This window comes from Cannabis sativa, chromosome 3 (genome assembly GCF_029168945.1).
Source record: "Cannabis sativa cultivar Pink pepper isolate KNU-18-1 chromosome 3, ASM2916894v1, whole genome shotgun sequence".
Classification (NCBI taxonomy): Eukaryota; Viridiplantae; Streptophyta; class Magnoliopsida; order Rosales; family Cannabaceae; genus Cannabis; species Cannabis sativa.
Genome location: NC_083603.1, coordinates 65,838,956 through 65,911,044, shown reverse-complemented (window position 1 = coordinate 65,911,044; position 72,089 = coordinate 65,838,956). Strand labels below are relative to the sequence as shown.

Here is a 72,089-nt window from a genome sequence, read left to right as displayed (position 1 = left end):
ATTTGGTTCACTTATTGGAAGCTCAGCATATAGATCCATGGTCCCCATTCTAGTTGAGAACATTCTTCTTGTAAGACTCATTAATTGATTCGTGATTGATCAGCTATAATTCTAAAGTTAGACTATGTCTAATTTTATGAATTTTCACTAAGCAGGGGTGAAATTGTAAAGAAAAGAGATTCTAGGTTTATTTATTTATTAATGGACTTTATATGTCTAATTATTAATTAAATTAAATGACAATATTATTTAATAATCTATTTTAGTTATTAAATAATTAGTTTTGGCATTTAAAAGGTTAGAATTGGAAAATTGGCGTTTTTGAGAAAATAGAAATAAAATTTGATAAAACTGCAAAATCAAGTGGGGCCCACTAACACACCATGGCCGGCCACTATTTGTGGAGTTTCAAATTGATTTTTTCATTATTTTAATGTCAAATAATTCGTAACCTAAACCTAGTAGTTGCTTATAAATAGAAAGTGATGGCTCAGTCAAAATATATGCTTTCATTAGTTTTCTGACAGAAATTTCTCTCTTCAGAAAACTGAGCCTTCCTCACTTTCTATACCTGGCCGAAACCCCTTCTCTCTTTTATCTTCACCAATTTCGTGACCCTAGAGAAAGAGTAAGTGCCCACACACAGCAAGCAGTAACTCAATCATAGATTGGAAGACTGTGAAGGATCAAACTCAAAGAAGAAGGACATTCGGGCTTAGATCTTGATTATACTCTGCTACAGAAAGAATACAAGGGTTAGAGATCTGAGCGGAAGGAGACATTAATTCTGCTGCATCAATGTAAGGTTTTCTTAACTTTATATGTGTTTAATTTATCGTTTTAGAAAGTTCATATTTAGGGTGTTTAAACAACCTACTTGTGAGTAGATCTAAGATCTTGGTAAAATAAATTCCAACACTTTTCTCCACCATTACTCTTCCTTTAATCACAAAATCATTAATAATGTGAAATTCTTCTCTATATGTCTACTCTTCTTGGGATACTGGATTCTATACCTTTGGCAACTACTTTTGGTTAATCAGGAAATTAACACTAGTAGTTTAGGCAATTTGGAATGGTGCCAAAAATGTATAGAACTTTCCTTAGACTGAATAAGTACATTTCCTGCAACTTTAACATTCAGTCCCTTTCTGGTAGACCTAGAGACTTCAGATAGGTTTTTACACTTCTCCAAAATCACTATTCCACCCCCAGAGTAATCACCATCTTATCAGAAAGATTTTCTAGCACACAGGCAAATTTTGAAATCTGATGTGGTGTAGTCTAAGAGTTTTAAACACACCCTTATAGACTAACATATAGTTCATCTTCTTAATCTTAGGATTTACTTGATTGTCTTCCAATGTTCCTCTCCTGGATTAATCTGATACCTACTCATTACTCCCACTCAACAGCAGGTGTCTGGTCTAAGGCATACAAAAGCATATCTAAGACCTCTCACTGTTGATTTAAGAAATTCTTTCATGGCTTTATCTTTTCTGGAATAGTTGAGACTTTTCCTTAGATAAATAAAATCTATGCCTAGAAGTCGAGAAGCTTCTATAGATTGCCATCAGAAAGAAAATGATTCAGCATCTTACTGAAGTAAGTTGCTTGCATTAGAGTAAGTAATTACCAGGTATACCACAAGCCACAGGTTTAGATAAACTCAAACCTATAATGCTAGGAACAGGAAGTTTGTTAAGTCCATAGAATAGACTATTTAACTAAAATTTCCTTTTATGTCCTTGTAATAGAAAACTTTAGGTTATTCCATGTGAATGGATTAAACCATAGTTCTATTGGCTTTTCTTCTTAGTTCCTTATCTTGACAATCCATTACTTGTTTAAACTTACAATGGATTTTAATCACTAGTGTCTCCCAAGTCATAAGAAGGTGAGTTCCTAGAAAATCTCCCACTACGACAAGGTACCGTGAATTATGTCTAAGAAAACTAAATGGTATTAACCTCTTTGGTTGTGACAAGACAACAGAGGCAGTGGGATCATCATATAAGATGATAGAACACTTTTGGAATCAAGAAAAAATATCTCCTTTATTTGCTACTTTGTTTTCAGACTTAGTGATTATCTTAGAAAAATAGTATTTGTTTGAACAAACACTTTCTTATCTATTGACTATGGGACGGTCCACCCCTAATCACTTAGAATAGCTAACAAACCATGGTTAACAGTTCTAGCTTTTCTTAAGATTTTGATTAGGTTATCCATGAATCTAGTAATGATTTACATTAAGTATACAACCATTACATCATTCTGAAATTGTATTACCATAGAAGGATTTAGGCAACGACTAGTAACTAATCATCAATATGCAAATCGAAATTTCTAGGGAGGTAAGTTTGGATATAATTCAAAATCAATTTAATGATCTTTGAACTGCATATCTACTAACTATTTCTCCACCCCTATCAGTTCGCAAGATCTTTAACCACTTACCTTAATGGTTTTAACCATTGCTAGAAATTAATAAAAAATTTTAAACATTTCAAATTTCTTTGCATAAGGTATAATCTAGAGTGATCGTTTAAGAATACAACGAAAAACTCATATCCACCCCTGAATGTACATCCATCTGCGAATGAGATGAACTACTTTCAGTGGATATAGGCATATTAACTCTTTGCAGAGATTGATCTTATCAAAACCACTGTGATCAAGATACAAATGCCATAGATTAATAAAAAATGTGGTTTAGTCTTTTGATGACTTAGGTATAGTTACATCAAAGAGTTCTTAGAATAGTGCAAGTGGATCCTGGTCACAGAATACCAAACTCATATTCCATACAGTTTGAATCCATTAATAGAAGATGGATATTAAACACTTGAAAGTGTAACTGTATTGTATTCTGGAATTAGAAATATAAGAAAATTTATGTTTGGATTCTAAAATTAAAGTCAAAGACTTAATTTATACCAAATAAAATGAGTAATTCTATCTTGGACCACCACTACTAATTTATCTCTAAGTCTGATTTGCCCATACAAGTAGGAGATTTCTAAGATTGAGGATTTATATCAATTGGGAATAGAATTTCGGGATTATAATCATATGCGTCATTTAATTTCTTAAGAGAAAATATAGAATGACATGAAATGATTTATAGACCATTCATCCAATGATATGTTATTGAGCTAATTCGAAATGAATAAGCTAAGAGGAATTAAGATAATTTCGTTGTTTAAATAAGAATCCAACGATGCTTCGATTAGCGAAAGTCAAAGTAATCTTATTTATATAATCTTCTTGTTTCAGATCGTAAAAATACTAGTCTAAGGTGTCATCAATTGATGAACAACTAGATGTCGCATGTACAATATTTATCTTTCGAGATCTAACACTATTATGTATGTCTAATGGTGAAAATCCATTAGGGATTTATCTCGTTAGAAAAATAAATATGTTAGACCAACAATGAAGATTCGAAATTAAACTACAATTTAATAACAGAAAATAACATGGTTCAATATAAATTCATACACAATTCAGAAATTATTAAACATATAGCAAGTAGGAATGACAAGTGAAAATACTAAAACATACAATCCTAAATAATTTCCAAGGTTTCCAACAAACTGATACAGTGTCCCGGTAGGCGAGAGTCAAAGTATCATTCATTGAATAGAGTTGTCAGCTCATCTAAAATGTAAAATATTCTAGCAACCTTTTATTCGATCAAAATAAGAATCCAACGTTGTCCCGGTAGGCGAGAGTCAAGGTTATTCTCATTTTATGAGCTTCCACCATTGTTTCATGTTTTATAAGTTTATCTCTAAGTAGTCACCGTAGGGGAGAGTCTAATAGAGACGAAAACTTACAAAACACTTATCAAATGAGATCTTACGGTGTTAAATGCGTTCAACGAATAACCATCCATAGGGGGACGAAGTCTAGCGTCTCGAGGTTATATTGAAAATATTTAACTATTGTAAGACCAACAATAGAGATCGAATATCTTAATACTAATAAAGCTCATTATTTAAAGAGAGTTGTATTTTCTTTGATTCTCTTTATTTAATCAATTTATTTTAAATATATATTTATTTAATTAAAATTTCCAATTTAGAATGAAAAATTCTAAATATAAATTTTAATTTAATATTTATAAATTTTACTTAGATGGATATGAAAATAACATGAATTATTTCCATCTTAGTAATAATTTCCAATAAATATTTAGAAAAATATTCAATTTAAGTTGTTACAAAATTAATTTAAATTAATTTACAACTCAAATTTAATTTTCTATAAATATACATTGCATTTCGAAAAATTAAAGTATTTAAGGATACAATTTTCGAAAATGCATGTTAAAATAAAAAATAAATCCTGTAAAAATTGTTCTAATTTAATGTTGGCCCAAAATTAATTAATAAAATTAATTTACAACAAAAAATATAGTTTTCCTATTTAATTAAATATATAAGAAAAATTTCAAATATTTAAGTATGATGATGAAAATTAACTTAAATATTAATTTTCTATTTAATTAAATACACTAGAAAAATACTTCAAGCAAAAATATCAACTATCTAGATTTTCCTTTGACTAATTAATTAAATTTCTAATAAAATGTATTTAACTTCATTTATTTTAATTAATCATTAAATGGAAAAATCATTGATTTAAGTTGGTCCAAAATTAAAATAAATAATTTACAACTTTAATCTATTTTTCAAATAAAATTCGAAATTCCAGCATTTAAGAAATGCAATTTCGAAATTTGATTAATAAAATAAAGAAAAAATATATATTTTGAAAATTATTTAAATTTAGTTGAAAAAATAAATTTCAACTAAAAATAATTTTCTATTTAATTAAGTGTCATGAAAAAAGAAATATTTAAGTATCATGATGAAAATCAACTTAGATATTTAATTTTCAAATTAATTAAATGTATTAAATTCAAGAAATAAATAATTAAGTGTAGAGAAGGCTTAATTATTAATCTCTAGTTTAATACTAGGAAAAAATATACTTAAAATAAATTGTACCAAAATTAATTATTTAAATAATTAATTTCACAATGTATAATATTTTCCTATTTAATATTAGAAATAATAAGTAGTCTAGAAATAACTATCTAAAAAATATCTTATTTGACTAAGTATCTTTTCCACAAAATTTGAAAAAAATATCTAATTTAAGTTGTATTAGAAAAAATCTAGAACTTAAATATTTTCAAATTTAAATTTAATTAAATATCAAAAATTAAGTTGTAACCACTTAATTTGAAAATATTCCATTTTAAGTTAATATTCGAAAAGATATTAACTTAAAAAAATATCTAAAGAATCTTAATAAGCAATGCCTAAAATTCCTCAACTTAATTTTGAAATTTTAAATCCAAAAGATATTCAGATTTAAGTTGGTTAGTTATAGATAACTAAATATCAACTTAAATAGGAATATTTAATGAAAAATTTAAATTAAGCTTCAAAAAGAATCTAGATGGTTATAATTCTATATTTAATTAAATACAAGAAAATACATATAGTTTAGCGTAGAATATAAAATTCTTTAAACTATGGTTTTCTTAAATTAATTTCAAAATAAATAAAATTAATTATGTTGCTAATCAATTTTATTAGGTTAAACTAGTTTAATTAACCTAGTACAGTTATTCAAATCAGGCAAATGGGCCTTCACAATTGGGGTGGTTCATGTGAGGGGGTGTTGGGTTCAGTATGTCGTACCCACTACTATGGCTCTCAACTCTCACACAAGGCCCAAAAGAGAGGAATTTGACCTTAAAATGAACAACTGTTATTAATTGAATAGGCCCAAAACTAAATGGGCCTAAATAAAATCTATCAAAAACTATGATATTTTATTTAGCAACAACAACCTATATGCATCTATAATAAAATTAAACACATAGGCTCACACAGGCACACAATTTGGATGGATCATATCATGTTGCTAGGTCATACACAGATGAAAGAAGATTGTGAAAATTAACTGTTACAAATTATTTACTTGACCAAGGGAGCCATGAGTTAAAATCAGATCATTGGATCTGTCAACAAGTTAACCATGGCTATTTGCAATCAAGCAATAATAGGTTTTAAAAACTTACAAACAAGCTAAAACACATACTCCTGCAACAAGGTTAGCTGGATAGTTGGATGTATGATTTATTTAATTTTAAATAAATAATTTCGAAAAATAATTAATTAAATAAAAAAATTATTTTTTGAAAGTTCCAATGTTGCCAATTGAGCAACCTGGTGCTAGTTACCGAGTGGAACCGCTTTATAAAAGGTCCTGGAAGCAGGGACCTCTAATCTTTCTAGGAGGCCCAGATGTGACAAAAGTTGAGTAGTGGATGGCTGCCATAAACAAAATATTAAACTTTATTGGAGTCATCGGTAATGACCAGGTGACTTGTGCAATATTTTAATTCCATGGGATGTCCTGGTGTGGTGGGAGATGGTATCTCTCACTCGTGATGTTACAACTATAACTTTGAATGAGTTCCAAGACTTGTTCAATGCTAAGTATTATAACAAGGTAGTATGTAGCACCAAAAGAAGAGAGTTTACTCAGTTGGTTCAAGATGAATCTACGTCAGATAGACTCGCTAGGGTTGGCCTCAGGTATTGTGCCAACTGATTTCAGCAAGATAGATAAGTACTTGGCAAGACTTAATGCCAATATTATATATGATCTATTGATCACTACCAACGATACTATAACTTCTGCTCATATGATAGACAAAGCTCTCTGAGCCAATGGTGTTCTGGAGTTTATTTAGGAGCCCTGAGGGACCCAAAATGTTAGTGGGGTTACTGCTCCTCCTACTTCTAGTTTTTGTAGGGGTAGTGGTGACTCCTCTTTTGATCAAAAAAGATGAGATCCATCTGTATCTAGTGGTTCGAGTCAAAATACAAGGTTTTGGGGGAACTAGTATCGGGATGGTCATCAGGGAGGCCCTGAAGGTCGTTACACCTATCCAGAATGTTAAAGTTGTAAAAAACATCATTTGGATGAGTGTAAAGGCAGGGCGTGTTTCCGTTTGTGTTAGAACTTATTTTACTAGGATCTAGATTTACTAACATGTATGTTTGATTAACACCCTAAATATGAATTCTCTAATATGATGAAATTAAACACATAAGAGTTTACAAAACCTTACATTGATGGTAGTTGAATAATATGACTCATTCCGCACAAATCTCTAACCCTTGTTCCTTTTTGTCGCAGAGTAATAACAAGATCTGAGCTTGGATCTCCTTCTCTCCTTCAGTTTGGTTAACCACCGTCTTCCGCACTATGATTGAGTACTTAACTTGCTATGTGTGTGCATGGTACTCTATACAAAAGGCTCGAATTGGTGAAGAACATCAAGAGGTGTGAAATCACTATGAAAAGGAGTCTCTCATCTACGAGTTGACAAGAGAATAAAATCTAGATTCAGATAAGTTGAAAGGTTAGATGAGAATGAGAGCATCATGTTCCTTTTATAGTATTTCAACTAGGGTTTAGGTTTTAATTATATGGATTAAAAAATGATAAAATAATGGATGAATACACTCTAGTGGTCGACCACACTAGTGGGCCTCACTAGTTACAAATTTGTCACTTTATTTCAACCACTTATCCTTCTTTTAATAATACCATATTTTCCAATTCTAAAATGTCAAAACTATTTATTTAATCATTATAATTAATTATCAAATAAAATTTCCATTTATCTTATTTATTAATTAGACTTAACAAAGTGTCTTAATTAACAAATAACCCCAAAACCTCTTTTCTTCACAATTAAGCTCCTGCTTAGTGAAAATTCATAAATAAGACATAGTCTAATTTTAGAATTATAATTGATTAATTAAAAACTAATTAATTGAGTCTGCAAGCAGTATTATCTCAACTAGTGTGGGGACCATGGACCTATATAATTAAGCTTCCAATAAGTAGATCTAAAATGTACCAAGTAAATTCTCTAATTTATTAATTCCTCCTTTTGCCATTATAGATTCAGAATTGCACTCTTAGTTATATAGAATGCTCTATATGTACCAAGATACGCTATGAATTATCTATTGTTACAATCCAAATAGTCAAATATCCTCTATAGATGATCTACACTGAATAGGGATAAATTTACCGTTCTACACTTCAATGTATTTTATCCTTAAAATAGTTAGCTACCTATAAATGATGTTTCAATAAACTAATATAATTACTGAAATGAGATCTCAACCATTTATCTCTATTAAACCATGCTCCAAGAAAATCATTGTTTCACTTCTACATACTTATAGAAGCAATAGATTCTATATCTATGATTAGCCCTCCCACTCAATTATACTATCATGTTCCCAAGATGTAAGTATTCACCCAAACCATTGGTTATCTTTCACAAAGAACATAAATAATACAATGATATCGAACCTAACAATCTCAGGATTAAGATCTATTGACCTAAGATCAACCAGTGATATTGACTTAAAAAGATATAGCGGTAAGTTTGTGATATCTTATCCAAGTTAAATATCGGTCCAATCTGATGTATACTCCATACATCTGATACTAGCATACTTTGCCAATGTTAGAAATATTTTACCAGGATCTTAGATTTACTATCAAGTATGTTATTTAACATCCTAAATATGAACTTCTAAAACGATATGAAATAAACACATATAAAGTATAAGAAACCTTACAGTGGTTGCAGCGGAATATAATGTCTCATTTCACTCAAATCTCTAACCCTTGTATCCTTTCTATCGCAAAGTATCACCAAGATCTGAGCCCGAATGTCCTTCTCTTGAATCTGGATTCTTCGCAATCTTCCACACTATGAATGAGATACCACTTGATGTGTGTGGGCACTCACTCACTCCCTATAGGGTTCGGTTTTCAGAAGAGAGAAAGAGAGAGAGAAGGTGGCGGCTAGGTTTAGGAAGAAGGCTTTGAGTTTTCTCTGAAGGAATGAGATGCATCATCTTTTCCCTAAAGCCATCACTACCTATTTATAGTCAACCACCTAGGGTTAGGTTAGATTTATTTGGCATTAAAATAATGAAAAAATAAATGATAAATAGCCTACATATGTGGCCGGCCATGTATGGGATAATGGGCCCCACTTTTGCAAATTAGCTATTTTATCATTTCTACATCTCATTTTCTCAAAAACGCCAATTTTCTAATTGAACCATTTAAATGCCAATTCCAATTATTTAATAACTAAAAATTAATTATTAAATAATATTGTCATTTAATATATTTATTAATTAGACTAACCAAAGTCTCTTAATTAACAAATAAACCCTAAAAACTCTTTCTTCACAATTTAGCCCTTGCTTAGTGAAAATTCATAAACTACACATAGTCTAATTTTAGAATTGTCATTGATTAATCAAAATCAATTAACTGAGTCTTACAAGTAGTATTGTCTCAACTAGTATGGGGACCATGGGCCTATATATCCAAGCTTCCAATAAGCAGACCAAGAACTTACTAGGTAAATTCACTGACTTATTAATTCCTTGTTGCATCCACGCATAGAACTTGGAATTGCACTCTTAGTTATATAGAATGCTCTATATGTTCCACGAATAGATACGCTATCCATTATCCATTGATATAATACCAATAATCAATGATCCTCTATAGATGATTTACATTGTATAGGGATTAAATTACCGTTACACCCTTCAATGTATTTTATCCTTAAAACACTTAGCCACCTATAAATGATATTTCAGCGAACTGAAATGAGTACTCAACCATTTATCTCTGTTTAGCCAAGCTCGAAGGAAATCATCATTTCACTTTTATTTGCTAGATAGAAGTTATAGATTCCATATCTATGTTTAGCGCTCCCACTCAATTGCACTACCATGTTCCCAAAATGTACGTATGACCCTGACCAAAAAGTAGGCTTAACTAACAAATCAAAGAACATGTATAATACTCCTGAGATCGAACCTAACCATATCAGGATTAAGATCATTTGATCTAGGATCAACTAGGTGATATTGAATTGAATAGATATTACGGTAAGTTTAATATATCAGAATCAAAGTTCAATATCGGTCCCTTCTGATGCATACTCCATGCATCACACCCAAGCTTTACTTTAACCAATACTTTGGAAAGAACATAGCACTTATCCAAGGTGCAAGTAAACTATGTTGTAGATTCACATATCAGTTAAACCCCGTGTACTGATAAATCTAGGAATATATATTTAATCACATAATCTTGATTACTTTCCACTGTGCTGACGACACAATAAACAATAATATAAATGTGATATGGGTTTGGATGAATTTATAAATCAAATAAACAAGTAAATGATAACATGAATCAAATGACACACAAATAAGTGATGAAAATACTTCTATTTCTTTATTGATATTTAAAAGATAAAGATTACATTGAAATGGAGTTTTATTTAGGGCATAAAACCCAACAAACTCCCACTTGCACTAATATAAAATAATCACTACATTTCAATTAATCCTAAGTTCTGACGGTGCTTTTCAAATGCAGTTCCTGCCAAGACCTTGGTGAATGGATCAGCTAAGTTTTCCTCTGTGTCCACTTTTTCCACCAGTACATCCCCTCTTTCCACATATTCTCTGATGATGTGATACTTCCTTTCGATATGCTTTCTTCTCTTGTGGCTTCGAGGCTCCTTACTGTTGGCTATGGCTCCAGTGTTATCACAAAGCAAAACCAATGGTTTTTCCATTCCAGGGACGACACCGAGTCCAGTGAAGAACTTTCTAAGCCAGACAAGTTCTTTTGCAGCCTCTGCAGCAGCTATGTATTCTGCCTCCATGGTAGAGTCTAAAATCGCGGTTTGTTTAGCACTTCTCCAAACCACTGCTCCATCCCCAAGAGTAAATACCTGTTGGGTTTTATGCCCTAAATAAAACTCATTTCATATAATCAGATTTACTTATTAACAAAGATCAGAAATAACATTTTATGTTGCATGGTTCACATGATTTATTTCATGATTATATGTATATAATGTATGAATTCTTTTTAAGTCCAGAACATATGAGTTGGTTAAAGATTATAGTGTTGTCAGCACAGTGGAATATAACCTTTATTATATGTTCAAAAGTAGATTCCCTGATTTGTCAGAACACTGGATTTAGACTGACATGGTATAATCAGCGATAGGTATTCTTACACCTTGGAAAAGTGTTATGTCCTTTCCAGGACATTGGAAAAGTTTACCAGTATCGGATGCATGGAGTATGCATTGGAATGGACCGATATTGAACTTTGAATTAGATTTTGAAACTTACCGTAAACATCTATTCAATTCAATATCATAAGTTGATCCTAGATCACATGATCGAAATCATGATATGGTTAGGCTCAATCTCAAGAGTGTTATTCGTGTTCTTTGATTTGTTAGTTAAGCCTAGTATTGTATCAGGGTAATACGTACATTTTGGGAACACGGTAATACAATTGAGTGGGGGAGCACTAACATAAATATGGAATCTATAGCTTCTATTTGGCAAATAGAAGTAAAGGATGATTTCCTTCGAGCTTAACCAAACGAAGATAAATGGTGGAGATCTCATTTCACTTAGGTGAAATATCATTTATACAGGGTTAAGTGTTTTAAGGATAAAATACATTGTAGGGTGTTACGGTAATTTAATCCCTTTACAGTGTAAATCATCTATATAGAGGATCATTGATCACATTAGGGTTATAACAATGGATAACTAATGACGTGTCTATATCGTGGAACATATAGAGCGTTTCTATATGACTGAGAGTGCAATTCCGAGTTCTAAGTGTGGATTCAATGAGGAATTAATAAGTTAGGGAATTTACTTGGTAAATTCGGTTCGACTTATTGGAAGCTCGGTTATATAGACCCATGGTCCCCATACTAGTTGAGGCCATACTGCTTGTAAGACTCAGTTAATTGATTTTAATTAATCAATTATAATTCTAAAAGTTAGACTATGTCTACTTTATGAATTCTCACAGTTTAAGGATGAAATCGTAAAGAAAAGGGTTTCTAGGTTTAATTATTAATTAAGAGACTTTGTATGTCTAATTAATAATTATTTTAAATGACAATATTATTTAATAATCTATTTTAGTTATTAAATAATTAGTTTTGGCATTTAAATGATTAGAATTGGAAAAATGGCATTTTTGGAGAAATTGAAATAAAATTGAGGAAACTGCAAAATCCAAGTGAGGCCCATATTCCCTCTATGGCCGAGCACTTCCTTTGTGTTTCCCAATTATTATTTTTATTTTTTAATTGTCATGTAATTGCTAATCAAAGCCTAGCTATAATAGGAAAGTGGTGGATCACACTAAATAAGGCAGTTAATTGATTACACAGTAATTAAGGAAACTGTTTTATTTGGAAAGTTGTGCTCTCCCTTCTCCCTATATATAGCAGCCCTTGTTCTCTTCTCTTGCATATCATATGCTATCAGCCACGAAATTAAGAGAGAAAAGAGAGAGAATTTTTGAAATCCTTGTGAGATGAGTAGTGTCCACACACATCAAGTGGTATCTCAATCATAGTATGGAAGACTATGGAATTTCTGCATCAAAGAAGGAGAAAAGAAGATCCAGGTTCAGATCTTGGTGATGCTCTGCTACAGAAAGGAATCAAGGGCTAGAGATCTGAACGGAAGGAGTCATATTATTCCGCTGCACCCACTGTAAGGTTTTCTAACTTTATATGTGTTTATTTTCATTGTTTTAGAATTCATATTAGGTTGTTAATCCAACATACTTGTTAGTAAATCTAGATCCTGGTAAAATAATTTCCAACAACTGGCACCAGAGCCATGGTAATGATTTACTTTCATGTAATATGAATTAAAACGATGATTGCATGTTTCTGTGTTGATTTGGATGGTTTCATGTTGGTTTATGTGCTTATGTGATGAATGTTAATGTTGTACGAAATTTTTCCATGAAATATATTTTTTTTAATTTTTGAAAATATTTTATTTGGATTCCTTGTGAAAAATTAAGCAATTTTGTTTTTTACGGAACTCGATTCCGATAAAAATTGAGAAAGATATGAATTTTGAAAAATCGGGATTCAAGGCTGTCAAGGGTGGTGCTCATGCGCACCAGACCCTCGGATCAGCCTCCCTATCCGCGCGCGTCCCTCGGTTCATCACCCTGCAGCTGACCGAGTTTTCTCGGTCAGGCACCCTGCAGGCGCCGAGCTTCCTCGGCGTGAGCACCCCATCCGCGCGCGTGACGAGTCGCCAGCCTCTCCTGGGCTGCAGATGCAGCCTACTGGGCTGCTTTCCCAAATTGCGAATTTTTGGGGTTTTTTCCCCAAAAAATCCAATTTTTTTCATGGGATTGTTTCCCAAAATTCATTTTTCCTATTTTAAATATTTCTAAATTGAAATGTTTCCAATTTTAAATATTTTCAATTTGGAATTTTTCCAATTTTAAATATTTCTATTTTGGATTGTTTCCAATTTTTAAATATTTCCTATTATGGTCAGATGTAAAAATTTGTTAAGTTCTTTAATATTTATTTATTATTTAATTATAAGATTAGATATTTTGATATTTAAGATATTTTAAATTAAAAGATAGCTTTGTCTTTTTATTTAAAATATTATATTAAAATTATCTTATATGACAAATTAAATAATTAATAAATTTAAAATTAACATAGATATTTTTATAGATATACTTACCATAATGTTTTTCAAATTCAAAAATTTGTTATTTTGTTAAATATTTAATTATTTATAAATTATAAGTATAAAAATAATATTTTTTCTATATATATCATTTTCTCCTTATTAGAAATTTATAAATCATATCTTAAATATTTAAATAACATAGATATTTTTGTAGAGATTTGAATATTGCTTAATTTGAGATATTTTGACATATAATTATGGTAATTATTATTCATTTATTATTTTATTCCTAAAATAATAATTATCTAACCAAATCTATTTTAGAATTGGTTTATTTTATTAAATTATAAGATCTGAAAGTGATATTGGAGATTCTTTCCTTTTAAATCATTGATCTTATTAGATATTTAATTTAATTTGATTCAAATAAACCTAGATATTTTAAAATTAGTTTCCTTTATTTGGTTAGTTTAAGAATAATAATTTAATTATATTAATATCTTGATTCACATCTGTTACATGGACAATGTTTGTTTGTTTTATATTGTTTATTCAAAACTTTTTAACAAACCTATTATTTATCTGATCTAAATTGCTATGATTAACTTGTTGACAGATCATGATCCAATGATCTGATTTTAGTCATAGTTCAATTGACGATAGATCTTATAAATAATTTGTAACAGGTAACTTTTGTACTTCTTTCATCTGTGTAAACCTAGTAACATGATAGGGTCCATCCAAATCATTTGACCTGTGTGAGCCTATATGTTTGCTTTTGGGCTTAGATGCATATAGGAAGCCCATTTAAGTTTTTACTAAGTAAATGGACTAGGTTGCTAAAATAAATTTTGACATAAGAAAATTTATTTAGGTCCAATTAGATTTGGGCTTATTCAATGAATAACAATTATTTATTGAAAGGTTAAATTCCTCTCTTTTGGGCCTTGTGTGAGAGTTGGGGGTCATAGAAGTGGGTACGACATACTGAACCCAGCTCCCCCTCACATGAACTACCCCAATTGTGAAGGCCCATTTGCCTTATTTAAATAATTGTATTAGGTTAATTATATTAGTCTAACCTAATTAAAATTGAATTAGCAACATAATTAACTTTTAAAATATATGAAATTTATTTTTCATTGTAATATTTTAAAGTTAATTTTAGAAAAACACTTAGTCAATGATATATTCTAGACAGTTATTTCTAGTACTAGTTATTATTTCTAATATTAAATAGGAAAATATCATAGATTGTGAAATTAATTGTTTCCTAATTAATTTTGGTACAATCTATGTTTAGAATATTTTCCTAGTATTAAACTAGAATTAATAATTAAGTTTCCTCTTTACTTAATTATTTATTTCTTGAATTTAATACATTTAATTAAATTGAAAATTTCAATATCTAAGTTGATTTTCATCATGATACTTTAATATTGTTATTTTCATGTTATTTAATTAAAGTTGAAAATTATTTTAAGTTTGGAATCTTATTTCAGAATAACTTAAGTTTGAATAATTTTCAGAATATATTTTATTTTATTTTATTGATCATTTCCCAAAATTTCGAAATTACATTTCTTTAATGTAGAAATTTCGAATTTTATTTGAAAAATAGATTAAAGTTGAAAATTATTTATTTAATTTTGGACCAACTTAAATCAGTGACTTTTTCATTTGATGGTTAATTAAAATAAATGACTAAAATATATAATAATTAGAAATTGAATTAATTAGTCTATGAAAAGTCTAGATAGTTATTATCTGTTTTGCTTGAAGTATTTTTCTAGTGTATTTAATTAAATAGAAAATTAATATTTAAGTTGATTTTTTAATCATGATACTTAAATATTTGAAATTTTTCTTAGATATTTAATTAAATAGGAAAATTATATTTTTTGTTGAAAATTAATTTTTTATTAATTATTTTGGGCCAACATAAAATTACAGTAATTTTCCAGGATTTATTTTATTTTAAAGCATTTTCGAAAATGCAATATATATTTATAGAAAATTAAATTTGAGTTTTAAATTAATTCAAATTAATTTTGAAACAACTTAAATTGAATAATTTTCTAAATATTTATGGAAATTATTACTAAGATGGAAATAATTCACGTTATTTATCCATCTAAGTATAATTTATAAATATTAAATTAAAATTTATATTTGGAATTTTTCATTCTAAATTGGAAATTTTAATTGAATAAATATATATTTAAAATAAATGGATTAAAATAAATATTAGAAGAAAATACAACCCTTCATTAAATAATGAGCTTTATTATTATAAGGATATTCGATCTCCATTGTTGGTTTTACATAGCTATTGTTTTAGTGAGTAATCCTCCCTAATGGAGGAACGTTCATTAGCAAGTTAGCACCGTTTAATCTCGAAAGATAAGTAATCTTGTAAGTTTTTTATATAGTTTATGACCACCCTAATGGTGGCGATGTTGGAAATTATTTTACCAGGATCTTAGATCTACTCACAAGTATGTTTGTTAACATCCTAAATAAGAACTTTCTAAAACGATAAATTAAACACATATAAAGTTTAAGAAACCTTACATTGGGTGCAGCGGAACATAATGACTCCTTCCGTTCAGATATCTAGCCCTTGATTCCTTTCTGTAGCAGAGCATTATCAAGATCATTCTCTGCAAAGAGTTAATATGCCTATATCCACTGAAAGTAATTTCATATCATTCGCAGATGGATGTACATTCAGGGGTGGATATGAGTTTTCGTTGTATTCTTAAAACGATCACTCTAGATTTTACCTTATGCAAAAGAAATTTGAAATGTTTGAAAAATTTCATGAATTTCTAGCAATGGTGAAGGTAAGTGGTTAAAGATCTTGCGAACTGATAGGGGTGGAGAAAAAGTTAGTAGATATGCAGTTTAAAGATCATTAATTTGATTTTGAATAATATCCAAACTTACCTCCCCAGAAATTTGAGTTGCATATTGATGATTAGTTACTAGTCGTTGCCTAAATCCTTCTATGGTAATAAAATTTCAGAATAATGTAATGGTTGTATACTTAATGTAAATCATTACTAGATTCATGGATGACCTAATTGAAATCTTAAGAAAAGCTAGAACTGCTAACCTTGGTTTGCATGTTTGTTAGCTATTCTAAGTGATTAGGGGTGGAGCATCCCATAGTCATTAGATAAGAAAGTGTTTGTTTAAACAAATACTACTTTTCTAAGAAAATGACTAAGTCTGAAAGTAAAGTAGCAAATAAAAGAGATATTTTTTCTTGATTCCAAAAGTGTTCTATCATCTTATTTTACATATGATGATCCCACTGCCTCTGTTGTCTTAACACAACTGAAGAGGTCTATACCATTTAGTTTTCTTAGACATAGTTCACGGTATCTTGTTGTAGTGGGAGAGTTTCTAGGAACTCACCTTCTCATGACTTGGAAGACACTAGTGATTAAAATCCATTGTGAGTTTAAACAAGTAATGGATTGTTAAGATAAGAAACTAAGAAGAAAGCCAATAGAACTATGGTTTGATCCATTCACATGGAGTAACCTAAAGTTTTCTATTACAAGGACATGAAAGGAAATTTTTCGTTCATAAGTCTATTCAATGGACTTAACAAAAATTCCTGTTCCTAGTATTATAGGTATGAGTTTATCTAAACCTATGGCTTGTGGTATACCTGGTAATTACTTACTCTAATGCAAGCATGAGATGCTGATGCATTTTCTTTCGAATGGAAATCTATAGAAGCTTCACAACTTCTTAGACATAGATTTTATTTATCTAAGGAAAAGTCTCAACTATTCCAGAGAAGATAAAGCCATGAAAGAATTTCTTAAATCAACAGTGAGAGGTCTCAGATATGCTTTAGTATGCCTTAGACCAGACACCTGCTGTTGAGTGGGAGTAATGAGTAAGTATCAGATTAATCCAGGAGAAGAACATTGGAAGAAAATCAAGTAAATTTTAAGATTAAGAAGAGGAACTATATGTTAGTCAATAAGGGTGGTTTTGAAACTCTTAGACTACACCACATCAGATTTCGAGACTTGCCTGTGTGCTAGAAAGTCTGATAATGAGATGGTGATTACTTTGGGGGTGGAGTAATGATTTTGGAGAAGTGTAAAAACCTATCTGAAATCTCTTGGTCTACCAGAGAGAGACTGAATGTTAAAAGTTGCAGGAAAGATACTTATTCAGTCTAAGGAAAGTTCTATACATTTGTGGCACTGTTCCAACTTGCCTTAACTACTAGGGTTACTTCCTGAATAACCAAAGAGTAGTTGCCCAAAAGTATAGAATCCAGTATCCCAAGAGAGTAGACATATAGAGAGGAATTTCACATTATCAAGGATTTTGTGATTAAGGAAGAGTAATGGTGGAGAAGAGGTTGTGTTTAATTCAACCTGTCAGATCCTATTACGAGGAGTTTACTACTATTACATTTGATTGGTATATCAAGGTGTTAATGATTATTTGAAATGCACTTTTTGTTTTATATTAGTGCAAGTGGGAGTTTGTTGGGTTTTATGCCCTAAATAAAACTCATTTCAATATAATCAGATTTACTTATTAATAAAGATCAGAAATAACATTTTATGTTGCATGGTTCACATGATTTATTTCATGATTATATGTATATAATGTATGAATTCCTTTTAAGTCCAGAACATATGTGTTTGTTAAAGATTATAGTGTTGTCAGCACAGTGGAATATAATCTTTATTATATGTTCAAAAGTTTATTCCCTGATTTGTCAGAACACTGGATTTAGACTGACATGGTATAATCAGCGATAGGTATTCTTACACCTTGGAAAAGTGTTATGTCCTTTCCAGGACATTGGCAAAGTTTACCAGTATCGGATGTATGGAGTATACATCGGAAGGGACCGATATTGAACTTTGATTAGATATATTAAAATTTACCGTAAATATCTATTCAATTCAATATCACTAAGTTGATTCTACATCACATGATCGAAATCCTGATATGGTTAGGCTCAATCTCAAGAGTGTTATTCGTGTTCTTTGATTTGTAAGTTAAGCCTACTTTTGGGTCAGGGTGATGCGTACATTTTGGGAACACGGTAATGCAATTGAGTGGGAGCGCTAACATCAATATGGAATCTATAGCTTCTATTTGGCAAATAGAAGTAAAGGATGATCTCCTTCGAGCTTAACCAAACGAAGATAAATGGTGGAGATCTCATTTCACTTAGGTGAAATATCATTTATACAGGGTTAAGTGTTTTAAGGATAAAATACATTGTAGGGTGTGAAAGTAATTTAATCCATGTACAGTGTAAATCATCTATATAGAGGATCATTGATCACATTAGGGTTATAACAATGGATAACTAATGACGTGTCTATATCGTGGAACATATAGAGCGTTTCTATATGACTGAGAGTGCAATTCCAAGTTCTAAGTGTGGATTCAATGAGGAATTAATAAGTTAGGGAATTTACTTGGTAAATTCGGTTCGACTTATTGGAAGCTCGGTTATATAGACCCATGGTCCCCATACTAGTTGAGACCATACTGCTTGTAAGACTCAGTTAATTGATTTTAATTAATCAATTATAATTCTAAAAGTTAGACTATGTCTACTTTATGAATTCTCACAGTTTAAGGATGAAATCGTAAAGAAAAGGGTTTCTAGGTTTAATTATTAATTAAGAGACTTTGTATGTCTAATTGATAATTATTTTAAATGAAAATATTATTTAATAATCTATTTTAGTTATTAAATAATTAGTTTTGGCATTTAAATGATTAGAATTGGAAAAATGGCATTTTTGGAGAAATTGAAATAAAATTGAGGAAACTGCAAAATCCAAGTGAGGCCCATATCACCCTATGGCCGGCACCTCTTTGCTTGTTTCCCAATTATTATTTTCAATTTTAATTGCCATGTAATTGGTAATCAAAGCCTAGCTATAATAGGAAAGTGGTGGATCACACTAAATAAGGCAGTTAATCAATTACACAGTAAAAGAGGAAATTGTTTATTTGGAAAGTTGTGCTCTCCCTTTTCCCTATATAAAGCAACCTTGTTCTCTTCTCTTATATGAAGCCATAAGCCACTAAATTCAAGAGAGAAAAAGAGAGAAAATTTCGAAATCCTTGTGAGATGAGTATTGCCCACACACATCAAGTGGTATCTCAATCATAGTACGGAAGACTATGGAATTTCTGCATCAAAGAAGGAGAAAAGAAGATCCAGGTTCAGATCTTGGTGATGCTCTGCTACAGAAAGGAATCAAGGGCTAGAGATCTGAACGGAAGGAGTCATATTATTCCGCTGCACCCACTGTAAGGTTTTCTAACTTTATATGTGTTTATTTTCATTGTTTTAGAATTCATATTAGGTTGTTAATCCAACATACTTGTTAGTAAATCTAGATTCTGGTAAAATAATTTCCAACAATGATTCCCTTCGATCTTAGCAAATAGAAGTAAATGGATGAGCTCTTGTTTAACTGACTAATCATTAGATCACTAAATACCATTTACAGGTAGCTAAGTGTTTTAAATACATTGAGGGGTGAGAACGGTAAAGAAATCCCATCTCGATGTAGATCATCTATATAGAGGATCTTTAAATCACAATAAGATTATAACAATGGTTAAATGAGATAGTATATTGATATCGTGGAACATACAATATGCTCTATATAAGTCTGAGAGTGCAATTCTAAGTTCTAAGAGTGGATTCAGCGAAGAATTAATAAGTAGGAATTTACTTGGTAAATTTGGTTCACTTATTGGAAGCTCAGCATATAGATCCATGGTCCCCATTCTAGTTGAGAACATTCTGCTTGTAAGACTCATTAATTGATTCGTGATTGATCAATTATAATTCTAAAGTTAGACTATGTCTAATTTTATGAATTTTCACTAAGCAGGTGTGAAATTGTAAAGAAAAGAGTTTCTAGGTTTATTTATTTATTATGGACTTTATATGTCTAATTAATAATTAAATTAAATGACAATATTATTTAATAATCTATTTTAGTTATTAAATAATTAGTTTTGGCATTTAAAAGGTTAGAATTGGAAAATTGGCGTTTTTGAGAAAATAGAGATAAAATTTGATAAAACTGCAAAATCAAGTGGGGCCCACTACTACACCATGGCCGGCCACTTAATGAGTTTTTTCAAATTAATATTTTCATTATTTTAATGCCAAATTATTCTTAACCTAAACCTAGTAGTTGCCTATAAATAGAAAGTGATGGCTCAGTCAAATCATAAGTTTTCAGATCATCTTTCTGACAGAAATTTCTCTCTTCAGAAAAACTGAGCCTTCCCCACTTTCTATACCTGGCCGAAATCCCTATTCTCTTTTCTCCTTCATCAATTTCGAACCCTAGTGAGAGAGTAAGTGCCCACACACAGCAAGCAGTAACTCAATCATAGATTGGAAGACTGTGAAGGATCAAACTTGAAGAAGAAGGACATTCGGGATCAGAACTTGATTATACTCTGCTACAGAAAGGATACAAGGGTTAGAGATCTGAGTGGAAGGAGACATTAATTCCGCTGTATCAATGTAAGGTTTTCTTAACTTTATATGTGTTTAATTTATCGTTTTAGAAAGTTCATATTAGGGTGTTTAAACAACATACTTGTGAGTAGATCTAAGATCCTGGTAAAATAAATATCCAACATTTTTTTGGGGTATTTATAGGCCAATCCTCGTGTATACGCTACCTTGGATGGATCTTCATTGGCGCAAGATATGGTCGTTGTGTTGGTAGGTGGCGTTTTTCCCATATGGCATTTAAGGGTGTCGGATCGTACTGATTAAACAAGTTGGGCCTTGAACGCATGTCACTTCAGGGCTTCTCTTATTTGAATTCCCCTTATCCCTAGCCGTTGGATTTTTTGGGCAGGTACACGAGGACATGCATGCTTTGCACAATAGTGTGTCGTGGGAGAGAATCTCTGACATCGTACATGAAAAAGCCTGGTCACTAGGTTCGTAGCCTAACATGCGTGGACAAAGCTTGTACGAGCCGAAGGCGTACCCGGGATTGAGGCATTCTCGAAATGTCTTTTTGGGAAAATTTCTACTCTTCGTGGTAGTGCATGGTGTTGGTTCTTGGAGGTGAGGGAGACTTTGTTTCACAGATCCCTTCCGTGTTGTTAGCAATCAGGGAACTCCTCTTCACGGAACCTCTTCCCGCAAAGTTTGTGGCTTTACTTTCCCGGAGCATCAACGAAGGAAGTTGGTCCGGCTAATGACTCCTTAGCCTTTGTTGATTGAAGTCCACGTGTCACAATTAAGAAAACACGGATAACATTTATCCCCCAAGCATTTGGGGTGTGCCACGGTCTGGGATTTTTATAATTTATTTTTAATTTGAGATTTTAATTCTCTATGATAGAATATTAATTGATCTTGTTATTATGGGACAATTCATGTATGAAATATATTTCTTCAAATTTTGTAATTGTCGTGAATAGTAAAATAAGATGTGCGATAAAGTATTAATATATCATCCAAATGTAATAGTTTAGAAAAAATTTTAATAGTAAGAAATTTTTCACACATATTCAATAATCGAATTGTCACCCTGGGTATCTCAAAAGATCAACAATTGCATTATAATTAAGATTATTTGTGCTGAGTCAAACTATCAAAATGATCAATCAGTTTAGAAATTGTTGTCGATCAAACTCATATGTAGTAGCTTTTAGTAATGATAGTTGGTAAAAGATTTTAATTAGTGTGTGGTATAATTATTTTTCTTTTCCTATTTATACTTAATTTTAAATTTTGACACGGGGTCCCACCATGTCAAAGGTTTGTCCTTTGTTTCAAACTCATGGAGTGCGTGTATCACTAAAAGAAAACTATCTTTTTGTTAACAAAACTCATATATTAATTTATCTGATGATTAATTATAATTTTTAATTAATTATTTTTCTTACTTATTTACTTGATGAATATTTATAAATTTCAATTAATTAACTTTTAATGTCAAATTTATCTATTGATTTTTAATTCATTTTATTTTCCACTCAACAATAATTGTAACTAGAAAAGTACAGTATATTCAAGTTATTTAATCCTACAATAATCTATACAACCAACAATATAATCATAATGTAAGTGGTAAAGTTATTTTACATCAAGTACAATGGCTTGAGTTCAATCATTTGAAAAGATATGATTTTTTTTTATTTTATTTATTTTTAATTTAAGCTTTTAATGTATTTAATAATTTGAATTTTTTTTCAAAACAATAATTTAAATTTCTTTAAGATTTATTATATGGAACAATTCTTACATTATAAAAGTTTTAAAGTTTATAATTATTGTGGTGGAAAGTCTTAAATTTTTATTTGTTAGTATATATTTATGGTTGTATTACATAGTATAATAGTGAACAATATAATAACACGTGCAATAATAATAATAATCAAATGAAAAAACTTGTCAAAAAAAATTGAATAATAAATTTTGTCAAATAAAAAAATACATAATAAATAGATGAAAATTTTTGAACTAAAATATATCTGAATGATCTCGATTATCGTCGATCTCATCCGAATTTGATAGTCTATGACAAATTTAGATAATTATAAGACATGCAATAAGACATCAATATCATCAAAATATAATAATTTATTGTTATAAAACTTATTTGCTATTTAAGTGCACACGGTGATAATTTATTTGATATGCAAGTGACAGTAAAACATAACTAAATATTTCTTTATATAAATATATATATAAATATATATATATATTTCTTTTTTCTTCCCTTGTGTTTATTATCAAATGAACATGTCAAGAATTAAACTCATGTCACTTAACAAGAGATAAGACAACTTACCAAACATGTTAGAATAACTTTGTTGTTTAAATTAATTTTTATTGATTTATATTTTGTTGTGTATAAAATATAAATATATACATATGCACTTTCCAATGTAATAATATACATTTACTCTTTCTAATTATATATGTGTACTACTAATAAGTTCATGCATCATTTATATAGATATTGTAATTAAAATAAATAATTAATTCAATATTTAAAAATTTAAATATATTGAACATTTATCTTGAACTAAGTTGAAAAATAAACATATTATGAATATGTAATATTTACTATTTCATGCATGATTATATAAATAAAACAATTAAAGTATATAATTAATTTTATATTTAAAATTTTTAAATACATTAAACATTAAAATCTTGAAAAGTAAATTAATTCATATAATATGATAAAATTTTGAAATTATTAAATTAATTGAATTCTTAAATTAAATATAAATAAAGAAAAAGAAAATATTGCTTCTAAAAGATTGAACTCATGATATTTTAATTGTTTTAAGAGTACTTATATTAATTATTATAAGTTAAACATGTTAGAGTTTTTTATAAATATAATTATTGTTGTAAAAATAAATTTAATTAAAATATTTTTTTATGTAAATTTAAAATTAAAAAATATATATATAATTAAAATTAAATTTTTAATAGACATAAAATAAAAAGTAAAAAATTATGATTTAGAGTTAGGTTTGGAATTTTATTAGTTAAATCTATATTAATAATATTTAAAATTAATTATAAATAAATAAATAAATATATTAACTATGATGTAGTTTTTAAACATTAATTTAAGTCATTAGATTAAATCAAAAGTTATAAATTACTATCTCTATTAATAATATTAATAAGTATTTTATTTAATTTCTACTGTAATAGTCCCTCTATATATATAAACAATGCAAGTGGTTGGGTTAGTCATTGTCAATTGATATTAATTGTAGAAAGATCAAATCTCAAATATACTAATGCACATTCCAATACAAAAAGACATAAAATAGTGAATTTTATTGCAAACAATCTCTTGTAATAAACACCAATACTTGTTTCTAATGACACTAAAAGAAAGCTAAGAAGAAATTGCTTGTTTCCATCTCAAGAAAGAAATATACATTTCAGGTACAAAACATACATCCACCAAAACCACAACAAAGGAAATAGATATACCAATTCTATATTATTTGGTACTTTTAAATTTAAGTTTACCCTAATGTGAACTTAATTATTCTACAAGATACATCAAGTAAGAATAATCAATACACAATTCTTCTTAGATTTTCATTATTAATTAGTTGAGTTGGCAATTCAACCTTAGATCGATTAATCTCCCCTTTCTCACTAGATTACAAGAGAGGATTTTGTGAATAGAAATTAGGGTGTTATCCCTAAAATTGCAGAACCCATTAATCAAAACAATATAATTAAGATAATGATAATAAACTTACTAGCTAATTTTAGCCAAAGATTGTTCACATGACAAAGAGTTTTTACCTATTAAACTAGCTGGCTAAGCATTTAATTGTGTCATTGACTCTGATGACATGAATTTAAGTAGAGGTGTTTGAATTGCATGATTGGCCAACAGTTGCTTATACGTGTACCTGTTTCAGCTTCCATATACTAACTTGTACAAGAGAGAATATTATATAGATATAGGTTACACATAATTCAACAACTATATATGCTTCTTCTCATAATAATACATACCTATTAGTACTTTGCCCAAATCCATGTCCCTAATATACAAAAATGATAGCAGTGTATATACATGTATAATTGTTGATTTTGTTTTACAATAAATAAACATATTTCTTTTTCCAACTGCTTTCTTGTGGTTCTTACTTCTTGGTTTTACTAATTAAAGAGTAAGACTTTTCTGTTTCTCTCTCCACAACCTTTTCATTCCATGCAATTTTCCCTACTACTCCAATCACTCTACCTGCCCTCATTTCCTTTCTTTTTCTTACTCTTTTCACCCAAAACAAACAAACAAACAGACAAAATGAGAAAAAGCTTCTCTTGCAATCTCTTTTACTTTATTTTTTTCATTTCCAACCACACCAACCAAACATGCATATTATACAACCAAACATGTATACATATTCATTTTCTTACATGCTCTTCCTATTATAATCATCATTCAACCACCCATATCAAAGGAAAAACTGAAAAGTACTAAACATAATATAAACAAAATAAAATAAATAATGGAAGAAGAAGAAGAAAATGACCTTTCTAGAATGATAACTTAATAGCATCACCATTTCATGCTACCATGCATAATATTCCTCAGCAAGCTAATCCTTCTAAACATTCATTCATCTTCTTTTCCTTCAAGAAAAACTAAATCCCATTTTCTTTCTAATCTAACAGAGAAGAAAAAGAGCGAGAAAACTAAACATGAAAACATGAAAACATTATGAAGAAATAAAAAGTATGGTTATGGAAATAACATCAATGGAGGTCCATAATGTAGAGTCTCATATCCTCCAAGAACTACCCTTTACCAAAAATAGTCTATCACCTTCTTCCTCTTCCTCTTCATTTTCTTCTTCTTATTCTTCCTCTGCTGGTTCTTCTTCTTTCAGTGTAGTTCCTGTTATTACTTTATCCCCAGCTCAAACTGAACTAAATGGAGCAGAGAATCCCCACTACATACCAGGAAATAGTGATTCATCAAAGCTGGACTCATTCAATGAATGGCTCAGTTTTTTTGGCATAATGGAAAAGGGTTCTGGGATTGAGTGGAAGCAGATTGAGAACCGGTTCGACCAGATTTCCATAGCTGCAAATGGGTCTGAACCGGTTCTCAAATGCTCAGACTTTGGTTTCTGCATAGGTGAGAAAACATAATCATAATATTCAGATTGTTAAATGCTACATAGGACAACGTTATCATAACATGTTTTTGTCCAAGTTGACACAAGTACATGATGTCAAATTCTAGGACTTTTGTGTTATAATGTTACTTTTACGAACCTTAACTTAAATTTGTTGGTTTCTTTCTAAGGTGGATTTTATTTCTTTTCATTTTTTTGTTGTTGGTTATAGGAATGCAACAATCACCAGAATTTGCTAATGAGATATTGAGGGCTGTAAGGGGAAGAAAGGATTTCAAAACTTGTATAACAAAACAAGAACTCTATAGTTACTGGTGTCGTTTGACTGATCCTTGTATTGATTCAAGGATAAAGATCTTCTTTGACTTGTAATAATTTCCAATACCTCACTTAAGAAAATAATTATAGTCTTATACCATATAATATAATTTGTTTCATTTCTAATGTTTATTTCCTTTTGGTTTGCTTGGCAGGTGTGACAAAAATATGGATGGAAAAATTACTGAAACAGACGTCAAACAGGTTTAATGACTATCAACATTTTTATTTTTATAGGTGGTGTTTGGTAACACTTTTTTAATCAGTTTTCTGTTTTTAAAATTAGAAAAGTGAAAATATTTTTCTCAATAATGTTCTATAAAACTGTTTTCACTTTTCAATTTTTTAGTTGAGAATCAAAATTTTAAAAACAAAAAAAAAAAAAAAAATTACTTTTAATATTTTTTTAAACATTTTTTTTTAATCAATATTTTGAATTCTGACCAGACCCGAACCTAAATTCCTCCCACGGCCTTGGCGCTAAATCCGGCCTCTGACTCGAACTCGAATCCGATCCCGGATTTAGATCCGACTTAAATAAAATCAAAAAATAAAAATGAAAATAAATTTTACAGAACACACATTTGTTTTCTGTTTTTAAAATTGAAAAATAAAAGTGGTTACAGAAAGCACTTTTGTTTTTCAAAAATAAAATTTTTAAAAACAACAATTTTACTTTCATTTTGTGATTAAAAAATTTATAAACCATAAGTGTTACTAAACAGCACCTAAGGTCTAATTAATATATTTCCTTGGCCTTTAATAATATTTTTACTTTCTTACAAAGTTGGGTTATAGATTACTTAGTTGGATTAATATGCAGACTGTTTTACTAAGTGCGTGTACAAATAAATTGTCTCTCACGCATGAGGAAGCAGAAGACTATGCTTCTCTGGTTATGGAATTTCTTGACATAAAAAATAGAGGCTACATTGAGGTATACATACATAAAACCATGCATGCATTTTCATGTTCAAATCACTTTACCTTGTTTATTTTGATCAGGATCATAACTTTTTTCACAGTTACAAGAATTTGAAACACTATTCAGAGTGAGCTTGAGAAATGGCACACTACCGGCTAAGCAATCATCAGTGACACAAAAAACTCATGACCCTTTAACAGAGCAAACCTCAAAAGCTGAAATTTTATTCAGGTCATATTGGAGAAGAGCATGGATAGTGTTGTTTTGGATTGTTGTTTGCATTATTCTGTTCACATGGAAATTCATCCAATATCGGCATAGAGCAGCTTTTGAAGTTATGGGATACTGTGTTTCCACTGCCAAAGGTGCAGCCGAGACATTGAAATTCAACATGGCTCTCATCCTCCTCCCTGTTTGTCGTAATACAATCACATGGCTTAGGAGTAACCCAAGGATCAACTCAGTTATTCCCTTCAACGACAATATCAACTTCCACAAGGTAATTGTCCTTTTTGAAAGTACTGAGTAAATCTATCAGCTTCCCATAAACATACTTTGATTCCCATAGCATTTGATGTAAATATATATTATGTACAAGTAGATATGCAACTTCAATTTTCTAAATTTTTACATCATTGAAAAAGAAAATGAAGATTTGATCACTAAAGCTTTATGCTAAAACATGCTAGTTGAGTACAGTTGATTGCAGGAGGGATTGTGGTGGGAGTGATTCTTCATGGTGGCACTCATCTTGGTTGTGATTTCCCAAGAATTAGTAAATCCAACAATTCAGTTTTCCAACAGACAATAGCAGCCGGATTCGGGTACCACCAACCATCATACCTAGAGATATTAGCCACCACAGAGGTGGCAACAGGGATTGTTATGGTAGTGCTAATGGCCATTTCATTTTTACTAGCAACTAAGTGGCCACGACGCCAGTCGCCATTGCTACCAAGGACAGTTCGACATGTCACTGGATACAACACTTTTTGGTACTCTCACCACTTATTCATTCCTGTGTATGCCTTACTTATTATCCACTCCATGTTCCTATTCCTAACAGATGATGCGGCTGAAAAAACAGTGAGATCTTTTTCTAATTATTTCATTCAACTTTGTCAATGAGAAAATTTACTCTCAAATACATAAGTACATTGTTTCACTCATTTTTTCCTGAGTAGACATGGATGTACATTTCCATTCCAATTGCTGTATACACCGGAGAACGGATCCTCAGAGCCATAAGATCAAGCAGCTGTGAGGTTCAAATTTTGAAGGTTGACAAACAATCCTCTTCCTTCAGAAAATTTGAAAACTCATCTGTTGTTACCATATGAAATGACAATCAGTTCTGTAATGGTGTAACCCAAAAATGCAGGCAAGTTTTTATCCAGGAAAAGTTTTGTCCCTCAAGTTGCAGAAACCAGAAGGATTTAGGTACCAGAGTGGCATGTACATATTCATTCAATGCCCTCAAATATCACCATTTGAATGGTAATATCTAGATGCCTTCTTGTCAAGTATAGCCTAATATTCTTACTTCTGTTATTGAAGGTTTCTATAGAAATATACATTTGATTTGAAATTTTTGAATTGTTTCCAATGATCACTCCTTTTCGTTATCTCAGGCATCCATTCTCACTAACTTCAGGACCAGAAGATGACTATTTAAGTGTGCATATAAGAACTCTAGGTGACTGGAGTTATACAATATATAGTATTTTCCAAGAGGTAATAAGCAGTAATTTCACTGAAGCTAAGAGAAGAATCTTTTTTTTAATAATAATAAAAAAAAATGCTCACTCTTGAAGTTTTCCAGGCAACACTATCTGGGGGAAAGAAGTACCCTAAAATATACATCGATGGGCCTTATGGAGCTGCCTCCCAAGACCATGTCAAGTATGATATGGTTGTGCTGATTGGTCTTGGAATAGGAGCTACACCCTTCATCAGCATCCTCAAAGATGTTGTCAATGGCATTAGAGAAGCAAAAATCAACCAAGTAATAATATTTTGGCCTTTTTTTTCGTGACGATTTTGGAGTAATTTGCTTATGGGGTTGGTAATTTTTTATAAATATGGAAAAAAAAAAAAGTTTACTTTTTTATAGGTCATAAAAAATAATTAAAAAAAGATATAAGACTAAAAATAAAAAAGTTTTTAAAGTTAGGGAAACTAAATAAAAAATCATAAATAAAGTTGATAAGATTTCTAATAATAAATATTATCGGAAAAGGCACTAGGACAGTCATCGTTGCTGGAAAATTCGTCGAAACAGCCACCATCGTCGAAAATTTTGTTGGAATTTTTCATCCTTGCAGGAAAAATCACTAAAATTTGTCATCGTCATCGGAAAAGTCATCGAAAAGTCACTGGAGTTGTCATTGGCATTGAAAAAGTCATCGAAATTTTTATTGTTACCGGAGTTGGATGTTGAACTTGGACGTTAGAATATGACACAAAGAAACTGGTTACGTCAATTAATTAGATAAAAATCTGAGACAGAAAAATTAGTTTTGTAAAGCAATCAAAATTAAAAATAACACACAAAAACTAATTATGTAAAAATAAGGTGTCGTTTGGTAAAACTTTTGTTTTTTAATTTTTAATCGCAAAATGAAAGGAAAATTTTTATTTTTAAAAATTTTGTTTTTGAAAAACAAAAATGTGTTTATAACCACTTTTATATTTTAATATTAAAAACAAAAAAAATAATAGTGTGTTCTGTAAAGTTTATTTTCTTTTTCATTTTTTGATTTTATTTAAGTTTGGTCTAGGACTGGGGTCAGATTCGGGTTCAGTGCTAGGGCCGTGGGGGGATTTGGGTCCGGTTCTGGTCGGAGTCCAAAATATTAATTAAGGAAAAAAAATTGTTTAAAATATATTAAAAGTATTTTTTTTTTCAAAATTTTGATTCTTAATTAAAAAATTGAAAAGTAAAAACAATTTTATAGAACATGTTTTTAAAAAATATTTCACTTTTCTAATTTTAAAAACAGAAAACTGATTATAAAAGTGTTACCAAACTCCACCTAAATAAATCAAAAACCGGTTACTTAAATTAACTAAATCAAAAATCAATTCTCGAAATAACTAAATTAAAAACATGTTCTTTGAATAATTAAATAAAAAAAAAAATCAGTTTCTGAAATAAATAATTAAAGAACAGTTTTATGAATGACTAAATCAAAAACCAACCGAGACATAAATTAAAATAAAACCGGTTCCATAACAAAATGAGTAAAAACAAATAACACACAATAATTTAAAAAACGGTTGTAATTAAAAAAAAAAAAAAGAGGGCAATCAGTTTCAAAAACACCAAGACATAAAATAAAATAGAACTTGATTCACAAAAAAAAATGAGAAAAAACAAATAACACACAATAACAACCGGTTATAATTAAAAAAAAAAAACAAGAGGGAACCAGTTCCAAAAACACTAAAAGACATAAATTAAGACCGATTCTACAACAAGATGAGTCAAACCATACAACACATAATAACTCAAAAATCGATTATAATTATAAGAATAATTAGTATTTTTGTCCCCTGAACTTTCGGCACTACTTGAATTCGTCCCTTAAAATATACGGTTTGTTAAAAATTTCCCTTAAAATATAACAGTTATTTAATTATGCCTCTTATGTTAGGTTCCGTTTCTTTTATCGTCAAAAAATAGTATTTTTTTCCTCTTGAACTTTGACCAATATAAAATTTTGCTCCTTTTATTAAAAAAATTAACTTTAAAAATTATAATATCCTATTAATTTGAAAAAAAAATAATAAAAAGTATTTAAAAATCTGATAAAAATATTAAATTTATTACAAAATACTATTTTTCTTAAAAAAAACTTAAATTATTCCTAAGAAGATATTTCTAAATTTTATGTTATTTATAAACAAGTGTCTTAAAAAATTAAACTAAAATTATTAAGAATCTAATAAATAATTTAAATAAACTAAGATTTTTTTTAAGAAAAAATCAAACTTATTTATATTTATAAACTCATATCTTAACAAATAAAAAAATAATTAAAAATTCAATAAAAATATAAATTATTTGAAAAAATATTTAGAAATTAAACTAAAAAAAATGTTATTTTACTTAAATCTACATTTTTTTGAGAAAAATAAAATGACAAATCTACAAAAAAAAAAAATATGGGAATATAAAAAGGGCAAATACTATTTTGGATCTTGTGTTTGTTTTACAAAAGTTATCAATTAGACCCTCTGTTTTGTTAAATGACAAAATGGATCCTATATTTTCCAAAATGGTAAAAATAAAACCCTAAGCTCAATTTTTAAGAATTTTATTTTTTAATATAACTAACTTTAAGATTATTTCTAACACGAACATGTACAAAAAAAAAAAAAAGTAATCAATTTTGTCATAACATCTCTATATCAGATTATTATTAAGTTTTATTTTGATAAAAAATCAATTTAGGGTCTTATTTGTATAATTTTAGAAAATACAGGGTCTATTTTGTCATTTAACGAAACAGAGGGTCCAATTAATAACTTTTGTAAAATACATGGTCTAAAATGATATTTACCCATATAAAAATATATTACAAAAATATGGCATATTTTTAAACCATAAAAATGTAAATACTTGTAAAAACTCATAACATAAATGCATTAAAAAATATCATAAAAAATAAAAGCTTTAAATCTTTTCATACTTGTGTAATTTTTACTATTGATTTTCTTATGTATAATTAAAGTTAACCGTGTTCTTGAATAGAATGGTTGGAACTTAAGAAAGGGTAGACCAGTTAAAGCCTATCTTTATTGGGTTACAAGAGAACAAAGCTCATTTGATTGGTTTAGAGATGTACTGAAGGAGATATCAAACTCTGACCAGAATCAGGTAAATGACACACCAACAATAAATATTCTACTTTCATTAAGGTTTGCCAAAATTTTGATGAGATGAACCCTTTTGGTGACTCTACAGTCCGTTGTAGAGGTACATAATTTCCTGACTAGCATATATCAGGAAGGAGATGTACGATCAACCTTAATAAGTGCTATTCAGGCCCTTCATCATGCCAAACATGGCATAGATATAGTCTCCAGGACTCCAGTAAGCACAAATACTACATAACTAAAGTCTTGGACTAAACCAGTGTGTTTAAAATTAGAACATCTTTAACACTAAAATTAAGCTATTTTCAGGTACGCACACATTTTTCTAGACCAAATTGGTTCAACATCTTTTCAAAACTAGCTTGGAGACATAGAGGAGCCAGGATTGGTAAAGATTTCAACACTCAAAAACACCTCAGTTAATTGTTATATAAGAGTCTAGTTGTTGATTATCTAGTGGTTCATCCCAACTTTGCAGGGGTATTTTACTGTGGTCCATCTGCTTTAGCAAAAGAGTTAGAGGGATTATGTACCAAATTCTCTACCAAGACCACTACCAGATTCGTATTTCACAAGGAGCACTACTAGAACTATTTTTGTACACTTTTCATTGTCTTGTACCAATTCCACAATAGGAATTGTTCAACACCAATAAAGGTCTAAATGTACATAGCTATATTATTTTATTATATACATACATATATACATATATCTCTATCTCTTTCCCTCATACAGATCAACAAGATGGAAAAGTGACTCCTCTCTATTAATTCCATAGTTTGTTTTGTATTGATTTTTAAGTGAATAAATGTGAGAATTATACATCAAGATCTATGGTAGTCTGCCTTCCTTTTAGTTGCATTGAACTTGGAAACAAAATATGAACAATAAAAATTGGGAACGAATTAAGGGTTGATACAGGCTAAAGCAACAATACAGCACAACAGACATTCTGTTGAAACTCACTGATCCAAAGCAACTCAAACATAAAAGAGAGAAGGAGACCAGTTATATTAACCAGTCCGGACCTATCCATTTGTTTACAAGGTGATCTTTCCTATGAAAGATGATTATGATGAAATTGTATAAAAACTTAATATTTTAAAGATGAATTTTAAGTACAGAGGATAACCAAAAAGAAAAAACAAAATCAATTGAAACCATGATTCATAAGATGTTTAGTTCCCAGAAAATAGGTTTGATTCTGGAAGTAATTATTAGAGTAGAAGAGAAAGACTCAAATATAGCACCACGAATTTCAAACAAAGCCTCTGCTAAAACCTTATTTTGTTACTGTCGATGCCGCTTCTAAACACATTAGCCCTCCAGTGCTGATGCTCCAGAAATAATCTCAGTCAATTCTGTTGTGATAGATGCTTGACGGGTTCTGTAAACAATATTAAAAACAAGATCAGTCATGAGAAAGCACATATACACATACATGAATATTCAGAAAAAAATAACTTGGACTAAAAACACCATTGCCCAATAGGATCACCAAATATTGTTTTCCCCAACTTCATCTAGTCTGGAACTTCACTCAGTTAGACAATGGATGGGCAAGAGCAAATTTTCAATCAACTCAAGGAACCAAGTAATAACTCCCAACCCTTTGCTTTCTATCTCAGAACCAAGTACTTTGCTATATCTCTACTTGGCCATGCCACTGATTAAAGCTTCTGACACTCCCATTCCACACTATATTCTATCTAGTTTGTTTTCAAACTAGACGAATTCACTCAGCTTAACATCACTTTCATCTACCATCAACAATAATTGGCAGTTATTGTGTCTCTATGGTCCCAAAAGCACCCATCTCATCCACACAAAAAAGCTTTAAAAGTTGTATGTCAAAAGTGTGAAAGAGCCATATATACCGGTTATAAGTAAGTGTGAGACGGTCAAGCATTTCTCCAGCATTTCTGCTTGAACTATCCATAGCAGACATCCTCGCCCCTTGCTCACTACAAGCATTCTCCATCACAGCGTTGAACAAGACCTGATAGACATGTAGAATAGTTTTAAAGACAGTATGCAGACCATAACCAGTTCAAAATTTTGACTAAAGAAAAATATCCTTTAAAAAAAACTAATACTAGTTTTGCACCAACCATGCCAAAAACTCACAGCTAAATTGGAGGTTAATAGCCTCCATTAAGGATTCAGATTCACATTTCATGATATTCAACCCATTTGGATAGAAAATTGTTCGCGAGAAAAAATAAATTAAAAAAAGATACTTTTCACAATAAAAAAAACAACTGTTCTCCGCGAATTAACAGAAGGCATAAAGAAACTTCAGGAATCAGTTAATGTCTAAATTAAGATGTTCCAATTGTATGGGTGCCTAATGTCTTAAGCAGATTATAGTTGCTTTACGCTATAAAAAAAACATAATTCAAAGTAGGTACACCAGAAGTCATTTAATGTGATGAAAAAAGTGCATCGCGATATGCCTTTAAATTTAACTTCATATCATGGCTAGAAACTTTAAAATAGTTTCTCCTAATTTATGTACTCATGGCCAGCCTAAAGTAAAAGTTTTGTTGAAAAAGAGACATACACAAGAAAACTGGAACTCGGTCAGATTCTGGAGAACTTCTGACTTTGTCTCACCACCTTCAATCTCATAGGAGTCTAAATCACCGATCTTTCCCCCAGCTTCAGCCTCTCTCTCCACGACCTATAATATCACATCATTATTCATTCATCCGGCAAACTAACTAAAGAGTTGAGAATAAAAAAGCAATAAACTGGAATCAAAGAATTAGTAGATCTGTTCCGCCCAAAAGGGGAATGGGCTAGGGCTATGAACTTATAATCAATAATCTGATGATCAAGTCGATTCCATGATTATAAGTTCATTCCATACCGGACCAGACCGGAATAGGGTTATATACATTCTAATTATGAGAAGGGGTCATTCGAGCATATCTAAATAGATACTATGTTTACATATGGATCCCTACGTCGTTACATTCCATTAAGGATTAGGAATAGGCGTAATCAGACCTGCTTTCTACATCTCTTGTTATTTGGGACCCTATTCACTTCTTTGGGCTTCTATTCAATCGAGAAATTACCTCTGGAGACAACACAGTTGACACTGTTGGAATAAAAGAGACAACTGACTGGAACTTGTTGAAGATAACTCTAAGGGCATCATACTCCACATTTTTCAAAATGTCATCAGCAAGAACAGAAACCTGCAAAAGGAGTAAGTTACAGACTTGTGTCGTCATTACATGGACTGATAATACAAAATTTTACAACATAATAAGCTCTGCAAAAGAAAAATAGTTCATCAAAGAGTATTAATAAATCAAGCGATCAACCAGATAAAATTTACTATTAAGATGTATAAAGATTCAAAGGCAACAGAATATCAATTGGCTAATGATGAGATCAATGATTAAAGCTTAAAATAGTAAAAGTAGTTTTTCAGCATAATGACTAACAAAATTAACCTAAGAACACATACACTGATAATTTTAATACATGCAAACAGACAAGATCGTTACTCAGTCATATCATAAATGGGACAGGATCCTGGGATACCAACCTGAGTATAATTAAGAGGATTCTTCTGCAACTCAGTCATTGTCAGGTCAATATGTTTCTTTGAGTCACGTATCAATTGAGCTTTTGCCTTCTCACCCAATACAACATATTTTGTATGTTTCTCAGGACCTGTAGTAAATAAAAAAAATATATTTATATTCAACTTTAATGACATTGAATCTTCACAGACATTAAATACTAAACAACCAGCCTGCAGATTTACCAGAATTCATCTTGAAGAAACCCTTGCTTATCCTGACCGAGGTGGAATTAATTCCACCACAAAGTCCTTTGTCTGAAGATACAGTTACAATAACGTTCTTCTTAACATCAACACCTAGTATAACACCATAAATTAGTTAGCGGAAAAAATACTGTAGAAAGTTTTAAAAGTCAATAAAAAAGAAAAAAAAAACACATAAAGAATATACATATATAAGGGGGTGATTGTTATGGGATTTGGATTCTTGGGTATGGGAATGAGAAACCAAATCTATGTTTGGTGTATGATTTTAGTGGAAGGTTTATGTTTGTGTGGTTGTATGTTAGTTTATTTATGGGGTAATCTCAAACTCTTTGAACACTTGAGTTTGAGATTCCCTTTATCTCAACCCCTCTCAACCATAGTCCACCAAGTAAAACACTAACACCAAACACCCCCACAAATAAAAGTAAACAAAAAGAATCATGATGTATCACAGCGATCAGAGTGTTTGCAGCTTTTAGTAATACAGAGACTTCTTACTTGTATAAATATTATTCTTCGATGCCAACCTTCAACTCACAAACCAACTACTTCTAGAAGAGCAATAAAATAACCAACATAATCAGTCGCAAGTTTATTCTACTCTATGTTTTTTACCCCCCATGTTGCAGTCTACAGTGGCTTCTAGATCTACCCTTCATTAACATGGAACTTTAAGGAGTAAAAATATGATACCACCGTGTTGAGAAACATACTGGGAACATCACCAAGAAGTGCAGTAAAAGGCTGCCATAAGCCACGGGAATTTTCAGCTTTATTTTGAATTGCTCGTAGCTTTGAGGCTGCAACCATCTTCATTGCCTTTGTAATCTTTTGGATATTTTTCACACTCTTCATTCGGTTCCTAACTAAATAAACAAGACATCAAAAAGCTATCAATACAATATGTGATGTTACCATATTTTGCCAAAATAATATCACGATATACATATTTCCTTTAACAAAAGACCACAAGTATACCAGCCCATTACCAAAAAGAAAGCAACGTATAAGAACAACACTTACCAATTTGAGTTGAAATAGAGCGTACTCCTCCACAAGGAGCCTGCTCCCTGCACACCCAAACAAATCAAATATATTCATTGTTAGCTACATGCTACTGTTATTAGCTTCTTATACTAGAAAAAAAAAATGCACAAAATGCAGCCGCAGCTGAAATGATAATGCTTCAAAACTTTTCACGTATATTTTCATTCAAACTTACGACCAAAATAAAATTAAGATGTAACTATTCAGACCACTTAACGTTCTCACCGCATCTCTTAAAATGGCGAGTAAATCAAGCTAAGTACCAAACCATATAGTTAAATGGTTTAAATACAATGGCGCAGAGGTTTAAAACACAAGACTCCGCAAAAGAATTAGAATTTCAAAGATTTCACAAAGCACAACTATGCTTGATGCCACCGTATATCTTAATCAAAGCAGTAGCCGCGAACCAAAAACCAAACCAAAGAACGCCCAAATTCAAATCGTTCAAAAAACATCCATTCATTGGTTTATGGTATGGATGCATCAATTTAAAATTATATATGCTGCGTGCATTTTTGTGTTTACCAATAAATAGAGGACCACCCCACACTCACACACACACAAAAAAAAAAAGTCTTTGACTATTATTCATTAAAAAGAAATTTGAACATTGTTTTTCCCTTCCCCAACCTTCTCGGAAACCAAATAGTGAAACGATAATAAGATTTGAGAAAAATAAAAATCATACTCAGCAATGAGAGAGGATCGGAGGGCGGCGGCGGCAGAGATCGGATTTGGGGAGGTCAGAGGGGAGAGATAGCGCCTCCCCTCTCGTCTCAGAGCTGCCATGGCCATTGGTACAGATCGATAAGGAAGATCGTGAAAACCCTAGAAATTGGAAGCTTGGATCGGAAACCCTTTTCTTACGAGTGATTAGAGCTCAATGACGGAGAGAGATGTGAGCGTGGCCTTTGGGTTAATGGGAAATTGGTTTTGGCAAGGACGAGAATTGATTCGTACAAGGTCAAAAATGAAATGACGTCGTATTGTATTTTCTTTCTTTCTTTCTTTTAGGGTTTTTGTTTGGGATAATTGCAGCAAGTACCCAAAAATTTGAGGTTAATGCAGATTAGTCTCAATCTCAAAAATTAGCGGTAAAAATACTCAAGGTCGACAAAGTTGTTTGTCCATTCATACACAATCGTTAGTATAAGTAACGTGACACGTGGACGCCCCAGATTTAATCCCTTTTTAACCTTTTTTTTTTTGAAAATAAAGGAAGCTTTATTAATAAACTTCTTTCATGATTACATCACGAACATCAGGAGTAAAATCATTACTCCTAAAAACACGATCAGCGACATAAGATGAAGCTCAAGCAAAAGCATGAGCAACACCATTAGCAGATTGTTTAACAAATAAAATAGACACATCACTAACACCTTCCAACAACATCTTACAATCGGAAATTACACCCCCAAAATATGAAAACATAGGAAGTGGACTACGCAGAGCTTGAATCACAGTAAAACAATCGGATTCAATGGTAACCTGATTCCAACCTTTCTTTTTGAGCCAACTTAATGCCTCCCTCACACCCATAGCCTCAGCTAATTCTGGAGTTACGATACCGGGATTACAGCAAGAAATTACTTCCAATACATGACCCGAAGCATCCCTAGCAACACAAGCAAAACTATACCTATTAGGATCATAGAAAAGAGCTGCATCGGTATTAATTTTGACCTCCCCTGTTGCTGGTATTTGCCAAGAAAGTGCACCATCGGCTGCTGTCAAAAATGCAGCAGTAGGAACGTAATCTTTGTCTTGCACTTTACTCCATTGTTCCAACATACTCAAAGCCAAGACAGTGACAGTCGCCACACTAGCACTTTTTTCCTTCCAAACACAATCATTTCTAGCCTTCCATATAGCCCAACAAGTCATGGCTATGATCTTTCTTTGATCCCCCTCAAAAGTTTGAAAGCAAGCCTCAATCCAACCTGTGAAAGTACCAACATACTCCAAATCAACATCTATTCCCGTATTGACCCAACAAGCCCGAGCAAAAGAACACTCCACCAGTCGATGCAATATTGTTTCATTATTGGAAGAACACACAGGACAAATAGTATCAATATTGACATGTCTATACCGAAGCATGGATTTGGTTGGTAAACAATTTGATGCCGCTCTCCACAATAAATCTTTCACCTTCGAAGGAACTTTAAGTCGCCATAACTTACCCCAGAAATCAGACCCCACCAGCTGTTGGAAATTATTTTACCAGGCTCTTAGATCTACTCACAAGTATGTTTATAAACACCCTAAATATGAACTTTCTAAAACGATAAAATAAACACATATAAAGTTTAAGAAACCTTACATTGGGTGCAGCGGAATATAATTACTCCTTCCGTTCAGATATCTAGCCGTTGATTCCTTTCTGTAGCAGAGCATTATCAATATCTGAACCTGGATCTCTTTCTCTAAATCTTTGATGCTGAAACTCCTTCTTGCTGAAAGTCTTTCTTCACGATCTTCCTCACTATGATTGAGGTATCACTTGCTGTGTGTGGGCACTACTCATACACTAAGAATTTCGAAATCTCAATGAGGAAGAGAGAGAGAGTGGGTTGGGCCAAAGATAGGGAGAGAGAGAGAGGCTCAGTTTTTTCTGAATGAAAAAGTAGAAAATTTAAGTGTAAATTTCCTGAAGCCTTCACTATCTATTTATAGCATTCCACTAGGGTTAGGTTTGAATTATTTGGCATTAAAATAATGAAAATATCATAGGGAAAAACCTTACAAAAGTGGCCGGCCCTACCTAGTGGATTTGGGCCTCACTTTTTGCAATTTTGCAGTTTTATCTTTTCTGCATCTGATTTTCTCAAAAACGCCAATTTTCTAATTCAACCATTTAAATGCCAATTCTAACTATTTAATAACTATAAATAATTATTAAATAATATTGTCATTTATCATATTTATTAATTGAACCATACAAAGTATCATAATTAACAAATATGCCCCTAAAACTCTTTCTTTACAATTTCGCCCTTACTTAGTGAAAAATTCACAAATAGACATAGTCTAATTTGAGAATTATAATTGATTAATCAAAACCAATTACGTGAGTCTTACAAGCAATATTATCTCAACTAGTGCGGGGACCATGGGTCTATATAACCGAGCTTCCAATAAGTAGATCAAGAATTTATTACTAAAATTCACTAACTTATTAATTCTTCGTTGAATCCACGCATAGAACTTAGAATTGCACTCTCAGTTATATAGAATGCTCTATATGTTCCACCATATAGACACATCATTAGTTATCCATTGTTATAATCCTAATGTGATCACTGATCCTCTATATGAATGATCTACACTGTAAAGGGATTAAATTACCGTTACACCCTACAATGTATTTATTCCTTAAAATACTTGACCCCGTATAAATGATATTTCAGCTTATGTGAAATGAGTACTCCACTATTTATGTTCGTTTGGTCAAGCTCGAAGGAGATCATCCTTTGCTTACTATTCGCCAGATAGAAGCTATAGATTCCATGTTTATGATAGCGCTCCCACTCAATTGCACTACCGTGTTCCCAAAATGTACGTATCACCCATGACCTAAAATTAGGCTTAACTAACAAATCAAAGAACACGAATAGCCTCTCGAGATTGAGCCTAATCATTTCAGGATTAAGATCATTTGATCTAGGATCAACTAGGCGATATTGACTTGAATAGATATTACGGTAAGTTTAATAAATCTAAGTCAAAGTTCAATATCGGTCCCTTCCGATGCATACTCCATGCATCCAACCTGAGCTTTACTTTAACCAATGCTCTGGAGAGAACATAGCACTTCTCCAAATGCAAGCAAACTCTATTGTAGATTATCATATCAGTAAAACCCTATGTCTGATAAATCTAGGAAACTTTATTCACATAGTCATGTTTACTTTCCAATGTGTTGACCGCACAATAAACAGGATCAAGTATGTGAAAAAGGGTTTCAGATGAATTTATACATTATGTACATATAATCATGAAATAAATCATGTGAACCATGCAACATTAAATGTTATTTCTGATCTATATTAATAAGTAAATCTGATTATATTGAAATGAGTCTTATTTAGGGCATAAAACCCAACAAACTCCCACTTGCACTAATATAAAACAAAAAGTGCGTTTCAAATAATCTCAACACCTCGGTATACAAATCAAGTGTAGTAGTAGTAAACTCCTCGTAATAGGATCTGAAAGGTTGAATTAACCACAACCTTTTCTCCACCATTACTATTCCTTAATCACAAAATCATTAATAATGTGAAATTCCTCTCTATATGTCTACTCTCTTAGGATACTGGATTCTTATACCTTTGGCAACTACTTTTGGTTAATCGGGAAATTAACACTAGTAGTTTAGGCAATTTGGAATGGTGCCAAAACTGTATAGAACTTTCCTTAGACTGAATAAGTACCTTTCCTGCAACTTTAACATTCAGTCCCTTTCTGGTAGACCTAGAGACTTCAGATAGGTTTTTACACTTCTCCAAAATCACTATTCCACCCCCAGAGTAACCACCATCTTATCAGAAAGATTTACTAGCACAAAGGCAAATTTTGAAATCTGATATGGTGTAGTCTAAGAGTTTGAAACACACCCTTATAGACTAACATATAGTTCCTCTTCTTTATCTTAAGATTTACTTGATTGTCTTCCAATGTTCTTCTCCTGGATTAATCTGATACCTACTCATTACTCTCACTCAACAGCAGGTGTCTGGTCTAAGGCATACAAAAGCATATTTAAGACCTCTCACTGTTGATATAAGAAATTTTTTCATGGCTTTATCTTTTCTAGAATAGTTGAGACTTTTCCTTAGATAAATAAAATCTATACCTAAGAAGTTGTGAAGCCTCTATAGATTGCCATTAGAAAGAAAATGCTTCAGCATCTTACTAAAGTAAGTTGCTTGCATTAGAGTAAGTAATTACCAGGTATACCACAAGCCATAGGTTTAGATAAACTCAAACCTATAATACTAGGAACAGGAAGTTTGTTAAGTCCATAGAATAGACTTATTAACTAATTTTCCTTTTATGTCCTTGTAATGGAAAACTTTAGGTTATTCCATGTGAATGGATTAAACCATAGTTCTATTGGCTTTTCTTCTTAGTTTCTTATCTTGACAATCCATTACTTGTTTAAACTCACAGTGGATTTTAATCACTAGTGTCTCCCAAGTCATAAGAAAGTGAGTTCCTCAAAACTCTCCCACTACGACAAGGTACCGTGAATTATGTCTAAGAAAACTAAATGGTATTAACTGTTGGAAATTATTTTACCAGGATCTTAGATCTACTCACAAGTATGTTTATTAACACCATAAATATGAACTTTCTAAAACGATGAAATAAACACATATAAAGTTTAGGAAACCTTACATTGGGTGCAGCGGAATAATATGACTCCTTCCGTTCAGATATCTAGCCCTTGATTCCTTTATGTAGCAGAGCATTATCAATATCTGAACCTGGATCTCTTTCTCTGAATCTTTGATGTTGAAACCTCCTTCTTGCTGAAAGTCTTTTTTCACGATCTTCCTCACTATGATTGAGGTATCACTTGCTGTGTGTGGGCACTACTCATACACTAAGAATTTCGAAATCTCAATGAGGAAGAGAGAGAGAGTGGGTTGGGCCAAAGATAGGGAGAGAGAGAGAGGCTCAGTTTTTTCTGAATGAAAAAGTAGAAAATTTAAGTGTAAATTTCCTGAAGCCTTCACTATCTATTTATAGCATTCCACTAGGGTGAGGTTTGAATTATTTGGCATTAAAATAATGAAAAAATCAGTTCAAATTTCCTACAAAAGTGGCCGGCCCTATACTAGTGGATTTGGGCCTCACTTTCTGCAATTTTGCAGTTTTACCTTTTCTGCATCTGATTTTCTCAAAAACGCCAATTTTCTAATTCAACCATTTAAATGCCAATTCTAACTATTTAATAACTATAAATAATTATTAAATAATATTGTCATTTATCATATTTATTAATTGAACCATACAAAGTATCATAATTAACAAATATGCCCCTAATAACTCATTCTTTACAATTTCGCCCTTACTTACTGAAAAATTCACAAATAGACATAGTCTAAATTGAGAATTATAATTGATTAATCAAAACCAATTATATGAGTCTTACAAGCAATATTATCTCAACTAGTGCGGGGACCATGGGTCTATATAACCGAGCTTCCAATAAGTAGATCAAGAATTTATTACTAAAATTCACTAACTTATTAATTCTTCGTTGAATCCACGCATAGAACTTAGAATTGCACTCTCAGTTATATAGAATGCTCTATATGTTCCACCATATAGACGCATCATTAGTTATCCATTGTTATAATCCTAATTTGATCAATGACCCTCTATATGAATGATCTACACTGTAAAGGGATTAAATTACCGTTACACCCTACAATGTATTTATTCCTTAAAACACTTGACCCCGTATAAATGATATTTCAGCTTATGTGAAATGAGTACTCCACAATTTATGTTCGTTTGGTCAAGCTCGAAGGAGATCATCCTTTGCTTACTATTCGCCAGATAAAAGCTATAGATTCCATGTTTATGCTAGCGCTCCCACTCAATTGCACTACCGTGTTCCCAAAATATACGTATCACCCTGACCTAAAAGTAGGCTTAACTAACAAATCAAAGAACACGAATAGCCTCTCGAGATTGAGCCTAATCATATCAGGATTAAGATCATTTGATCTAGGATCAACTAGGCGATATTGACTTGAATAGATATTACGGTAAGTTTAATAAATCTAAGTCAAAGTTCAATATCGGTCCCTTCCGATGCATACTCCATGCATCCAACCTGAGCTTTACTTTAACCAATGCTCTGGAAAGAACATAACACTTCTCCAAATGCAAGTAAACTCTGTTGTAGATTATCATATCAGTAAAACCCTATGTCTGATAAATCTAGGAAACTTTATTCACATAGTCATGTTTACTTTCCAATGTGTTGACGGCACAATAAACAGGATCAAGTATGTGAAAAGGGTTTCAGATGAATTTATACATTATGTACATATAATCATGAAATAATTCATGTGAACCATGTAACATTAAATGTTATTTCTGATCTATATTAATAAGTAAATCTGATTATATTGAAATGAGTTTTATTTAGGGCATAAAACCCAACAAACTCCCACTTGCACTAATATAAAACAAAAAGTGCGTTTCAAATAATCTCAACACCTCGATATACAAATCAAGTGTAGTAGTAGTAAACTCCTCGTAATAGGATCTGAAAGGTTGAATTAACCACAACCTTTTCTCCATCATTACTCTTCCTTTAATCACAAAATCATTGATAATGTGAAATTCCTCTCTATATGTCCACTCTCTTGGGATACTGGATTCTATACCTTTGGCAACTACTTTTGGTTAATCAGGAAATTAACACTAGTAGTTTAAGGCAATTTGGAATGATGCCAAAAATGTGTAGAACTTTCCTTAGACTGAATAAGTACCTTTCCTGCAACCTTAACATTCAGTCCCTCTCTGGTGGACCTAGAGACTTCAGATAGGTTTTTACACTTTTCCAAAATCACTATTCCACCCCCAGAGTAACCACCATCTTATCAGAAAGATTTACTAGCACAAAGGCAAATTTCGAAATCTGATATGGTGTAGTCTAAGAGTTTTAAACACACCCTTATAGACTAACATATAGTTCTTCTTCTTAATCTTAGGATTTACTTGATTGTGTTCCAATGTTCTTCTCCTAGATTAATCTGATACCTACTCATTACTCCCACTCAACAGCAGGTGTCTGGTCTAAGGCATACAAAAGCATATTTAAGACCTCTCACCGTTGATATAAAAAATTCTTTCATGGCTTTATCTTTTCTGGAATAGTTAATACTTTTCCTTAGATAAATAAAATCTATACCTAAGAAGTTGTGAAGCCTCTATAGATTTCCATTAGAAAGAAAATGCTTCAGCATCTTACTAAAGTAAGTTGCTTGCATTAGAGTAAGTAATTATCAGGTATACCACAAGCCATAGGTTTAGATAAACTCAAACCTATAATAATAAGAACAGGAAGTTTGTTAAGTCCATAGAATAGACTTATTAACTAAAATTTCCTTTTATGTCCTTGTAATAGAAAACTTTAGGTTATTCCATGTGAATGGATTAAACCATAGTTCTATTGGCTTTTCTTCTTAGTTTCTTATCTTGACAATCCATTACTATTTGATGGATTTTAATCACTAGTGTCTCCCAAGTCATAAGAAGGTGAGTTCCTAGAAACTCTCCCACTACGACGAGGTACCGTGAATTATGTCTAAGAAAACTAAATGGTATTGATCTCTTCGGTTGTGACAAGACAACAGAGGCAGTGGGATCATCATATATCAAATAAGATGATAGAACACTTTTGGAATCAAGAATTAAATATCTCCTTTATTTGCTACTTGTTTTCAGACTTAGTCATTATCTTAGAAAAGTAGTATTTGTTTGAACAAACACTTTCTTATCTATTGACAATGGGATGGTCCACCCCTAATCACTTAGAATAGCTAACAAACCATGGTTAACAGTTCTAGCTTTTCTTAAGATTTTGATTAGGTCATCCATGAATCTAGTAATGATTTACATTAAGTACACAACCATTACATCATTCTGAAATTGTATTACCATAGAAGGATTTAGGCAACGACTAGTAACTAATCATCAATATGCAACTCGAAATTTCTGGGGAGGTAAGTTTGGATATAATTCAAAAATCAATTTAATGATCTTTGAACTGCATATCTACTAACTATTTCTCCACCCCTATCAGTTCGCAAGATTTTTAACCACTTACCTTAATGGTTTTAACCATTGCTAGAAATTAATGAAATTTTTCAAACATTTCAAATTTCTTTGCTAAAAGGTATAATCTAGAGTTATCGTTTTAAGAATACAACAAAAAACTCATATCCACCCCTGAATGTACATCCATCTGCGAATGAGATGAACTACTTTCAGTGGATATAGGCATATTAACTCTTTGCAGAGATTGATCTTGTCAAATCCACTATGAACAAGATACAAATGCCATAGATTAAAAAAAATGTGGTAGTGTCTATTGATGACATAGGTTTAGTTACATCAAAGAGTTCTTAGAATACTGCAAGTGGATCCTGGTCACAGAATACCTAACTCATATTCCATACAGTTTTAATCCATTAATAGAAGATAGATATTAAACACTTGAGAAAGTGTAACTGTATTGTATTCTGGAATTAGAAATATAAGAAAATTTCTATTTGGAATCTAAAATTAAAGTCAAAGACTTAAATTTATACCAAATATAATGAGTAATTCTATCTTGGACCGACTACTAATACAAACTCTAAGTCAGATTTGCCCATACAAGTAGGAGATTTCTAAGATTGAGGATTTATATCAATTGGGAATAGAATTTCGGGATTATAATCATATGCGTCATTTAATTTCTTAAGAGAAAATATAATGACATGAAATGATTTATAGACCATTCATCCAATGATATATTATTGAGCTAATTCGAAATGAATAAGCTAAGAGGAATTAGGATAATTTCGTTTATAAATAAGAATCCAACGATGCTTCGATTAGCGAAAGACAAAGTAATCTTATTTATGTAATCTTCTTGTTTCATATTGTAAAAATACTAGTCTAAAGTGTCATCAATTGATGAACAGCTAGATGTTGCATATACAATATTTATCTTTCGAGATCGTACACTATTATGTATGTCTAATGGTGAAAATCCATTAGGGATTTATCTCATTAGAAAAACAAACATGTTAGACCAACAATGAAGATTCGAAATTAAACTACAACTTAATAACAGAAAATAACATGGTTCAATATAAATTCATACACAATTCAGAAATTATAAACATATAGCAAGTAGGAATGACTAGTGAAAATACTAAAACATACAATCCTAAATAATTTCCAAGGTTTTCAACAAACTGATACAGTGTCCCGGTAGGCGAGAGTCAAAGTATCATTTATTGAATAGAGTTGTCAGCTCATCTAAAATAGAAACCATTCTAGCAACCTTTTATTCGATCCAAATAAGAATCCAACATTGTCCAGGTAGGCGAGAGTCAAGGTTATTCTTATTTTATGAGCTTCCACCATTGTTTCATGTTTTATGAGTTTATCTCTAAGTAGTCACCGTAGGGGAGAGTCTAAATAGAGACGAAAACTCACAAAACACTTATCAAATGAAATCTTACGGTTTTAAATGCGTTCAACGAATAACCATCCATAGGGGGACGAAGTCTAGCGTCTCGAGGTTATATTGAAAACATTTAACTTTTGTAAGACCAACAACGGAGATCGAATATCTTAATAATAATCAAGCTCATTATTTAAAGTGAGTTGTATTTTCTTTGATTCTCTTTATTTAATATATTTATTTTAAATATATATTTATTTAATTAAAATTTCCAATTTAGAATAAAAAATTCTAAATGTAAATTTTAATTTAATATTTATAAATTTTACTTAGATGGATATGAAAATAATATGAATTATTTCCATCTTAGTAATAATTTCCAATAAATATTTAGAAAAATATTCAATTTAAGTTGTTACAAAATTAATTTAAATCAATTTACAACTCAAATTTAATTTTCTATAAACATATATTGCATTTCAAAAAATTAAAGTATTTAAGAATACAATTTTCGAAATTGCATATTAAAATAAAAAATAAATCCTGGAAAAATTATTCTAATTTAATGTTGGCCCAAAATTAATTAATAAAATTAATTTACAACAAAAAATATAATTTTCCTATTTAATTAAATATGTATAAAAAAAATTTCAAATATTTAAGTATGATGATGAAAATCAACTTAAATATTAATTTTCTATTTAATTAAATACACTAGAAAAATACTTCAAGCAAAAACATCATCTATCTAGATTTTCCTTTGACTAATTAATTAAAATTCTAATAAAATATATTTTACTTCATTTATTTTAATTTAATCAATAAATAAAAAAATCATTGATTTAAGTTGGTCCAAAATTAAAATAAATAATTTACAACTTTAATCTATTTTTCAAATAAAATTCGAAATTCCAGCATTTAAGAAATGCACTTTCGAAATTTGATTAATAAAATAAAGAAAAAATATATTTTGAAAATTATTTAAATTTAGTTGAAAAATAAATTTCAACTAAAAATAATTTTCTATTTAATTAAGTGTCATGAAAAAGAAATATTTAAGTATGATGATGAAAATCAACTTAGATATTTAATTTTCAAATTAATTAAATGTAGTAAATTCAAGAAATAAATAATTAAGTGTAGAGAAGACTTAATTATTAATCTCTAGTTTAATACTAGGAAAAATATACTTAAAATAAATTGTACCAAAATTAATTATATAAATAATTAATTTCACAATCTATAATATTTTCCTATTTAATATTTGAAATAATAAGTAGTCTAGAAATAACTATCTAGAAAATATCTTATTTGACTAAGTATCTTTTCCACAAAATTTGAAAAATTATCTAATTTAAGTTGTATTAGAAAAAATCAAGAACTTAAATATTTTCAAATTTAAATTTAATTAAATATCAAAAAATTAAGTTGTAACCACTTAATTTGAAAATATTTCATTTTAAGTTAATATTCGAAAAGATATTAACTTAAAAAATATCTAAAATATTCCATTTTAAGTTAATATTCGAAAAGATATTAACTTAAAAAATATCTAAAGAATCTTAATAACCAATGCCTAAAATTCCTCAACTTAATTTTGAAATTTTAAATCCAAAAGATATTCAGATTTAAGTTGGTTAGTTGAAGATAACTAAATATCAACTTAAATAGGAATATTTAATGAAAAATTTAATTAAGCTCCAGAAAGAATCTAGATGGTTATAATTCTATATTTAATTAAATACAAGAAAATACATATAGTTTAGCTTAGAATAAAAAATTCTTTAAACTATAATTTTCTTAAATTAATTTCAAAATAAATGAAATTAATTATGTTGCTAATCAATTTTATTAGGTTAAACTAGTTTAATTAACCTAGTACAGTTATTCAAATCAGGCAAATGGGCCTTCACAATTGGGGTGGTTCATGTGAGGGGGTGCTGGGTTCAGTATGTCGTACCCACTACTATGGCTCCCAACTCTCACACAAGGCCCAAAAGAGAGGAATTTAACCTTAATAAGAACAACTGTTATTAATTGAATAGGCCCAAAAACTAAATGGGCCTAAATAAATTCTATCAAGAACTATGATAATTTATTTTAGCAACAGCAACCTATATGCATCTATAATAAAATTAAACACATAGGCTCACACATGCACACTTTGGATGGGTCCTATCATGTTGCTAGGTCATACACAGATGAAAGAAGATTGTAAATATACCTGTTACAAATTATTAACTTGACCAAGGGAGCCATCAGATCATTAGATCTGGCAAAAAGTAACCATGGCTATTTGCAATCAAGTAATAATAGGTTTTGAAAACTTACACACAAGCTAAAACACATACTCCTGCAACAAGGTTAGCTGGATAGTTGGATGTAGGATTTATTTAATTTTAAATTAAATTATTAATTTCGAAATAATTAATAAAATAAATAAAATATTTATTTTCAAAAAATTTAAAATAAAATTTGAAATATTCGAAATTTAAAAAAAAAATTAAATTTAAAATTAAACCTACAATTTTGAAAAATTAGGTTTCAACCAACCTAAATATCATTTTAAAATTTGCTAACTACTTTTAAAAATTAAATGTTATTTTATAAATAAAAATTAAATAAAAAATTAAAAAAGATAAATGAATATCTTTTTTCAGATTTTAAATGTAATTTAAATAAATAAAATAACAAAATTTAAAAGTTAGCAAAATATCTTACATCTATTTAAAATTACATAATTATTGTTATCTTATTTTAAATTTAAATAAGGTCAAATTATTTAAAAAAATTAATTTAAAATATTAAAATCTGACCTTAAATTTAAAAATAATATAAGATATAATAAAATTTAAAAAAAGATAGATTATTAAGCAAAAAAGATAGATACTAACTATTTTCAAATTCAAATTACACTAATATCTTGAATTAAATTTAAAAAATATTAAATTAATTCAAAATGATAATTAGATTTGAATTAGGAATAGTAATAGTATAAATACAGAACTACACAAAAAATCAGAAGTTAATTCCATGAAAAAGCATGAAAAAACGAAGAAAAACGAAAAAATTGTGAGCTGTACGGCCAGTTTTCGCGATCGCAGGAAAATTTCACCACAGCTCCGATTTTTTCGAATCTTCAAAAAATCATAACTAATTCAAATTAAATCGAAATTGAGTTCTGTAAAAAAGTAACTTGCTTAATTTTTTTCCATACTATCCAATAAAAATAATTCCAGAAACAGAATCGCAATTATTTTTCACGAAAATTTACAAACATCAATCAATCATTAAATAACACTCAATACAACATGATACCATCCAAAAACAAACAAACAATCGTTTTAAAGTCCAAATTTCTTGCAAGTAAATCAATTACCATGGCTCTGAGGCTAGTTGTTGGAAATTATTTTACCAGGATTTTAGATCTACTCACAAGTATGTTTATTAACACCCTAAATATGAACTTTCTAAAACGATGAAATAAACACATATAAAGTTTAGGAAACCTTACATTGGGTGCAGCGGAATAATATGACTCATTCCGTTCAGATATCTAGCCCTTGATTCCTTTCTGTAGCAGAGCATTATCAATATTTGAACCTGGATCTCTTTCTCTGAATCTTTGATGCTGAAACCTCGTTCTTGCTGAAAGTCTCTCTTCACGATCTTCCTCACTATGATTGAGGTATCACTTGCTGTGTGTGGGCACTACTCATACACTAAGAATTTCGAAATCTCAATGAGGAAGAGAGAGAGAGTGGGTTGGGCCAAAGATAGGGAGAGAGAGAGAGGCTCAGTTTTTTCTGAATGAAAAAGTAGAAAATTTAAGTGTAAATTTCCTGAAGCCTTCACTATCTATTTATAGCATTCCACTAGGGTTAGGTTTGAATTATTTGGCATTAAAGTAATGAAAATATCAGAGGGAAAAACCTTACAAAAGTGGCCGGCCCTACCTAGTGGATTTGGGCCTCACTTTTTGCAATTTTGCAGTTTTATCTTTTCTGCATCTGATTTTCTCAAAAACGCCAATTTTCTAATTCAACCATTTAAATGCCAATTCTAACTATTTAATAACTATAAATAATTATTAAATAATATTGTCATTTATCATATTTATTAATTGAACCATACAAAGTATCATAATTAACAAATATGCCCCTAAAACTCTTTCTTTACAATTTCACCCTTACTTAGTGAAAAATTCACAAATAGACATAGTCTAATTTGAGAATTATAATTGATTAATCAAAACCAATTACGTGAGTCTTACAAGCAATATTATCTCAACTAGTGCGGGGACCATGGGTCTATATAACCGAGCTTCCAATAAGTAGATCAAGAATTTATTACTAAAATTCACTAACTTATTAATTCTTCGTTGAATCCACGCATAGAACTTAGAATTGCACTCTCAGTTATATAGAATGCTCTATATGTTCCACCATATAGACACATCATTAGTTATCCATTGTTATAATCCTAATGTGATCACTGATCCTCTATATGAATGATACACTGTAAAGGGATTAAATTACCGTTACACCCTACAATGTATTTATTCCTTAAAATACTTGACCCCGTATAAATGATATTTCAGCTTATGTGAAATGAGTACTCCACTATTTATGTTCGTTTGGTCAAGCTCGAAGGAGATCATCCTTTGCTTACTATTCGCCAGATAGAAGCTATAGATTCCATGTTTATGATAGCGCTCCCACTCAATTGCACTACCGTGTTCCCAAAATGTACGTATCACCCATGACCTAAAATTAGGCTTAACTAACAAATCAAAGAACACGAATAGCCTCTCGAGATTGAGCCTAATCATTTCAGGATTAAGATCATTTGATCTAGGATCAACTAGGCGATATTGACTTGAATAGATATTATAGTAAGTTTAATAAATCTAAGTCAAAGTTCAATATCGGTCCCTTCCGATGCATACTCCATGCATCCAACCTGAGCTTTACTTTAACCAATGCTCTGGAAAGAATATAACACTTCTCCAAATGCAAGTAAACTCTGTTGTAGATTATCATATCAGTAAAACCCTATGTCTGATAAATCTAGGAAACTTTATTCACATAGTCATGTTTACTTTCCAATGTGTTGACGACACAATAAACAGGATCAAGTATGTGAAAAAGGGTTTCAGATGAATTTATACATTATGTACATATAATCATGAAATAAATCATGTGAACCATGCAACATTAAATGTTATTTCTGATCTATATTAATAAGTAAATCTGATTATATTGAAATGAGTTTTATTTAGGGCATAAAACCCAACACCAGCTGCAAATCATCTTCCTTTCTTTGTTGCAAATGTCGATACATACTTTTTACTGAAAAATTCCCCGAGCTCTCAAAAGACCAGAACCAAACATCATCAATACGACTTGAATTTAAGGGAATACTCAAAATGAGTTGAGCATCCCTTGTATTAAACAGATCACGCACCAAGTCCACGTCCCAGGCTAAACATTCAATAACCATAAGAGCAAATCCCTTTTTAATTTTTATTTTCCTCCTAAAATCTAAAACTAATAACTAAAATTAATTATTAAAACCTAAAATAAATAAATAAAACAAATTTAAATTTAATTAAACTGATTGAATTAAGATAAAAAGAATCAAAAAGAAACAAAATAAAATTTCATAGTTCATTTCAGAAAGAAACCATATCCTCAAAATTTCATCACGAAATCGAACCTAAATCCTCAAAATCAAAAACGAAAATTGTGTACGTACTAAAAACTAATCGATTTTGTCCATATCGACCCTATTTGATCTTCATTCCTAAGCTAAATCCCTAAACGTTGAAGGGAGAGCAGTAGAGGTGCCCAGAAACTAATCGTATAATGGAGGACGACAATGGTGGAGGTACAATCCTTTTTCTCTTTTCCTTGATTATTTATAGTTTATTTTGTAATTTGAGTGGATAAAAATAATTTTTACTATATTTTTTCTCTCTGTTTTACTGAAAAAATTGTTTTTAAGTTTTATCGTCTCTTTCTTTTTTCGTTTTTCATCCACTATATGAAAACAGTTTCTCTAGATGGAGTTTGATATTTATATTGGGTTGAATATATTATGTTAGGTGTACACATTTATTGAGATTTTTACACAAAATGACTATTTTGACCAATTTTTAACATTTATATTATCCTTTCTAATTTTTAACATTTTACTTTTTTAAAATTTTCTTTAATACTTTTTTAAAGTTTTATAATTACATATTTACCTTTTGTTCTCCTTCCTCATATCTAACCTCATTCAGATCTGGGTTCAACAAGTCATCTCTCACTCTCTCATCAAGCTTATCGAGCTTTCACATTGGTCTTCGCACAATCACCATATGTAGCCTCTCGTCATCACGCAAAGCCTCTTCTCAAGCCACCATTGTCGTTCAATTGATGTTTGTAAGGTCTTCTTCTTCTTCTTCTTCTTCTTCTTCTTCTTCTTCTTCTTCTTCTTCTTCTTCTTCTCATTTTGCTAAAATTACAAAAATAAAAGTTTGGATTTGATAGCTTTTATAAGAGTTTGTTGTTTATTTGCTTATTTATTATTGATTTCTCTATTTTTCTTACAGATTTTAGGAACTTTGTTCTTATTCTGTAAGTTGAGTTCTTATATATATACATATAAAAGTACACTTGCTAGGTGTTTGGTGAAATTCCCAAGAGAATTCTTTACTAGCTTAAAGGAATAGGACACATTCAAATGTAATTTTATTTCAACTTTAAGTTAGCATTTTAGTGGTATTGTTTAGATATTACTTTTGTTGATCTATATTTTATCTTTTTTATGAATCAAAATTTTTATCTAAATATTTTAATAGCTACGTTGATTTAACGTTGTTTATAAGTTGTTTTATAGTTGTTTCATCTTTTAATTTTTTTATTGTTGTTGTTTCACCAAGTCATCCATTGAAGAGGCTTTTCAGGGAAAAATGTGAGGTAATGATGATGAGGTTGCAACTTTAAAGATTAATGTATTAGTTTTTGTTGTCTTTATCTAGTTTCAAAGACTTGTTTTGTTATGTTTATATTTTTTTTTTCTGAGGTATTTAGTTAGAAGAATTGTTCAACCTTAAATGGTTTATGTCTCTCATTTTTTTTCTGTTTCTAATTAGTTATTTTTTTAGTTTTAATTTAGTTATTATACGATTCTTATTCTAAGGTTCTTTAGTTTTTTTTTTTTTAAAAAAAACTAGATCATTAGGCTACGTCTTACATTTATCAATTGTATTTGAATTTGAATTAGAATTATTTTAGTTGCATGTTTATTAAATTTTATAAATTACATTATTTTTTAGTTGTTATATTGTTGTTTTAATGTTGTTCGGTACATGATATATTGTAGTATTGTATAGCTATTAATCGTATTTTTATTGGTTCATTGTTTTATTAATTTTGTCATCCTAATATTTTTAGGTGCATGATAAGACCTCTGACGTTGTTGACAAGTTGAAGCTTTCAAAGAAAAATATTGTCAAGGTTTATAATTTGCTTTTTTAATTTGTCTTGTTTGAAATGTTCTCTGATTGTTGTTCATTCATTTGAAAAACAAATCATAGCAGAAAGTTGTTTTATAGTTTGTTTAATGTTGTTTTAACTGCTGCAGGACTTGATTTCTAGTGATGATGAACTTTAAAGTTGATCAGAATAGACTTGTTGTTCATTTCTATTCTTTTGGTAGAATGAAGTGAGTAGCAAACATTAAAAGTGTACAAGAAAATGTTTCAAAGTCTTTTAAGAAAGTTGAAGCCACTGTACATGAATTAATGATTGAGCAGTGTATTTGGAGTTATTTTATGATGCTTATTTAAATATTCTGTTACAGTGGAGTTGTTATATTTTTATTTATTTATTGTTATTTAGTTGTTCAATTAAGAAAAACTAAATATATATATGTTTAATTTTACATGGAAACATATATAAAGATTGTTGTTGTGTTATTTTTCTAAGATTATTTGTGTTTTTTAAGTTAACACCACATGTTGATGTCTAATAACTTTTCATATTAAAATAGGGTTGTTATCTAATTATTTGCTCGTTGTTATTTAGTTGTTTAACTATGTAAAAAAATTAAATGAATATATGTTTACTTTTTTATGGGTATATTTTTTTTTAAGTTAATGCACTAGTATCTTGTAGTTTCTTTTACTTTTTTCTTAAAAATTATTTATCAGTAATTTTTGAATTTCTTTTGAGTTAATGCAATGCGTTGTTAATAAATTAATTTACGTATTAATATGAAATTGTTATCTAGTTATTTTATTTTTTCATATATAATTGTTCAATAAAGAGAAAAATAGTTTATGTTTTAGTTTTTCATGGTTCATACTTTTTGTTGTTTGTTGGTTTCTTTCATATTTTATACACTATTAGTTGATGTACAATTGATTTTTATGTTAAAATAGAATTGTTATTGTGTTGTTTATTCGTTGCTATTAGATTGTTTAACAAAAAGAAAAATGAGTATATATTTATTTTTTTAATGTGTAGATATATTTTTAAGTTGGTGTACAAGTGTTATGTAGTTGTTTATAAATTTATTTTATAGATTATTTGTGTATTTTTTTTCTTAGATCTAATGTAATTTATGAAGTTGTTTTCATGCCTATTTAACTTGAATATTTTAGTAAGTTGTTATACAGTTGTTTATTTGTCGTTATTTAGTTATTCAACCAAATAAAAATGAATATATATACATGTTTATTTTATTTTATACATTAGTGGTGTTTTTTTTTACTTTTTTAGAGTTATTTTCATGCCTATGTAATTTGCATATTGTAGTGGAGTTTATGCAGTTATTTTTTTGTTGTTATTAAGTTGTTTACCTAAGAGAAATAAATGTATATATATTTTTTATTTGTGTGTTGTTTTTATTTTATTTTTTAAGTTGGCGTAGTGTTGATGCTCAATTAATTTTTATATTAAAATAAAATTGTTATCGTGTTGTTTATTCGTTGCTATTAAGTTATTCCAGTATTGTATTTTTTGAAGTTTTTGTCTTATAAATTTATTTTTGTTTGCATAATATGATAAACTTTAATTGATTTATATGCTATGGTTAAGTTGTTTTCTAGTTGTTTTGTGTTGTTGTTTAGTTGTTTTGCACCGAGAAAAGAAGCCTTATACGTTAAAATTCATTTTGTCCGAATTCGCCACGTGACAACCACTGCTGCGTTCTGACACTACAGTTTGTGAGCGTCAGGCAAGTCTGAATGCTTTGTCCCTCACTCGCCCACATAGCCACATGTGTGCCACACATCTCCTTGCGCATCTGGGGGAGTTTTTCAAGTGTATTTTTGTAAATAAGAAACTTTGAAAATAGTATATTTGAAATTAATAAACAATATAAATGTTTATTTTTGCTTATGGTAGTATAAATGTTTATTTAAGGTAATTTTAACCCAAAATAGAAAAAATCCCATCTATATTATTTTTGTTGGGGCATGATAAAGTTGGTATGAAACTATTTTTTAATTTTTTGTGGGGTATAGGCTTTGACTAGCATGTGAGCATCTTTGCACATAGTTTTAGGCTTTATGTCATCAACTTTATTATAAATTATTATTGTTTTGTTGCTGGTAGGTTTGTACTTTAGTGAAAATATGCACCATGGGGGTTCTTGGTGCAATAAAAATGGTTTGAAACACTATGTGGGTGGCACTATGACCGAGTTTGACAAGTGTCATACAAATTTGTTCAACATGATGGAACTTGAAGGAATGCTTTCACAAGTTCAGTGGTCATGGATCTCCTCTTCATTTCTAGTTTATGCTTAAAGACAAACAACTAAATGATGGATTTAAGCTTAAGACTGACAAGGATTTGTTGGCTATGTTCGAGGACATGAGAAGAAAGAGATATAGGAAGGTTAATGTTTATGCTGATTTATCTGGAGCTTTTGGAGGAAACAGTGCTAGATTAGCAGTTGTTTGTGGTTAAGTTCCTAAGACAACAGTGAACAATACACCACTTGGAATTAAGTTGAGAAGATGCATAATAGAGGAGCTACCAGATGATGCAAATGTCACTGTTGATGCTCGGGTAAGTGCCAGACCAGAAGACTATGTTATGAGCAAAGCAGTAATGAGGGAGGTTGAGGTGGAATTAGCAGATAAATTAGAGGATTGGAGTGGTGATTTTGATGATGGGTATGATGAGTTTGTTATGTTCATGCCAAAATTTGACATGGAAGATGTTGATGGAGGAAGTGATCATGATAGTGATTCTAGTGTCCAAATTATTGGGACACTGGATGAAATTGGAGAAATTTATGGAGGTGAAACTGTCGATGAAGGCCCAGGAGATGAGGTCCATACCAATTTAAGTGAGGCCCATTTACACCCCAACGTGCCATACAACCCATGCCACTTCAAACAAGGCCAATATTAGAGCACAATACCCAAACAAATGCCAAAACAGCTTTCAAACACCATCCAAACCAAAGAAAGCCCAAAATAACAAAACATTAGCACAAACCAGATCCCACACACAAGGCAAAACTGGCCAATTAAATCTCTACCCATCACCCAAAACCATGTGTCAAACAACATCCAAAAAACCAAGAAAAAAAATAGGCCAATTAAATCCTTGCCCATCATCCAAAACGAGTTGTCAAACAACATCCAAAACACCACCCCAAACCAAGAAAACAATTGGCCAGTTAAATCCCTAGCCATTACCCAAAACCAGGTCCCAAATAACTATTGGAAATTATTTTACCAGGATCTTAGATCTACTCACAAGTATGTTGATTAACACTCTAAATATGCTTCTAAAACGATTACGAAATAAACACATATAAAGAATGAGAAACCTTACATTGGGTGCAGCGGAATTAAATGTCTCATTCCGTTCAGATATCTAGCCCTTGATTCCTTTCTGCAGCAGAGCATTATCAATATCTGAACCTGGATCTCTTTCACTCCTTCTTTAGTGCTGAAACTCCTTCTTGTTGAAAGTCTTTCTTCACGATCTTCCTCACTATGATTGAGGTATCACTTGCTGTGCGTGGGCACTACTCTAACACTAAGTAATTTCGAAATTGAAGAGGGAAGAAAGAGAAGAAGGTGGCGGCTAGGTATAGAGAGAGAAGGCTCAGGTTTTTCTCTGAAGGAAAAAGTAGAAAGTTAAGTGTAAATTTCTTGAAGCCTTCACTATCTATTTATAGCTTTCCACTAGGGTTAGGTTTGAATTATTTGGCATTAAAATAATGAAAAAATAAGAGGATAATTCCTATAAAAGTGGCCGACCCTAGTAATGTGGATTTGGGCCTCACTTTTTGCAATTTTGCAGTTTTATCTTTTCTGCATCTGATTTTCTCAAAAACGTCAATTTTCTAATTCAACCATTTAAATGCCAATTCTAACTATTTAATAACTATAAATAATTATTAAATAATATTGTCATTTATCATATTTATTAATTGAACCATACAAAGTATCATAATTAACAAATATGCCCCTAAAACTCTTTCTTTATAATTTCGCCCTTACTTACTGAAAAATTCACAAATAGACATAGTCTAATTTGAGAATTATAATTGATTAATCAAAACCAATTATATGAGTCTTACAAGCAATATTATCTCAACTAGTGGGGGGACCATGGGTCTATATAACTGAGCTTCCAATAAGCAGATCAAGAATTTATTACCTAAATTCACTGACTTATTAATTCTTCGTTGAATCCACGCATAGAACTTAGAATTGCACTCTCAGTATATAGAATGCTCTATATGTTCCACTATATAGACACATCATTAGTTATCCATTGTTATAATCCTAATTTGATCAATGATCCTCTATATGAATGATCTACACTGTAAAGGGATTAGATTACCGTTACACCCTACTATGTATTTTATCCTTAAAACACTTGACCCCGTATAAATGATATTTCAGCTTATGTGAAATGAGTACTTCACCATTTATTTTCGTTTGGTCAAGCTCGAAGGAGATCATCCTTTGCTTACTATTCGCCAGATAGAAGCTATAGATTCCATGTTTATGTTAGCGCTCCCACTCAATTGCACTACCGTGTTCCCAAAATGTACGTATCACCCTGACCTAAAAGTAGGCTTAACTAACAAATCAAAGAACACGAATAGCCTCCTGAGATTGAGCCTAATCATAATAGGATTAAGATCATTTGATCTAGGATCAACTAGGCGATATTGACTTGAATAGATATTACAGTAAGTTTAATAAATCTAAGTCAAAGTTCAATATCGGTCCCTTCCGATGCATACTCCATGCATCCAACCTGAGCTTTACTTTAATCAATGCTCTGGAAAGAACATAGCATTTCTCCAAATGCAAGTAAACTCTGTTTTAGATTATCATATCAGTAAAACCCTGTGTTTGATAAATCTAGGAAACTTTGTTCACATAGTCATGTTTACTTTTCAATATGTTGACAACACAATAAACAGGATCAAGTATGTGAAAAGGGTTTCAGATGAATTCATACATTATGTACATATAATCATGAAATAAATCATGTGAACCATGCAACATTAAATGTTATTTCTGATCTATATATATAAGTAAATCTAATTATATTGAAATGAGTTTTATTTAGGGCATAAAACCCAACCATAACAACCAAAACACCACCCCAAACTAAGAAAAAAAGTTGCCAAACAACTGTTCCAATCACTCCAAACCATGTCTAAAACTCCATCCAAAACACCACCCCAAACCACGAAAAACAAAGGCCAGCCTGATCTCAACAAATCACCCAAAACAGATCTCAAACAACATCCAAAATAAGGATAGGAGAACACCACAAACCATATCCCAAACACCTTCTAAAACACCCCAAAACAGTCATACAGTAGCCCAAACACCACCATGCACCAGATTCAGAAATGTATCTCGAACACCACCCCAAACTAGGAAAAGAGTAAGAGAAACACCATCCAAAACACCACCCCAAACCAGATCTCAAAGTGTGTCCCAAAGACCACCCTAAACCAAAAAGAGAGTAAGAGAAACACCAGCCAAAACACCAACCAGGAGGGAAAAAAACCAATCAGTAGAAGATCCAAATTTTGTGGAAGAGAAATATGCTCCAGAAACCCAAGATCCATAATTAGTTGAAGAAGGAACAACTGACCCTAGCCAATGGTGGGGGTCAGTCAATGATTTATGTAGTCAAGCTTACCAAGATGATGATGATGGTGGAGGATATGAAGAAGATGATGATTTGGTCAGCTTGGTTAGTGATGAAGAAGATGGACCAGTGCTTAAAAAGAAACACACTGAATTTGATCCACACTTCAAGCTTGAAAATATCAAGTTTTGAATTGGGAATGGAATTCCCTACTATTGTGCACTTGAGAGAAGCATTAAAGGAGCATTTCATCAGCATTGACAGACAGTACAAATATATTAACAATGATAGGTTGAGAATTAGAGTTGTATGCAAAGGAGAAGGTTGTAAATGGTTAATGTATGCTCAGAGGATAAGAGATGATTGCACTACAATGCGAATCAACAAATTTAAGGAAGAACACATCTGTGGAATTTTATGGGAGAACAGGTTGGTAGATGCTGATTGGATTGTAAAAGAGTTCGTAGAGAAGTTCAGAGCAAATCCAGCCATATCATTTGGTGATTTCAAGAAAGTAAATCCTGAGGGTAAGTACTCTAAACTCTCCTCATGGACTCTTTATCGAGCTAAGAACAAAGCTATGGCCAAGATACATGGAACTGTTAAAGATCAATATGCTATTCTGCATGATTATTGTGCACAGTTAGTAAAACTTAATCCTGGTAGCACAGCTTTCATCAGAACAAGTTTAGTGAATGATATAAGGTTTTTCAAAAGGGTTTACATATGCCTTGTAGCATGTAAATCTCGTTTCAAGTTCTGCAGGCCCATCATTGGGTTAGATGGGTGCTTTTTGAAAGGATATTGCAGGAGTATGTTGCTTGTAGCCATTGGTATTGATGGAAACAACAACATGTTTCCTCCTGCATATGTTGTAGTTGAAAAGGAAAACTGTTATACCCGAAATTCGGTTGCCATCTCAGTGGAGGACACGTGTCAAGATAAGGGGAATATGGATCGATGCAATCGCTTTGTATGGAATAACTCATTAATTACGTGAGTATCAGAGTATATTTGTAACTTGCAGACTGTAAGGTCTTAGGTGAGGAATCAATATACAAACTGGTGCTTAGTATATTAGTGAGAAACTATATGTTGCTGAATGTGAATAGCGAGGCATCAAGGACAGTACACGTAGCAAGACGAAAGCGACATATATCAATTGCGAAAGCCCTTAATGTACAAACTAAGTGTTACAGTCAGATCGACTCGAGACCAAGTAAGCGAGGTGACCGTCTCGCTATGGTATAACTTCTTATAACTTCATCCCATTAGCATCAACGACGCTTACAACAGTGGCAAGTCAGAAGCTAACATTCAAATGAGCTTCGAAGAACTCTTTGTATATAAGAACCGCGAGCGACACAAGACATGCATCGTCGACCTCGAAAGAAAAAATGGCCCCAGCTCGCTATTGAGATCACTGGAACCAAGTTTCTGTCGAGACAACTCCAGATACAATAATTAAAGACGTGTTTAATTCACAATCATTTTGACCCAGTAAAAGCGTAAAAATCACAGCTATATGATTTTCAAATCATAACCGCATTTACACTACGTGATATGTAATCAAATCCCATGATTTTAGGGATGATTGTTGTAAACATATTACAGTTAACTTTGTAATTAACTGCCCACTATGTAATTATAAATAGTGGCAAGTAAGATGAAAAGGGGGACGAAAAAACTCATACAGGAGAAACCCTGGAAAACAATCAGGAATCTGAATAAGATTGACTCCTAGACTACGCAGAATTTTAACTGCAAAACCACGTAAAAAATCATGTGTTCATACTTTTATTTTTACAGCCTTTATTTTTTCTGTGTGAAATCACTACTGTGAGGCTCAAATTTGGTTAACAAAAATCTGCGTCAATAGTAGGGGTGTACATCGGTCGGTTTGGTCGGATTATAGTGTATTTTTACCAACCCAATATAAATGTCGGGTTGTAAATATCTAATTGTAACCCGTCCAATGAAAAAATAAAAAAAAAAGTATAACCTGCCCAATGATTTTCGTCGGTTTGGTCGGGTTAACCCATTTGAACCGATCTTTATTTTTTATTTTTTTATTATTGTTAGTTTTTGGTGTTCAAATAATTAAGTTGAAAAAATAAATGTATAGTATATGTCTTTCAAGATTAAAATAGTTATAGTTTAAATTGATCTTAAAAAAATAAATATAAATTGAATAAACATTAAAGTATTAAACAACTAGTAAAAATCTTGCGTTTCGCGGCGGATATATAAAATATTTTAAATTATATATAAAAAATAAATTTATATTTTAATTAATAATAATTACTTAATAAGATTATATTTAAATTTTAACTTTATTATTAAAAAATTTGTGACATGAATACTTAAATATTAAATTTGTTGCTAATAAATACCGATATTCGAAAAATGGTAATATAAATCCACATTTATGGTTTAATTTTTATTTTGATGTGTGTGTTAAGTTCTGGGTTCGAATTTTATTGTGTGTGTTTTTAATGTTTGAGTTTTAGTGTTTTACTAGGGTTCTAATGTTTGAGTTTGTGTTTAAAAGATCTGTTTTTATTTACTTATTTATTTATTTTTATAGATTTTGGGAACTTAAAATTTGATGTTGTTTCTATTCATTATTGGGATTGAAAGTTTGATTTTTCATACGGTAATTAAAGTTTGTCTTTTCGTTTCATTGATTGTAAAACATTAGTAGAAAGTTTACGGAATAAGAATTTTGAATATATGAAAATAAAATTGAAAAATAACATTTGAATCGAGAATCAAAGTTTATTGTTAATCTCTTGACAAAAAAAATTATTGTTAATCTATAAAGATAATATGGCTGGAAGAAGATGAAAAAATTAATATTTATTTCATTTAATATGTATATAATATTTTTTTTAATAATATGAATTTATTTTAATTATTTTTTTTAGAAGAATTATTAGTTTGGTCAATATTATATTTATATGTGACACTTTATTGATCAACTAACAAAACAATAAATTGAGTATTAAGTTTAGAAATTTGAGAATATCAATATGAACTACAATGATGACATCAAGTTTATATGATTGGAATATAAAAATAATGCATTATGAAAAAATTTGATTCATAATCTCACACTTGTTTCTTCTTCTACATAATCTCACACCTGCTTTTTTTTTGTTCAATCCATAATAAATTTTTTCTATAAAAAAATATTTTTCCTATATTTTGCAAAGTAAAAAAAAAACTTTACACATATATAGTTATGAATACATATATATAAATAATTGAATAATTATTTAATGTAATTATTATGTGTTTTTAAAAAATAATTAATTTAAGATAGATATTTTTATAGAAAATTTATTAAAATAATAGTAAAGTATTAATTTATAAATTTATGCTTTAATAAAATTTTAAAAATTGAGAGAATTAAGGAGAAAAAAGAAAAATAGCTTTGGAGAGATTTTAGACCGCCACGTCACCGCCTCATACTTCTATTTATTTTTATAGATTTTGAGAACTTGAAATTTGATGTTGTTTCTATTGATTATTGGGATTGAAAGTTTGATTTTTCATACGGTAATTAAAGTTTGTCTTTTCGTTTCATTGATTGAAAAACATTAGTAGAAAGTTTATGGAATAAGAATTTTGAATATATGAAAAAAGAATTGAAAAATAACATTTGAATTGAGAATCAAAGTTTATTATTAATCTCCTTACAAAAAAAATTATTGTTAATCTATAAAGATAATATGGCTGGAAGAATATGGAAAAATTAATTTTTATTTCATTCAATATGTATATAATATTTTTTTTAATAATATGAATTTATTTTAATTATTTTTTATTTTTTAAAATTATTTTTTCTAAAAAAATTATTAGTTTGGCCAATACTATATTTACATGTGACACTTTATTGATCAACTAACAAAACGATAACTGAGTGTTAAGTTTAAAAATTTAAGAATATCAATGGGAACTACAATGATGACATCAAGTTTATATAATTGGAATATAAAAATAATTCATTATGAAAAAATTTGATTCATAATCTCACACTTATTTCTTCTTCTACATAATCTCACACCTGCCTTTTTTTTTGTTCAATCCATAATAATTTTTTTCTATAAAAAAACATTTTTCCTATATTTTACAAAGTAAAAAAAAACTTTACACATATATAGTTATGAATACATATATATAAATAATTGAATAATTATTTAATGTAATTATTATGTGTTTTTAAAAAATAATTAATTTAAGATAAATATTTTTAAAGAAAATTTATTAAAATAATAGAAAAATATTAATTTGTAAATTTATGCTTTAATAAAATATTAAAAATTGAGAGAATTAAGGAGAAAAAAGAAAAGTAGCTTTAGAGAGATTTTAGACCGCCATGTCACCACCTCATACTTTTCCTTTATAAATATATATAAAATTTTCATTTTCTCAAAAAAAAAAAAAAACCAATATTTTTCAAAAAAAAAAAAAAAATAGAACAAAAAAAATATACTCTTATGTGAATTTTAAATTTCAACTTCAATATTCAAATACAATCAGAATTATCAACTATAAATTCTAAATTTCAAATTAAACACTATAAAATACAAACTTTAAATGTAAAATAGTTTGACTATTAAATGTAATTATATATTATGTTATAAATAATTTTAGTAAAAAAATATGTAAATCGGTTTATTCGGGTTATTTGGGCGGGTTAGACTAATATTCAACCTGCCTAATATATTCATTGGGCGGTTTGAATTTTTCGTAAAGTTATTCGGGTTGTATTTTTTTGTCGGTTTATTTAGTTTGGTTTGGGCGGTTTATTCGGGTTGGGCGGTTTATTCGGGTTGGGCGGTTTGTTAATTTTCTTGAACAGTCCTAGTTAACAGTTGGGTGCTTTCATTAAGAGCCTCTGTGAAAAAGCTCAGAAAAACCCTCCCTTCTTGTGAAGAAAAACAACCTCCTTCATGGCTGAAAATCCAGAAAACGTTAACACACCACATGAGGAAACTAATCATCGTTCTGGTAAAGAGCCCATGGGCTCCAGAAGGTCTACCAACCCGCGGTCCAGACAGACCACCCGTTCCAGGAGGACTCAACTTGAGGGTGGCCCTAGTATACGGACCGCACGTTCTCGGAGAGCCCAACCCAGACGTTGGTCCTAGTATGCGGACAACACGCTCGAGGAGAACTCAGCGTGGGAGTGGCTAGAACCCCGAGACGAGGGATGAAGAGCTCAATCGTGGGGGCGCCTAGTCTATGGGAGAAGGTACTTATGAAATGGAAAAGCGCCGCCTGAGACGCCATCTGGAAGAGGCGCAACGTCGAAACGCTGAGTTAGAGCGTGATGCAGCCTCAGCCAGGGTGGCACAAGGGACGAATGCTCAAAATCAACCTGAACTTGGAGTGAGAAGACCGTGAGGCAAACCTCGTGGCTCACGAACCAGGAGACAGGAAAATGCCCGGGAAGAACAACCCAGGGAAAATGAGATACCCCCTAAAAATCAGAACGAACAGTCAGATGGGAGACAACCGGAAATTGATGAACGAGAAATCCTTCATGACAATGAGGAGGATCTTGGGACTCAACCGGGAGAACGTAGGTCACCTGCTAGAAATCACCAACATTTTTCCCAAACCCATAGAGCGAGGACTCGAACAGACCCTAATGTGGGAAATACGACAAACTGCTCTCAAGGGCAAAAAACAAAGTGTGAAGAAGCAAGTGTGTAACGCCCTAATCCCTAGGAACACCACGTGTGTGATTTTATAAAACTTATTTAATACTAATATATTAATTAATTATTAAAAACTGTGAGGATAATAAAAACTTGACCAAAATAAAATACTAAAAACGGGCATTATAACGGCAGTAAAAAGGAGTTCTGGGGATCCCTGTTATAAAAGATTTATCCAAACGACGATATACAACAACAATTCAAAATACAGCAGACACAGCCAGTCTAAAACAACTCCTGGAAACACAACACCCAAGCTGGTGGGGATAATATGTACATTGCTGGAGAAGACCGCCATCTCATGGTTGTTCTAACTTTTCCTTGCCCTTACCTGCACCACAAAGCACCTGTGAGTCACATAGACTCAACAAGAAAAGTAATAAAAAAATGATACATTAAATAGCTAATTATACATTTCATTATCACATAATAATTAAACTATAACATTCAACAGTAGGTAATATAACCAGTCATATGCATATAAATAGATATACTCACATATTTGCATTGCCTAATTAGGCAAGCCCGTGTCATAATGCAATATCATATATAATATCATTGTGCCACCTAATCAGGTGAGCCCGTGCCACAACTTGGCACTAATATATCGCATCGTCTAATCAGACGAGCCCGTACCTACGCCCGGTACTTATCATATGTCACTGATGCCCGTACCTACGCCCGATACGTCGCCAAGAATATTGCATCAAATTATATTTTTCTTACCTCACGTTTCGGTTCAGGTATGTTGGCCGACCTGATTAGAGAACGATCGACGATCCGGGTCCTATGTCATAATAGCTATAGAATAATGAGTGTTTTTCCCAAAACACTAACGGGTATTAAAATTTTAAATCTAAACTTTTCCTATCGACAAACATGGTGGACATAACCTAAAAACCCAAAAATACAAAAATCGAATCGTCCGCGAAACGACCCAACCGGTTACCAGGTGTACATAATCGACTTCTATTTTTCTTCTTCTAATACTTCATGCCCAAAACCTTATTATATAACCACAAATAACTCATATTACATTCACATATGCTATATAATTCTCCATAATTAATAAATTATGATTATTTATCCACTTATAGCAAATTTATGTTGAACTAGATTAGTAGGATTATAATCCCACTTATTACCTGGTTAACTCATAATATAAATATAAACCCTAATTATTAATTATTAAGCTTATTGGGATATTACAAAGTGTGACCTCGAGGCGGTCAAGAATCCACAGTTGATCAACTTGAAGAGGAGAAAGTACTCAACGAGCTAGTGATCGAGAAAGTATGGGAACCAGTAAATCCACGAGTCACTCAAAGACAAAGTCTATGAGTAGGACGGGATCTATGAGTAAGACGAGGTTTGCGAGCAATTACTTCCAACCGAATCTCCAAGAGCACTTGAATCGGAAGAAACCAGATCTTCGTCAATAGCTTTGTCCAAAGCAAGAGGATCCCATCCAATTGTAGATAAACAAGCTGGAGGACACGTTCAGGAGATATCAAGTGGGGGAACTAGGGAAACAATCTGAATACGACTCAGACGAGGAGCTTGAGCCATATCATCCAAATATAATGAATACCCATTTTCCTTCGGGATTTAAAAACCCGCATGTCACATCATATGAAGGAACCACTGATCCGGTCTTGCATTTGAATAACTTTAACACAATAATGCAAGCGAGTAATGTGACGAACAATTTACGCTGTATTTTGTTCCCCACCTCGCTTGGTGGAGCAGCGAGTAGCTGGTTTAACAAGTTTACTCATCATTCAATAACCTCCTGGGGCAGCTGTCCAGGGATTTCAAGAAACAGTTCCAGGTAGCTAGGGATAGACGACCCGAAGCGGCCTTGCTAACCAATATAAAGCAGTAGCCCGGTAAGACACTTAAGGCGTACTTAAGTCGTTTTAGCACGGCTGCGGCTAGAGTAAAGAATTTGGATGACAACACATAACTTACACCCTTCAGGCAGAGATCTTTACTAATCCATTGACCGCAAGGGGCGATGTTACGAAAATTCTGTTTATTACGCAAGTGTACGTATCAAGTAGTATCTCACGCAAGTGAGGTCGAACCACAGGGAATTGGATTGAGTACTACTAAATTATAATTATGATTCTATTTGGTAAAATAATAAGTTGCAATTTTAAAAGTAAATAACTCAGAAATTAAAGAGAAAATAAACGAAGATTAATCAAGATGAGAGATTAGGGAGGTGAATCCTGTTGATAAGTTACCTATGTTAATACCTAATTGCTATCCTTATCTCAATGTGAAAGACAGATTATAAATTAACCTAACTCTTTTCAGATCTTTTAGGTTCTAAATAATATGTTCTCTAATTAACTTCTTAATTAGATCAACACAAAATCAGCATTAAGCAATAATCTACTAGTCACTAGGCTATGTAAATACTTTCGTTTTACATCAAAACCTAGACTATCCAAATTTTAGCATTCCTAATTCTCACTTTTCAGATTTCGAATTAGGATCATAGAGCATGTAAAAGGTGATCAAGCTTACACATGAAATTAAACGCAAATAAAGATAATATTCACACATAAGATGAAGGAATGGCAATTATTTATTAACTAGGCATAAACTTAAACAACATTCATCATCCTCCCTTATGGGAAATTTAGTTCATAATAACTCTAAAAACATCCATGATTAATTCAGAATTAAAAACAAACATAAAGATGAATAAAAAGGGTAAAAGAAAGAAACTAGAAGGTGGTATCGCTCCGGGTCTTCAAGATAGCTTCCTCTCCACTTTGCCTCCACTATTAGGTCTGTTTTTCCTTGCCTTTGACCTTCAATGTCGTATTCCTTATATAGGGATAAGTGGTGAGCCTCCAATTGAGTGAAAAATCAAAATTAGGTCAAATCTGCGATTTCCGTACATAGTCGCGACTAGCATTTAAGCTGGTCGCGACTACAGGCAAAACTCGAAAAACCGAGTTTCTGCCAATCTTACGAAGTCGCGACCTGGGTCGCGACCAGGAAAAAGGGTCGCGACCTGGCTCATCAGAGGTCGCGACTACTGATGCTTCAGGAACCAAATTTTCCAATTTTTCCAAGTTTGTCCCAGTTTTTCGCCATTTGACTGAATTCGAACTTTAACACCCCGGGAACCTGAAATAATGAAAATCAAGCGTAAAACTGCTCCAAAAGACACCAATAGACGAGATAATGCTAACTTTAAAGACCCGAAATATAGGTTAATTATAACCTAACAAATTCCCCCAAACTAGATTCTTACTCGCCCCCGAGTAAGATAAAAAAAAAACTAACTACTCTTTCAGATAATCACTACACTGCTGACTCATGCTCTGTTTCCATCCTTGCATAAACTAGAATTTTGTTCTTACTAACTCTAACAATTAACTCGGATGCTCAATTAATAACACTATGTACAACTGCAACAATCTACTCAAGTATGAAACATTGTTATAAAAGTTTTACTCTTTCCATTAGTTCCACAACCCGATAACTCATAAGCTTGCATGCTTACCTTTCTCCACTAATGTTGACAGTATTCTTTGGAATCATTAGGTCTTTTCAAGGTTTAGGTAGTATGGCTTAGATATTCAGGGATAGGCAAAAGATAATTTTGGCTCAAGATATCATAAGCACACGAACAGAACCCACAAGCTTCTTACTTCTTTTTTTTTTTTTTTCAATCCCCCATAGCGTTCCCACATCTACCAAGATTGAGAGAAGATATCTCTATTATTTTTCCCAACATCACTGAATTTTTTTTTCAAACACATTCTTACTTTTTATTGTGTTTTTTTTTCATCATTCATATTTCATCATCATCTCAATTTTTTTTCAGTGACATTGAATTACACATTTTTTTCTTTTCTCAATCTTACAAGTTCTTCTCCCTCTAACTATTTTCTCACACTAAATATTTCTCTCCCCCAAACTAATTATTTAGCTTATGATATCATGCATATAATGGTGAAGAAAAATCAATAGTATGGTTAAAATTTTTCGACTCAATGGGTGAACAACATAACAGGTTTAGGCTCAATAGGGTTAACTAGGGATAAACATTATTATGGTAGGCTTGAAAGGCTCAAACTATCCAACAAATGCCTAAATCATATTCCAATTGAACACTACCAAGGATTTCGCCTCAAAAGAATAAACATGCAAGTTCTAAGCTATCCTGTCAATCTTACCACAAACCATAGTAAAACAGGTATAACAGTTTTCACAACTTGAGTATTTGCAGAAAGACACAGGTTCCTAAGCATCCAAACTAATCCAAAGAGTTAACAAAATCAAGCACACAGTTATTTTGCAGTTTCAGATCACATCACACTAATCAGCAGCATACAACTATCATCAAGCTTATTGCCATTCCTTAACTAAAACAAAAAACTAAAACAGAAAATTAAAATGCAGAATTTAAAGTGCAGAAATTTTAAAATTTTAAGCTTCTCCCCCCAAACTAAATATTACATTGTCCCCAATGTATACAGTAAAATGCAGAGAGAAGAAACTTACCTGAAACCCTCTCAAAAAGGGTTGGGTGGACCCTTTTCATCCAAAAGAGCCCTCGTACTAAATGAAGAAAATTGACCACCAATAGTGTTGATTTCAGATTTTTGCACAAGAGTAAGCTCACCTTCAGAACTACCACACATCAATCTTTTCCAACGACGCTGAATCGTTCGAAGTCGCTCTTTAGGCTTTGCTTTCTTCTTATCAGCTTTAACAAAAGAACCCTTCACCATCTCAATCTTGTAACAGGTAGGAATGTCAGTTGGGGCAAAAACATTAAAATTGACCTCTTCATCTTGCACTCTCAACTTTAACTCTCCCTTTTGAACATCTATTACTGCTCGGCCCGTGGCTAAGAATGGTCTTCCCAAAATAATGGGAATAGTTGAATCTTCTTCCATATCAAGAATTAGGAAATCAGCAGGGAAGATAAACTTACCAACCTTCACAAGTACATCTTCAATTATCCCACGAGGATGAGTCAAAGAACGATCTGTCAGTTGTAAAGTCACTGTTGTAGGCTTTGCTTTTCCCAATCCTAGCCTTTTGAAGACAGACAATGGCATTAGATTAATGCTTGCTCCCAAATCACACAGAGCTTTGGTTTCCACCGAACCCCCTATAGAGCATGGAATATTGAAACTACCCGGATCTTTAAGCTTGGGCGGTAGTTTCTTTTGCAAAATGGCGCTACACTCCTCAGTTAATGCCACTGTTTCATAGTCCTCCAATTTTCTCTTCTTAGACAATATCTCCTTCATGAACTTCACATAACGGGGCATTTGTTCCAAGGCTTCAGCAAAAGGAATGTTGATGTGTAGTCTTTTGAAGACCTCTAGAAATTTTGTGAACTGCTTGTCCAGACTTGACTTTCTGAGCCTCTGAGGATAGGGTATTTTCACATGGTGATCTATATTAATTGGTGGAGACTGCTGTGGCTGTGGTTGACTATCAGTAGCCTTCGTTGGAGTGGGTGTTGGGGTCGACATCGGTTGCTCTTTATTCTCTTTTTCTCCATTCACTAGTTGTGGCAATTCAGGACCGTCATAATTTTTACCGCTTCTCAGGGTAATTGCCTTGCAGTTTTCCTTGGGGTTTACTTCAGTTGTGCTAGGCAAATTCCCTTGAGGACGGGTTGCTACTTGAGT

The 72,089-nt window shown here is 31.1% G+C and overlaps 3 protein-coding genes across 3 annotated transcripts; 1 reads left to right on the top strand and 2 right to left on the bottom strand.

Moving 5' to 3' along the window:
* The first annotated feature begins 25,671 nt into the window (after positions 1–25,671).
* Positions 25,672–33,770, top strand: LOC115709133 (respiratory burst oxidase homolog protein A). Its single transcript, XM_030637166.2, has 14 exons — positions 25,672–26,353; positions 26,566–26,722; positions 26,828–26,876; positions 27,496–27,609; positions 27,698–28,096; positions 28,297–28,683; positions 28,782–28,877; positions 28,979–29,094; positions 29,229–29,331; positions 29,420–29,602; positions 32,354–32,479; positions 32,567–32,695; positions 32,788–32,866; positions 32,957–33,770. The coding sequence occupies exons 1-14, from the start codon at positions 25,951–25,953 to the stop codon at positions 33,064–33,066; spliced, it is 2,451 nt and encodes an 816-aa protein (XP_030493026.2). The 5' UTR covers positions 25,672–25,950; the 3' UTR covers positions 33,067–33,770.
* LOC115709134 (ATP synthase subunit gamma, mitochondrial) lies at positions 33,468–38,402 on the bottom strand. Its single transcript, XM_030637167.2, has 9 exons — positions 38,025–38,402; positions 37,310–37,356; positions 37,000–37,152; positions 36,263–36,376; positions 36,041–36,168; positions 35,562–35,684; positions 35,042–35,161; positions 34,356–34,477; positions 33,468–33,865 (listed from the first exon to the last, which is right to left on the bottom strand). Exons 1-9 carry the CDS (start codon positions 38,129–38,131, stop codon positions 33,796–33,798), a joined length of 984 nt encoding a protein of 327 aa, XP_030493027.1. The 5' UTR covers positions 38,132–38,402; the 3' UTR covers positions 33,468–33,795.
* A 248-nt stretch (positions 38,403–38,650) lies between these two features.
* LOC133036240 (uncharacterized) lies at positions 38,651–39,439 on the bottom strand. Its single transcript, XM_061112760.1, has one exon. It carries the CDS (start codon positions 39,437–39,439, stop codon positions 38,651–38,653), a length of 789 nt encoding a protein of 262 aa, XP_060968743.1.
* Positions 39,440–72,089: the final 32,650 nt, after the last annotated feature.

What these genes read in the sequence shown, in the direction of transcription:
- LOC133036240 (XM_061112760.1), bottom strand. Translation starts at nt 39,439, where the DNA reads ATGCTTCGGTATAGACATGTCAATATTGATACTATTTGTCCTGTGTGT.
- LOC115709134 (XM_030637167.2), bottom strand. Translation starts at nt 38,131, where the DNA reads ATGGCCATGGCAGCTCTGAGACGAGAGGGGAGGCGCTATCTCTCCCCT. An exon ending in CGATCCTCTCTCATTGCTGA is followed by an intron (nt 37,357 to 38,024) that starts GTATGATTTTTA and finishes TTGGGTGTGCAG; the next exon opens with GGAGCAGGCTCCTTGTGGAG. An exon ending in ATCCTCTTAATTATACTCAG is followed by an intron (nt 35,685 to 36,040) that starts GTTGGTATCCCA and finishes CTCCTTTTGCAG; the next exon opens with GTTTCTGTTCTTGCTGATGA.
- LOC115709133 (XM_030637166.2), top strand. Translation starts at nt 25,951, where the DNA reads ATGGTTATGGAAATAACATCAATGGAGGTCCATAATGTAGAGTCTCAT. An exon ending in CAAATATCACCATTTGAATG is followed by an intron (nt 29,095 to 29,228) that starts GTAATATCTAGA and finishes TCGTTATCTCAG; the next exon opens with GCATCCATTCTCACTAACTT. An exon ending in CAAACTCTGACCAGAATCAG is followed by an intron (nt 32,480 to 32,566) that starts GTAAATGACACA and finishes GTGACTCTACAG; the next exon opens with TCCGTTGTAGAGGTACATAA.